This window comes from Malania oleifera, chromosome 3, assembly GCF_029873635.1.
Source record: "Malania oleifera isolate guangnan ecotype guangnan chromosome 3, ASM2987363v1, whole genome shotgun sequence".
Classification (NCBI taxonomy): Eukaryota; Viridiplantae; Streptophyta; class Magnoliopsida; order Santalales; family Ximeniaceae; genus Malania; species Malania oleifera.
In genome coordinates, this window is record NC_080419.1 from 115,927,858 (window position 1) to 115,996,153 (window position 68,296).

At 38.3% G+C, this 68,296-nt stretch overlaps 5 protein-coding genes across 8 annotated transcripts; 3 read left to right on the plus strand and 2 right to left on the minus strand.

The window, feature by feature from the left end:
• Positions 1–8,225: 8,225 nt before the first annotated feature.
• LOC131151515 (uncharacterized) lies at positions 8,226–9,164 on the minus strand. The gene has a single exon (XM_058102756.1). It carries the CDS (start codon positions 9,162–9,164, stop codon positions 8,226–8,228), a length of 939 nt encoding a protein of 312 aa, XP_057958739.1.
• Positions 9,165–10,479: 1,315 nt separating this feature from the next.
• LOC131152163 (ylmG homolog protein 2, chloroplastic) lies at positions 10,480–14,003 on the plus strand. Of its 2 annotated transcripts, none has more exons than XM_058103864.1 (4): positions 10,480–10,938; positions 12,106–12,311; positions 12,773–13,023; positions 13,667–14,003. In XM_058103864.1, exons 1-4 carry the CDS (start codon positions 10,582–10,584, stop codon positions 13,705–13,707), a joined length of 855 nt encoding a protein of 284 aa, XP_057959847.1. In that variant the 5' UTR covers positions 10,480–10,581; the 3' UTR covers positions 13,708–14,003. The 2 variants fall into 2 exon arrangements, with proteins under 2 accessions (XP_057959847.1, XP_057959848.1); XM_058103865.1 differs by having other exon boundaries at positions 12,112–12,311.
• Positions 14,004–14,516: 513 nt separating this feature from the next.
• Positions 14,517–15,778, plus strand: LOC131152167 (uncharacterized). Its single transcript, XM_058103871.1, has one exon. It carries the CDS (start codon positions 14,692–14,694, stop codon positions 15,049–15,051), a length of 360 nt encoding a protein of 119 aa, XP_057959854.1. The 5' UTR covers positions 14,517–14,691; the 3' UTR covers positions 15,052–15,778.
• Positions 15,779–16,523: 745 nt separating this feature from the next.
• LOC131152165 (uncharacterized) lies at positions 16,524–36,352 on the minus strand. Of its 3 annotated transcripts, none has more exons than XM_058103867.1 (7): positions 34,569–36,331; positions 32,047–32,480; positions 31,786–31,947; positions 23,340–23,415; positions 17,928–18,083; positions 17,288–17,366; positions 16,524–17,103 (listed from the first exon to the last, which is right to left on the minus strand). In XM_058103867.1, exons 1-7 carry the CDS (start codon positions 36,093–36,095, stop codon positions 16,868–16,870), a joined length of 2,670 nt encoding a protein of 889 aa, XP_057959850.1. In that variant the 5' UTR covers positions 36,096–36,331; the 3' UTR covers positions 16,524–16,867. The 3 variants fall into 3 exon arrangements, with proteins under 3 accessions (XP_057959850.1, XP_057959849.1, XP_057959851.1); XM_058103866.1 differs by having other exon boundaries at positions 17,237–17,366; XM_058103868.1 differs by lacking the exon at positions 17,288–17,366 and having other exon boundaries at positions 34,569–36,352.
• LOC131152166 (large ribosomal subunit protein eL34-like) lies at positions 20,518–21,107 on the plus strand. The gene has a single exon (XM_058103870.1). The coding sequence runs from the start codon at positions 20,565–20,567 to the stop codon at positions 20,928–20,930; it is 366 nt and encodes a 121-aa protein (XP_057959853.1). The 5' UTR covers positions 20,518–20,564; the 3' UTR covers positions 20,931–21,107.
• Positions 36,353–68,296: the final 31,944 nt, after the last annotated feature.

Genomic DNA, 68,296 nt, shown 5'->3' on the forward strand with positions numbered 1-68,296 from the left:
ATTCAAGTAAGTTTTGAGCATATTTTCATTAATAAATATTTGCTTGAAAAGCTTCTTGAGAAAGGTTAGAGCATATATTCAAAATCATATATTTTGCTTGGTAGCTTTTTGATTTTAAAAGGTCATTTTTAGAAAAGAAAATCATTTTCCATAACTCTCATATTTTTACTTGGAAAATATTTTTGAGAGAAAAATTATATACTCTATCGAGTTTCATTTCATAAATCATATGAGAGTGCATTTAGATTTCAATGTGTACAAATATGTTTATTTTGAGAAGCATCTTACTTGTATAAAAACCATTTTAAGAATCGGTATAGCTCAACCTGGTTAATTGAGCTAGGAGGGCACCATCCTGTAAGGTGCAATTGGTTTGGCTCAGCCCGATTGATTGAGCTAGGGAGACTCCACCCTGTAAGGAGAAACAGTTTGATTCAGCCCAATTAATTGAGTTAGGGAGACTCTACCCTGTAAGGAAAATCGGTTTGACTCAGTATGGTAAGTGAGCTACGGAGACTCCGCCCTGTAAGGAGAAAAAGTTTTGCTTCGCCCAGTAAGTGAGTTAGGGTGACTCCGCGCTATAAGAAGATATTGTAAACGGTGCCACTCCGCCCGGTTAAGTGAGCAAAGTAGTGGAATCCTCAAGTTGGTTGGTTTGAGGCGGGGACATAGGCAGGATTAGCCGAACTTCGATAACAAATATTGTGTTTGCTCTTTCTCTCTCTTATTTATTTAATTTTCGCACTTTAATTTCTATACATGTATATTTAATTATTTATTGTCTTGATTGTTTTACATGCATGCTTTAAATAATTGTGGGATTGATGTTTACATAAAAAGACCTAAGTTGTATTATATTGACTGAGGTTTAAAATTGAACACACTTAACTTAGGAAAAAAAATTTAAATACCCAATTCACCCCTCTCTTGGGATCACACCATCCACATCATCAATCTCACTCACTCTTTTACTATTGCGATCATATAATCCTTTCAGATTCCCTAACTTAGGCATCAGAGTGATTTTCCAAATTACGCCCCAAGTCTTTCAAGCCATTTTTCTCTCATTCTTAGCAAGTGATTTGAAATCATGATTGATCCAAATTCTCCCAAATAAATTTTGATAGCAACAAATAATATATATTCTCAAGTATAAGTAGTAATCCTAAAATAAGAGAAGTATAGTTTTGTTCAAAATTACCTCATTCATTAAATAAATTGTTCATGTAAATATGTTCAAATGAATTTTTTTTTGTCAAGTGGAACTTCAAGCTTTTACCAAATGACTTATTTTGCTCATAGCTTTATAAAAAGGATATGAAAAGAAAAAAAATATATGAAAGAAACAAACATAAAAATGTCATACTTCCTAATCCCTCAAGGAGAATTCAGTTAATAAACTCAAAACTTTTTTTTTTTTTTTATTAAAAAATATTAGGATTTGAATATTGGAAATTTTCCTTTCCATTTAATATTATACCTTGTGTTGCGGGGTAAAATTAGAAGTTGCTCCTTCGACTTCCGCTGACCTGAAAGGGGAAGAGAAGAAAGGCTTGGAGGACCTGGGGTGAACTTCGGGGGATCACTCTGATGCCTAAGTAAGAGGAATGCTTTTAGAGAGGCTGAATGCAACAGTAGAATAAGTTGAATGACTTACCTTCGCCTCTTCCTTGCCCCCCTTCTTATAGGAGTTAGAGTTGATCCTTTGGGTAATTTGCCTTTATTGCGCAAAGCTTGAATAGCTCCTGGGTCATAAAGTGTTCACGCACATCACTTGGCCATTTAAGCCACTGGCGTAGATCTCTCTTCCTCTTTATTGAATTGGAGTTGATTGCTCTCGTCGGATTGTTTGACCTCCGGGGGGGGGGGGGACCACGAGCCAAGTATTGTCTTGCTCTTATTGGCTAATTTATTTTCGGCATATCAGTTGTCCCCCCCTCAGTTTCAAATTTATGGATGGAATTTTGAATTTGCATTCTCCCCTTGGAGTATGTAATGCTCTGCCTCTTCTTCTTCTTCTTTTTTCTTTCCCTCTTCCTCCTCTCTCTTTCTTTTTTTTAGCTTTTCGAGCTGCCTTTGTGGAAGAATTTTACAGAGTTGTTCTGAGCTAGGGAGAATTTTTCGAGCTGGTGTACCAGGCTGGGGAGAATTTTCCGAGCTGAGTGGTGGAGAACATTTTCCGAGCTCATGTTTCGAGCTTATGTTCCAAGCTGTTGTTTCGAACTGTTATTCCGAGCTGTTTCGAGCTGGGGAGAATTTTTGAGCTATTGTTCTGAGCTGATTTTCCGAGCTGATATTTCGAGCTGTTATTTCGAGCTGTTTCACGGAGGACTTTCATCAAGCTGTTTCGAGCTGGGGAGAATTTCCGAGCTGTTGTTCCGAGCTGATATTCTAAGCTGTTATTCTGAGCTGTTTCGCAGAGGACTTTCAACGAGCTGGGGAGAATTTCCAAGTTGATTTTCCGAGTTGATATTTCAAGCTATTATTTTGAGTTGTTTCGCAGAGGGCTTTTACCGAGCTGTTACGAGCTAGGGAATTTTCGAGCTCCTGTTTCGAGCTGAGTGGTGAAAGATATTTTCTGAGCTCATGTTTCGAGCTGAGTGGTGGAGGATATTTTCCAAGCTCATGTTTCGAGCTGAGGGGAGGAAGATATTTTTCGAGCTCATGTTCTGAGCTGAGTTTTCTGAGCTCATGTTCCGAGCTGATGTTCCGAACTAATGTTCTGAACTGATGTTTCAATAGTTTCATAGAGCAATTTCTCGGAGCCGGACTTGCCGAGGAGCTCATGCCGAGCTAATTCATGAAGCGAATTTTTCCAAACGGATTTCACTGAGCAGGTTTATGGAGCAACTTTGGGGAGCGGTACTTGTCGAGCAAGCTTGCGGAGCATCTCGTGTTGAGCTTATTCATGAAGCGAATTTTACAGAATTGATTTCGCCAAGCAGCTTCATGGAGTAATTTCTCGGAGCTGGATTTTCCGAGCAAGCTTGCTGAGCAGCTCGTGCAGAGCCGACTTATGAAGTGAATTTTTGTCAAACTGATTTCAGCGAGCAGCTTCATGGAGCAATTTCTCAGAGCAGGACTTGCCGAGTAGTACTTGCCGAGCAGTTCTTGCCGGGCTGATTTCTTCGAGCTGGTTCATGGAGCGAATTTTGCCGAACTGATCTTACTGAGCAGCTTCGTGGCCATTTAAGCCTACTAAGTCGTGCTCATTTGCTGGGCTATTTTTGGCCTTCCGAGTCGTGCTCGTCAGTTTGGCCTCTTTGCCTGATGAGTTGTGCTCATTTGTTGGGCTGTTTTCGGCCTTACGAGTCGTGCTCATTTGATGGGCTTTTTTGGCCTCACGAGTCATGCTCGTCATTTAGGCCTTTGATGCTTAATGAATCGTGCTCATCTGCTGGGCTTTCTTGGCCTCACGAGCCGTGCTCGTCATTTGGGCCTTTGATACTTAATGAGTCGTGCTCCTCTACTGGGCCTTTTGGCCTCACGAGTCGTGCTCGTCAGTTTGGCCTCTTTGCCTGATGAGTTTTGCCTGATGAGTTGTGCTCATCTGTTGGGCTGTTTTCGGTCTTACGAGTCGTGCTCGTCATATTGGCCTCTTTGCCTAATGAGTCGTGCTCATTTGTTGGGATTTTTTGGCCTTACGAGTCATGCTCTTCATTTGGGCCTTTGATGCTTAGTGAGTTGTGCTCATCTACTGGGCTTTCTTGGCCTCACGAGTTGTGCTCGTCATTTGGCCTTTGATGCTAAATGAGTTATGCTCCTCTATTGGGCTTTTTGTCCCTCAAGAGGAGCTACTCCAGGAGCGTGTCCTCATGCAGTGGGGGATTAGCTCCGATTCCCCAAGTCTTACCTCTCATTTGATTTCTATATATGTGTTCGGATATTCTCTCTATTGTTGGTGTTTTTATCTCTTCTCTCTCTGTCTTTGTAGATATGGACTTCAACAGATATGAATCTCTCATGGGGGAAGCTAAGAAGCAGAGGACGAGTAGAAGTAGGAAGAAGAGAAGGGAGGTCAAGGGAGAATCCTCTAAAAGGGAAGCACTTGTTGTAGGTGATACTGGAGCCCATGCTGATGAGAACAGTGCTGCTCCTCCTCTGATCCCCCCGACTCATAATGAGGCAATCTTTCATGAGCCGACCCGTTCTACCTCCGCTCTACATCGGGCGGTACTCGTTGAAGACTATGTGCAGGCTCAGTGCACTCTTCTTGATGCTCTTTCAGCGAAGATCCGCCACACCTCTTACCAGGTATACTCTTCAGCTAGGTTATTTTTCTCCTTATACATTGTTTTTTTATCTATTCTGCCCTTTGTACTTCTCCTCAATTAGCGACGATGGCCTTAGCCCAAGAAGAGAAGGTTGTCGAAATGTACCGGCAGACCTTGGATGCTAGGAAAAAGTATGTCATTACTCAGAATGAACTTTGTGATGCCGAGATCTGTAAGCGGGCCCTACAGGCTGAGATTGAGCGTATTCGTAGGGAGGAGGTACTTTCCAAAGAAGCTGCTGCTGCTACTAATGCCTCTCAAACCGCAGTAAAAGAGTACAAGGACTCCACACAGTTCGTTATGGACACCTCCAAAGCTTACAGGGTGGGGTTCAGGAGGTGTCAGGATCAGGTCAAAACCAAGCACCCTAACCTTCCCCTAAATGGTGTGAGCTCACCCGGATATGGCAACGAGAGTCCCGAATCCATGGAAGATCTGGACGAGGAAGAGGAAAGGGAGGAAGAGGAAGTTGAGAGGGGAGCAAGGCAAGCTAGTTAGCTGGAACTTCACTTGTAATACATATATTCTTAAACTTTATTGATGTAGTACAATTACTGTAATCGGAACTTTTATTACTGCATTGTAAGAAACGCTTTCAAGAATAGTATTTTTTTAACATATCCGAGTTTCATGTATTATTAATCTTTTTCCCCTCTACATCCTCCAACTTGTATGTCCCTGGCTTTATCTCAGTTGTAACTCTGTATGGACCCTCCCAGTTTGGCTTCAGCTTGTGCAACCCCGACTCTGTTGGGCTGTTTCGCGTCTTCCTTAGAACCAAGTCCTCGAGCTGGAAATTCCGTACTCTGACGCGATTGTTGTAGTATTTTGTTACCCTCTGTTGGTATGCTGCAACTTTTAGACTCGCCTGATCCTGTCTCTCTTCCAACAGGTCTATTTTTGATATGAGCTCTTCATTGTTGGCCTGCTTGTTAAAGTGTTGCCTTCGCCAGGAGGGTATCCCTACTTCTGCTGGGATGACCGCTTCTATGCCAAAGACGAGCATAAACGGGGTTTCCCTTATTGCTGTTCTCTTGGTGGTGTGGTATGCCCATATGATGGATGAGAGTTCCTCTGTCCATCTACCTTGCATAGATTTGAGTCACGTCCTTAGCCCGTGCAGTATCGTCCGGTTCATGTTCTCTACCTGTCCATTGCTCTGGGGGTGCGCCACTGACGCGAAAACAAGCTTAATAGATAGGTCCGAACAAAACTTTTTGAAGCGCTCGTTGTCAAACTGCCTTCCGTGGTCAGTAGCTATTGCCCAAGGGATTCCGAAACGGCAAACCACCGATGTCCACATGAAGCGTGTAATGTTCCGCTCTGTTATGGTGGCTAGGGGTTCGATCTCTACCCACTTAGTGAAATAGTCGATTCCGACCACCAAAAACTTTCTTTGGCCAGTTGCCTGCGGTAGAGGTCCCAAGATATCTATTCCCCATTGGGCGAAGGGGCAGGGACTGGTTATAGGGGAGAGTAGATTAGAGGGTACGTGCGGTACTGCTGCGCATCTCTGACACTTGTCGCATCGTTTGATGAGTTCGAGCGCGTCTTTCTTCATCGTGGGCTAGTAAAATCCCTACCGCACGGTTTTGTGGGCTAAGGCCCTATTGGCAAGGTGGTTTCCGCACACTCCTTCGTGTATTTCCCTTCCTCATTGCTTATACAACGAAGGTAGGGCAGTGTTAGGGATCGTCTGTATAGCTCCCGGCCTATCAGTGTATATTTTGCTGCCTTTCTTCTCACTTTCAGAGATTCCTTGTTGTCCTCTGGTAAGGATTCGTCCTGAAGGTACAGGAATAGAGGCGCCCTCCAATCCTCTTTGGTGGTTTCAGATTCCAATGAATTAATTCTGTCCTCCTCATATGAGGGTTTCCCTATCCGCTCTAAATAAATAGTGTCCTTCCATTCTGAGCTGGTTGCTGAGACAAGTCTAACAAGTGTATCGGCCTTTTGTTCTCGGCCCTTGGTATGCGTTCTATGTCGAAATGAACGAACGCTTTTGTGTATTCTTGGGCCTTGGTGAGATACTTCTTCATTTTTGATCCCTAGCCTCAAATTCTCCTTTCAGCTGCTCTACTACTAGCTAGGAATCACTCGATACCTTGATCTGTGCCACCCCTAATGCTTCTGCCAAGCGTAGACCTGCTAACAAAGCTTCATACTCCGCATCGTTGTTTGTTGTCGAGAATTCTAATTTTAGTGCGAAAAGAGTTTCGTTGTTGTCTGGGGTTGAGAGGATGAATCTAGCTCCCCCTCCAGCCGCGTTAGATGAACCATCGATATGTAGCGCCCATACATCTGACTTAGCAGCTGACTCGGGAAGCCTTTCGGCTGTGAAATCCGTGAGCACCTGGGCCTTGACAGCGGGCCTTGGTTGGTATTGTATGTCGAACTCACTTAATTCGATTGACCACTTCGTCATCCTTCCCGAACTCTCCAGCGCTGTAGAATCTGTCTCATTTGAAGGTTTGTTAACACAATTACATTGTGGGCCTGAAAGTAGGGCCTCAATTTTCGCACAGCACAGACGATGGAGAAGGTCGCTTTTTTGCCATACAATAGTTTTTTTCGGCTCCACTCAACACCTTACTAGTACAGTATATGGGCTGATGCCTTCGGCCTTCTTCCCATACCAGGACTGCGCTGACGACATTTTCCGTAGAAGCTATATATAGGTAGAGGTCCTTTCCTGTCTTTGCCTTCGTTAAAAGGGGTGGGGAACCGAGGTATTGCTTGAGCTATTCGAAGGCTTTGGCCTGTTCCTCCCCCCATTCAAATCCTCCCTTCTTCCTTAGTTCTTTGAAGAAAGGTAAGCCTTTGTCTCCTGAGCAGGAGACAAATCCATTGAGGGAGGCTATCCTCCTTGTCAAGACTTGGATCTCCTTCTTCGTCTGCGGAGCCTCCAGTTCTAACAGTGCTCTTATTTTGTCCGGGTTGGCTTCTATGCCTTTGTGAGTCACTATAAAGCCAAGGAACTTTCTTGCGGAAACACTGAACACACACTTCGACGGGTTCAGTTTCATTTGGTATCGGCGAAGGAGTTCAAACGTTTCTCTCAGGTCTTTACAGTGCTTCCCTGCCTCCAAGCTTTTTAACAGCATATCGTCCACGTACGCCTCCATTGTTTTTCCGAGCTGATCTTTAAAGATCCTGTTCACCAATCTCTAGTATGTGGCTCCCGCGTTTTTTAGCCCGAATGGCATTACCCGGTAACAATACAGGCCCCTTTCGGTGATAAAAGATGTTTTTTCTTCATTGGCTCGATTTATAGGGATCTGATTGTATCCCGAGTAGGCATCCATGAAGCTGAGGAGTTCGTGCCCAGAGGTCAAATCTACCAGCTGGTCGATTCGGAGGAGAGGAAAGCTGTCCTTTGGGCACGCCTTATTCAGGTCCGTGAAGTCTATGCAAGTGCGCCATTTTCCGTTCGGTTTCCTTACTAGAACCACATTGCTCAGCCACTCCGGGTAGTCTACCTTCCTGAGGAAGTTGGCTTGCACCAGTTTCGTCACTTCCTCATCGATTATCTTGATCTGCTCCATTGCGAAACTCCTTTTTTTCTGTTTCACAGGTCGGTGATTGGGGTCGACCTGTAGCCTATACTCCATGACTACAGGATCAATACCTGGCATGTCTGTGGCTGACCAGGCGAACACATCACCGAATTCGTTCAACAGTTCGCTTAGCTTCGCTTTCACGGGTAGGTGATTTTCGATCTGCATACTTCTCTCCTGGTGGCCGTTTAGGGGTATGTGCATGATGTCTTCCTCCACTGTACTGATATAAGGATACTCGCCCCTTACTTCTAGGTCCTCCACCGTTAGGGTTTCTCTTGCCTCCATCTTTCCCTTTAGAGCCATTACGTAGTAGTTCCGAGTAGCTGCTTGATCTCCTCCCCGAATCCGACCAAGGGAGTTGAGACTGGTTTGAGTCATTCCTTACCGATTTTCATTTCGACCAGAACATGACATTCGCTGAGCTCCCATTGTCTATCAACACGCGTCTGACTTTGTAATTTGCCACCAGTAGGGAGAGCACCAGTGCGTCATCATGTGGCTGTTGTACCCCTTCTTTGTCTCCGCTGTCAAAGCTTATGTCGTCATCTTTTTTGTTTCGTTTGCTATTGGTTTCCCCTTTCTCCATCGAGAACACCTGTTTAGCATATCTTTTGCGAGCACCCCCACTATCTCCACCGCTAGCGGATCCTTTGAAGATCACCGCAATTTCCCCTATGACCTGCTCTTTTTTCTTTTTGGCGCTAGGCCTCCTCTGCTCGAGAGGTTCCCTTTGTGGATCTTCTTTCTTTATAAACTTTGACAGGTATCCCTTTCTTATTAGGGTTTCGATTTCTTTCTTCAACTGGATGCATTCCTCTGTGTCGTGGCCATGATCCCTATGGAATGCGCAGAACTTGGACATGTTTTGCTTGTGAAGAGGTGTTCGTATGGGTTCGGGCCACGAGACATAGTCTTTCTTTCTGATCTGCATCAGTAATTTAGAGCGCGATACCTTCAGGGATGTGTAGGTGGAGAACTTGCTGGGTTGTCCTCTTATATTTGGGCTTGCGTGTAGTGCACTAATCTTGTGTCTTTTCGCGGATCTATAGGATTCTCCTCTCTCCCTGCTACTATTTTTCCTTTTCTGTTCTATACGACTTCCTCTTGTGTCCATCATCTCCTCCAGGTTGATGTATTTCTGTGTTCGAGCCATCAGCTCCCCCATATTCACCGGCGATTTTTTCCCTAGAGAGTATAAGAAACTTCCTGGCTGGAGAGTGGTTGTCAAGGCTACTAAAGCCACCCCCATGTCTAGGTTGCGGATTTCTAGGGTTGCCGTGTTGAAGTAGTGCATGAATTTCTTTAGAGTTTCCTGCTCTCCTTGCGCCATACTCATGAGATGACCCGTTGTTTTATCAATTCTCTAGCTACTAAGGAAGTGGCCGGTGAACAATTGTTCCATCTCTAAAAAGGAACCGATAGATCCGGGTTGCAGAGTTCGTTACTAGTCTTTGGCAGTATCCTTAAGGGCTGTTGCAAAAGCACGACACATAATGGCGTTTGGAGCACCTTGCAACTGCATCACCATTTTAAAGGTGTCTAGATGATTAATTGGGTCAGACAGACCTTCGTACCTTTCAAAGGTGGGCATCTTGAATATACTTGGCAGTGGAGCCTCCATGATCTCTTTGTTGAATGGCGGCTCTGAGGACCTCAAGGACGCTTCCCCGTATCTATGTGATCTATTTTCTTGATCCTTTCTTCGAGCTCCGTGGATCTTTGTTGATTGACATCCACGTTGTTCGCATCCTCTACCTTCTTGTTGAGGTAGATTTTTTCCTCGTTCTCCACTGGTTTGTTAGCTTTCTTGTCTGCACTGGGGCCCTCTTGCGGTTGGTGAAGGATGTGCCCTTCCTGACTCTTTTGCTGTAAGAGTTGATTGAGCATATCCTTCATTTCCTTTTGAAAAGCGAGGAATTCCTCCCTATTGACACTCGATGGTTCTGCGGGTGTGGAGTGAATGGACTAGGACGATTCTTTTCTTGCAGCAGGGATGGAGGTAGAACTGTGTGAGGTCGGCATTGCCTGAATGTCGAAAGTCGAGAGTAAGATATGATCGTCTTTTAAAAGCAGGTTCCCACAGATGGCGCTAACTGTTGCGGGGTAAAATTAGCAGGGTTGATCCTTCGACTTCCGCTGACCTGAAAGGGGAAGAGAAGAAAGGCTTGGAGGACCCAAGGTGTACTCCGGGGGATCACTCCGATGCCTAAGTAAGATGAATGCTTTTAGAGAGGGTGCATGCAACAGTAGAATAAATTGAATGACTTACCTTCGCCTCTTCCTTGCCCTCCTTCTTATAGGAGTTAGAGTTGACCCTTTGGGTAATTTACCTTTATTGCGCGGGGCTTGAATAGCTCCTAGGTCATAAACTATTCGTGCACATCACTCAGTCATTTAAGTCACTGACGTAGATCTCTCATTCTTTTTATTGAATTGGAGTTGATTGTTCTCGTCGAATTGCTTGACCTTTGGGGGATCACGGACTAGATATTGTCTTGTTCTTATTGGTTAATTTATTTTGTGCATATCACCTTGAGATTTAAAAAGAATCACCGGCGATTCTACTCCTCCGCGAAACGGCGAGGCAGTCGGCGGGATACTCCCAAGTTAGGATAGCCTGCCACGTGGGAAGTAGAGGAGTAGACAGACAGCTGTTATCTTTCCCAACTCAAATTCACTCGTTATCTATTGCCTTCCTTTTTCCGGCTTCCCACTCTCTTGCTCTGTTGAGCGAGCAAATCCAAGGAATGGCCTATGGCGGTGCTTCTTCATCTTCTCCTTCATCTTCATCATCATCATCACCATCATCACCATCATCTTCTCCGGTGCATACGGTAAAAGGGTCCGCCGCCGAGAAGCCCATAGTCCCGAGCGGCGTACTGCTCTCGTCGACCGCATTTTTCAGGCCCTTTAGATTCAAGCCCAACCTTCAAGCAACGGTTGCAGCTCCCCTTGGCTCCCACATGGACCTGGTTCAGGAAATTTACTCCTCAGTGCTATCCACCGCCCATACGTGTTTCAGACTGCTGCACTCCGTCGCTTCTCAAAACCCCATTCTCAATACCGTCTTCTCTCTGCCCTCCCGGTCTCGCAATTTCTTCCTGGTACTCTCTCTCTCTCTCTCCCTCTCTCTATTTACAATTTCTTTATTGTCTGGTTTGAGTGTTGGGTGTGTGAAGAATGGTGCTGTAAATAATTTGCCAGTACATAAGATTAATTGTAATTTTTTCCTCCTAGTAGAGGCGATGTGCTCTGTGGAGTTTAGTTTGGAATTATTTGAAAATGGGCAGCGTTTCTACTTCAGTTAACTGCTGGATCTTTGGGATAACTGGATCTGAGTTGCTGGGATGAGCAGTTGAGCGTTGTCTAAATAAGTTTCAATGGCAAATTGGATTCGTGTAGGATTTTGTTGAGAACCTCTCTTGATGATACGAATGTGCTTGGTTCTGTTGGAAGATCGTAACTTTTAGAATGTGTACTGTCACAATTCGGTTTTATCTTTCCTTGAAATTTCAGGAGGAATCACATTTTTGTCAGTTTTCTGCTCCCCTCTCTTGATTCCTTGATCTCAGGTTATTCACTTAGGCTCTGCTTGGATCAAGGATTTTGTGGGAGAAATGGAGAGAAAAATGAGAAATAAATCTCAATTTTCTATTGTGTTTTCTCTCTATCCCAAATATTATTAAGAATTGAATTCATTCTATTATGATTGGAAATTAATAAAAACCAAGGGTTAGTGAAATGTTAAATAAAAAGTTGTTATTTTTGTTGTTGTCTTATACTAGAAAAAAGCAGATTTCTTCATATTTTGACTTCATTTCCTTGTTCCAAAATGCAGCCCTAATGTTTCATGAACAGTTGGCTGCCTAGTGCCTATAGCATCATATTGCCTGAACCTAGACTTTGAATCTTTGATACATTAGAGTTCTGGTGAATGTATGCGGATTATTGACAGTGTGGAGCAGCCATGGAATCTGGGATAATGGGATTCAATGATTGGTTTTCTTTAGGAAATATATCAAATCAAAATGGAGGAAATAAGAAGTTGAATTTTTGTCAAGTGTCTTCAATCTTCATGTCAACGAGAATTGTGTCTGATCATTAACTGAGATTTGGCAACACAATGCATATTGTTCTTCAGTTTATCCATGCATTGTTTACATTCAATTTATGAGTTGATCTGTGTGCTTTTCTCGCATTTCCTATTTTGGCACGAGTGCTTCATTGAACAGTCATTTAAATAAATAAACCAGTACTTCATTGAGCTTCAGTTTCAGATTCCTCGCAGAAACTTCGGGAACTTGAACTCCCTCTCGAATCACAATTTTGCTGCTGTTCTACCAGGTGATTCTGTGGCGGGGGTTGTGGTGACTAATGGTATCCTAAATTTCTTGAGCCTTTACAACACACTATTGGTTGTTAGGCTTGTTTTGACTTGGTTTCCTAACTCTCCTCCTGCCATTGTTAGCCCTCTCAGGTACGCCTTCAGTTTTTTTTAGAAGTTATTTGACATATTAGAAGACGCTGCAGCTCCATAGGTGCAACAATACATTATCTTCTGTTTAAATATTTTGAAAATTTCTGAAAGAATGATTAAACCCTAAAGGGTCCAGACAATTAACATGACCTTTGCCCAAAACTGGCACTGATCTAATTATATTGAGCTCCATGGATGGCTACCATTGAAATTTTGCAAAGCTACCAAGCAGGAGCTCTTGATTAGATGGGTACAATTAATGTGAATTTTAAGTCAATGGAACATTCAATGCTCACGTTCTCGCAATTAGATAGATGCGTTGTCTTGGTTGTGTATGTCATGTTTATTGCATATGTCATGAACCATCTTTTGCCCTGCAGACAAAAACTTTTGGATGCTTCTCATTTTCCTTTCATTTCAATATTTTACATCTTTAACACAAACATTGTTTGCTGGTTCAGCACTTTATGTGACCCTTACTTAAACATATTCCGAGGACTTATTCCACCACTCGGAGGGACTTTGGATCTCTCTCCCATACTGGCATTCCTTGTTCTAAATGCTTTTACAAGCACGGCTGCTGCCCTTCCCGCTGAACTTCCTGCAACAAGATTGTCTCAAGAAAGCTTATCTCATGCAAGACCGTCTCATGTTTCCACATCACAGGAAAAATGGATGAGAAGACTATGCAGAAACAGGTCAAACAGCTCTGGTAGTACCTATTAGGCCCTTCAATTTGTTTCATTCTCTTGATGTTCAAATCTTGTACCATATTCAGAGTATTCTCTTATTTTTTCCTAGAATATTGTTGTTGTGTGACTTCATCCCCAGAAATCTAATTTAAAATGTTTGTGACAATGAAAAAATTATATTTCTATTTTACCATGAGCTGCTCCAATGCCAATAAATATTTTTGATCCTGTAGTTCTCTCGCATACTCATGCGGTCACACCTAATCCTGCCATTGAATTTAGGCCCTCCATTTTTCTAAGAGGATATTTTCTTTTCAAAAAATTTAGACCAGTAAGTTTCCAGATGAATGCTAGGTTTGAATGTGCTATAAGAGGAGATTTTTCTGAAGAACAGCACTATTTACTGGCTAAATGGGAGACTTCCATCCATATATCAATAAAACTAGAGCATGGCTTTTAAGTGTCCAAGCAACAACTTTGGTACATATCTTGATTTCCTCCATGAGAAAGGTTGAGCATGAGAGATCATTAGGAGAGTGTTTACACCGATCCAAGTGTTTTTTATCCCAAGTAAGATGCACTGCTTCTATACCTTTGGAATGGTGGATTGAAGAACTCACTTTACTCTTTCATCAAAATTCTATTCCTGCAATTTCTGTGCAGGGACGCCAGGAGGGGAAGATAAGGTGGAGCAAGAGCACTAACTTGACTGGGAGGCTGATGTTCATTTCAAGTTGCTCAGGCAGTACTTCAGTTGGGCATGTACTAGCTCTATCCTACATCCAAAACCTTCTAGCGGTTTTCTCATATCAGATGCTCGAAGAATTTACTTATTCTTCACATCTTCAAATCAGCATTAATTTTTTCCTGTTTTGGACCCTACTGTCCTGGAATATATGCCTTTTCAGTTACGTAACCAGTGCTATTACCTTCCTCTGCTCATATAATTTGCATTGAGATTGTGTAGAATAACTATTTTAAATGCCTTTGCCTTGGCTCATAGTGGTTCAAATGTATCAATGCACTTCCTGTTACTGAAAGCAATCACCATCTTAGGTATATTTTTAACCATTTAAATTAGAAGCTTGATGGACACAATTCAAAAATTTAAATCTGCTTTTTAAGCATATTAAAACAGCATATTTTCTGCAACCAGCATCCGATTCCAAATAATAAGATCACCAGCTTGTTAAAAATATATATACTTAATCGAGAATAGTTTCCTTTCCCCAACCTCATTCACATCCATCCATTACAATATCCAAAACTTCATGAATAAGCTGCCATGTGTTTTGAACTTCTGGAAAGATTCTCCTGCAAGAAGCAGAGTGCAAAGGAAGTGTCATTTTTTCCGAGCCATCCACTTTTTCATTTGTTGGATTAGAAAGTTCTTGAGGACTTTACTTAAAAAGGCCAATGCAAAATCAGATGCTAATCTCAAAAAAATATTCCAATATGCTGTTTAATAGGGATAGTTCACATCTCTAGGCAAAAGAACTCTCTAGCTCTGCCCTCTGGGGGTGAAAATGAAAATAATTTAGCGAGAAATGGAAATCCAAAGAGGACCCCTAGGGCCCTAGCATATCGTTCCTCTAAATGGGAGCATACGGCTACTGTATGAGCCATGAACTCGCTCAATAGGAAGGGAAAGGGTGCATCCTCTTCCTCCTCCTTCGAGGTGTTAGTGAATGGAGCAAGGGGTTTTATGCAGGAGTCGCAAAAACAGGGTTCCTTCATGCCAGAGGCTGGGGGCCATAGCCTTGGCCCTTCTTGCCATAGTTTCACCTCTTTTTATTGACAGGAGGGCTGTGAGTGAAGAGGAGGTGGATGAGGTGCAGCCGGTTAACGTGGCCTCTTGGCTGCCTTTACTGCTGCTGCTCTTGATTCTGGCCATTGCCTTGTCTGGGTACTTGGACCAAAGCCTTGCCAGCTTTGACCCTAACTGGATTCACCGGTTTGGGGGTTCTTCTGTCGGGATTCTTACAATTCTTATTGTTCTGGCATTGGTTTTGAAGTTTAAAGCTTATCTGATGAGTTGGGACTGTTAAAGAGTGCGCATGCACACTCACACACCCGTGCGCACAATGTATGATTTCTCAGCTAGAAATTAATGCGCTTGTTGAATTGAACTTTCTGATGTATCTGCTTTATTTGAAGATGGGAAATAGCCCTGTTCTCAGTTATGGACTTTCAGCCTCTGCCGTTTTGTTTTTTGGATGGAGGGAGTTGATTTATCACTACAGCCACTCTTCTCAAGTTTATGTTTCTCACTATATTTCCTTCCTCCGAAGTGATGGTTTAGCCTTCAAGGGTACGCTTTTCCATAGCTAATAATCATGAATATGTCCTGTCAGGGGGGAGAAAAAATTAGACTCTTCTAGAGATATGGTCTTCCAGTCAATTCTCATTGTTCAATGATCATTTCAAATTGTGGGTCTCATTGGACCTTGATCAAGCTTTCTTGTTCACTGAAATCACTCGAGTAGGTTTGACATAGTCTCACCTAGTAAGGTTCACGAGTAATTAATGAGACTCATTTTGGAGTGATTTAATTAGATAGGAAAGCTTGACTGGAGGACCATGCTAGCTTTATGAGAGGACCTATTTTTTTCTCATTCCTAAGAATTAGATACATTGTTCCTCAAGTTTGTATTTTTGAGAAACACTCCAAAAACCTCAGGTTGTAAACAAATCAAGCCACTTGTAAGCATCTTGTATTATAAGAGCTAATTCAAGCTTATTTATATTATATAAATGAACAATTTTCAAGTCAAATTTTAAGGGTCATTTCATTCATGCCTATTCATTATATATATAGTGTGTCCCAAACACAATTTCAAAGCTCGTTTATTAAGCAAATTGAGCCAGAACATGAATGGCTTTGGCTCACTTTGGTTTGTGAGCAGGTTTGTTACGAGCTTTATTGGGCTTGTTTGAATTCGAACTAGCCTTGGGCTGGTTTAATAGAACTTAATTAGGTTGGATAGAGTAATGGACTTATTTAAACCTAAAGGTATCTAGGTGTTGGCTTGTACCAAAATTTAATGAAGGTGGCTTGCTTGGTGGGGGCAAAAGAATTCTAAGAAAGTGTTAGAAGAGCTCCTTTTTACTTTTGCCTATTGACACTTTAAGGGCATCTCATCTCTTAAGTGAGAGGTTTCAGAATAATCAAATCATTTGTTAGCAATTCAGTAATTAAGCTTGGTAATGGTTCATTTACATAAATAAACAAGCTTGATCAAGCCCAAACCTGGTTTGAGCTTGACCTGAGCTCAAGGTTAGTTTAAAATTTAAGAAAAAAAGGCCTGACCATAGTAAAATTCAGCTTGGTTCAGCTTGTTTGCCGCCCTACCAAGATGTCACCGTTCAGGAATTTGGATACAAAAATGCACCAAGAAATGTTTTTTAACTCCACAAAATTCTAAATCTAACACACCAATTCTCCGCTCTCAATCAGCAACTCAATGTTACTTATAATAATTTAGCATAATTCTAAAATCTCAAGCCCATTGACGCAGTGTGTATAATTTTTCATTTCTTTGATCTATTATTCAAAGATCCAACCTTCCATGCATTCTATACAATTTTCAGAAGCGTCAAGCAAATTTTACATCAGTACTCTGCAAATATATGTACAAAAGCCAAAGAAGAAGAAGAAGAAGAAAGTTGAGCTGGATCTTGTACCAAAAGGAAACCTTGTTCACTTCTCCCAACAAGAAAAATGTATCAGGGACAGATGTGAAAGTATCATCTCTTTTTATTCTGCCTCAGATACACATGAACTGGATTCTCTATTCCCCCCCCCCCCCCCCTTTTTTTTTTTTCTCAGAAGAGAGGGTGGATGATGTTTCAGTTTCTATGCGTTTAAGTGTTAAGAGAAAAAAAAAATGGCAAACATGCGCTTCCATGAATTGTTGAATGTCTGGGCAATCCAAACATGAGAAAACTGGTGGCAAACATCAGTGTGAAATTACTGGAGAATAACGCAGTGGTGTTTCCTGAGGTTCTAATACGTCGAGGGTTTCTAAAACAGGCATCATTTTTAACCCGATGATCCGCACAAGGGGGTTTGAGTGACCAGTCAAAAATGTATCTGTAATCTGCAAAAATATGGAGAAAAATATATTAAATCATACAACCTAATGTGTTTCCCACTTGTCCAATCTCTTGTATGCATGTTGACCCAATGAGGCATAATAAAGAATGAGAATCACCAAATGATGGAAAACATACAAGAACACATTGCTGGACAAGCATTGGAATAAATACTATGCAAAGCTTCACCTCTCACGGAAGTACAAGAGACTGATGGATGTGTGTCTACATCTGACACAAACAACTGACAGGAAAAAGAGTAAAAATGCTACAAAAAAATAAAACAATGGTTACTCATAATTTTCCATCATCAGGAGTCTGGTAAGAAGTATCATGTCAACTATAAGTCTTCAACCATTTTTTAACTAGAGACGGGACACACACGGGAGATGCATAATTTTCGCCCCATATATAAAAATTGTTCATGAGTAGCAATAAGGGAAATTTTCAAGATTTGCAAAATATGCCTCAAGAACAATTATATGAAAGGATGAAATAAGAGCAACTGCATCTGATAGGACAAGCTGTATGCGTACATTCAGCTAACTTCATTAAACCAGTCAAAAGGGACCTGGCAACACTTTCTTTGGGCAGTACCAACATAATTATTAACTATCACGGCAATTAAAGTCCAAACAATTTCTCTTTTTTCTTTTTTAGGGGCTAATAATTGCAAAGAGATTTAAAAAAAAAAAGGATGCATAGTTTGCCATCCCTATAAAAATTGTCATAATTTTCAATATTGTGACAACAGCCATTGCCCTTGCGGTGCCAAGAGCAAATTATTACTGGCTTGCAAATCCTTATAAGTGGAACTAGGGATGCATACCTGCGTACACCCAAAGAGTTTGAGCAGCTTCAGCGACAAGCAGCTGTCAACAATAAGTCCAACTGCATCATCTGTTAAATTGCGACACCAAGATAGATCCAAACTTAACAAATTCCTTGAATTTCTGGCAAGGGACATGGCAGTGTTGGCACCAACCTGCAGTGAGTCGGTTGTCAGACAATCATAATGGCCAGGCCTCTCTCTCTCTCTCTCTCTCTCGTGCACACGCATGCATAATGATATTGCAATCCAAGTTTTTGTATGAAAGAACTTTCAGTCACATATAAATCATTTTACACCCACACAAAAAAATTCTAAATCAAACCACAACTCCAAAAAAAAAAAATTGTTTCTTGGACCAAATGACTAAGATCCTGATGCTGTTTTCATGGATACACTTAAAAATTAAAATCAAGTAAGCTCCCATTATCTTACCACTTGAATATTTATATAACTGCTTCCTACACCCTTTATGGATCTCTATCTATTCTTTCTCTTCTTCTCCAATGTTGTCATCATCTATCTTTTGTAATCTTCTTCAGGTCCTCCATCCTTGCAACTACACATTTATTTCCAATATTCCCACTGTAATGCATTCATAACACTGTTTGACCCTTGGCAATCTTACCAATATTTCCAATCTCACGATTCTAAAATTTCATAATTTCATTCGGTCCCTAATATAGTCAATTACACAACAAACTAATAATTCCCTAATATAGTCAATTACAAAACAAACTAATGATTGACTTTATTCAACTGCCAGTGATGATCCCACTTTTATTTTTAAATTTTACCATTATAAATTTTCACAATTCCATTTGGATTCCTAATTGTGCCCTCATTTATTTTTAATTTTTGGATTTTTAATTTTTCAACATACCAATGAATTTATTCAGCTTTTCAGAGAGTCGCATTACAGCTCCTCTCCATTCGAAAACCCAGATGCTGTCCATCCTTTCTTAGAAAGTAAAAATAATAATAAAAGTAGCTAAAGATTTAGTGATTGCAAAATAATAATAATAATTCATAAAACCTTACAAGTCCTAAAAAACTTTCAACTTTACAAAATGGAGTTAATAGCAGCAATTTTTCTGAAAGGTGTTTTACAAGAAGGTAGGTTGTGATTTGCCAGGATCTTGGGTTTGTTTTATTTCCAACGTATATATTGTTGCCTTGGTCAGGTTCTTCTGTATAACTGAATTTAGGAATTGTAACAAAATAGTCATAATTTATGTTAAAGCTTGATATACACCGTTGGCCCACAACTTAATCACTTAAGCTTTTAGGTAAAGTGGTAATCTAACATTGTATCAAAGCTGGTTATCAAGAGGTCTTGGGTTCTAGTCTTGTTGTCTGCGTTTATTGTGTGTTTAAAAAATAGTTATATTCCCTGTAATAGGTATTTATAGTTTGTTTATCCTCCACTTGCTGGTGAGCTGCACATACAAGGGAGTATTAAAGGGTTTTTTTTTTTTTTGAACTAAAGGAGGGCGGCACCTCCAATTATTTATTGATATACCTCACTTTTGACGGAGGAATACCGTGGTTACATGACAATCATTGGGAGATTATAGATAAAAAAGACATTAAAGGCCTCCCAAAAACAACACCAACAACCAACCAAAACAAGACTACAAATCCAACCAAAGCTAAATAAGAAACAAGTCTAAACAGGCATAGCAAAAACAAAAATAATAAAATAAACTAAAATAAAAAATCTAAACCAACCAAACAAAAGTCGATAGGATGAACTAATGACGAAGGGAAGTCAGACCCAACCTATCCATCCAAGGGAGTATTAAAGTTTGATGTACATTGTTGGCCACGACCTAATAGCTTAAGATTTTAGGTAAAGTGTTAATTTAACAATTAATAAAAACCTTCATATCCTGTAAAATCTTGTTTCATCCAAAACAAATATTGTTTCAATAGTGATTTGAGGGTTTAGCTAAATGTCACAAGCCAAGCTTATTTAGGGAATTGTGCTTGTCTGTGACAACTTGTCCTGTGTACATGTAATGGGTAACCATCATGCAAATACTAGTGTAGGTTTTATTCTTAGAGCAAGATAATGCCTTAATGAAAATAGAGAATGACTCCTCATTCACTGTGATGTTTCTTAGTGGTAAGTGAAAATAGTATATGTTAGAGCTCGTTACACATTGTTGACTCACAACCTAATAACTTAAGCTTTTAGGTAAAGTGGTAATCTGACATGGTAGCAAAGTTGGTCACTAGGATATGTTTACTATGTTTGTGTTTAAAAAAATTATTGTATTCCCTGTAATGGGTGTTATCTATTGTGTGTTTATCTCCTGACATGCTGTTGGGCTGCACGACCCTTCACAAGGTGTGAAGTGTTCACCCTGTGACAATTGGTATAGAGCTTAGTTAATTGCTTCACAATTTTGCCTTTACATTGTGGAATTGTGTGAAGCATTGATAAGAGAACCATACATATTGAGGCAATTGATGCACTAGAGGTGCAGGTTGAGACAGCCAACATGTAGCCATATAAATGGCCCGACTTGCAGAACGTGTTAATATATTTGAAGTATCCCAAAAATAACAGTAGAGTTCTAAGTGACTTCCTCCGTTTCAGCCTCTACCTAGAGAGAGAGAGAGAGGTTGAAGATGGTTCAGCGTCTAACGTATCGCAAGCGTCATAGCTATGCGACCAAATCGAACCAGCATAGGGTCGTCAAAACCCCTGGTGGAAAGCTTGTATACCAGAGCACTAAGAAAAGAGCAAGTGGCCCTAAGTGCCCTTTTACTGGAAAGAGAATCCAAGGAATTCCTCACATGAGGCCTGCTGAATACAAGAGGTCTAGATTATCCAGGAACAGGAGGACAGTTAACCGAGCCTACGGGGGTGTACTGTCTGGAGGTGCTGTTAGAGAGAGGATCATCCGGGCTTTCTTGGTAGAAGAGCAGAAGATAGTGAAAAAGGTTTTGAAGATTCACAAGGCCAAGGAAAAACAAGCCTCAAAGAGCATCTAAAATGAAAATGGAGAAGCTACATGCTTTCTTTTACTTGAATTTTATGAAAAAAAATTTGGCTGACAATGATTAATTTGCTTAATATAATTGTGAGGTGTTTGTCTTTAGATTTCAATGAGCTTTAATTTGGTTTCAACTTTCTATCAGGAGCATTGTTGTTGGATTCTAAACGTTTGCATACATGGGATGGATATATTGTCTCATTGTTTTGATTGTTTAGCAAAAAAAAAAAACAGTAGGGCTCCATTGATGGTTAAACCATTTATGTAGTCAAAACAATTTGTGCACCGGGCTGCCCTTTTTTTTTCCTTTTTTTTTTTTTTATAGTTCTGATATTTGATTGTTTATCCTCAACAATTTGAGTTTCTCTTGAACTTCTGGGAGAATCTAGAAATACCTCATGACCATAGAGAAATTGATCTAGACTAATAAAATTCTTTACGATAGGAAGTGGTGTTAATGATGATCTCCATCCCTCCATTTTCAGTCCCTTATTTCCCTTTCATTCATTCTTCTACTTCTTCCTTCTTATTTCTTCTCTTCCTCTCCAATTCTCTGTTTGCCTTCAAATTCTGCCTTGGTTCTTCAATTCTGTCCTGCTCTCCTCTATCACTCCCAAACTGTGTTGGCTGTAGCTCCATGATGCTATCCTATTACTATGTATTTTATAATCATAATCCGGATTCTGCTTATTCTGTGTGTGGATGATATTGTGATTATTGGTGATGATGATCTATGTATACAGAACCTAAAGCATTTCCTACCGAGTTTCAAACCAAAGATTTGGGACCATTGAAGTAATTCTTGGTATCCAGATCTCGTATAGGAATCGTCTTGTTACAGAGTATGTTCTTGAGTAGATGAGGTGTGCTATTGGGTCCAAACAATGAACCATGGATCCTAAGAGTCATGAATCTTATCAAAATAAGGCCTTAGGCTTGTCTTCAGTGACCCTAAACACTGTTGGAGCCTCTGGGACAGAAATGGACCTTGACTTGTCACCAACCCAGCTTGTTAAGACTTACAAAGAACTTCAAGATGAGTTGCCAACCACTAGGATAGATATGTCTGTCAATGACCTCGCTCCAACTTTAATTTTCCATTTCCAACCCAAAGATTAAGGAACATTTGGTTGCTCCAGAGTTTGTTGAAAATTCTTTAATCATGGATCCCAGTGTTGAAAATCCACTAGAGATTACTTCTCCTCCATCCAGTAAATTTGTGCCTCCATCACTCGCATCTTCTCCCTCCACATCTTCTTTAACCAAATCTAGAGAAACATTATCCGTCATTTTAGAATATGGACTGAACGCATATTTGATCGAGCTGCCTAGAAAATTAGATATTAAATTGATTTTTTGTTTGGAGGAAAAGTTATTTTATCAAAGGACACTGCAGCCTTCTCTTCTACTTGCATTTGGGGGATCTTTTGGATTCTCTCCAATGGTGATTCACGATGCAATGCAGTTCTTGCCACCTCTTGGTTTGCGTACATGTTCAACTTCTTTCCAACTTATGGAGCTAAAGCTTATAAACCATTTTAGAACTTGAGGACAAGTTTTCTTTAACACCACCCATGGAGAGCTTTAGATGTCTATATATTAGCTATGATTTCAATTTTAGTGTGGGAAAATTTCTAGTTATTTAGAAATTTAGGTAGTTTAGATCTATTTTGTGTATTTTCAGTACTTTGGAGTTACTTGCAGTTTCTTGTTTTTGTGGGGTTGTATTGCAGATATTTGTTTTAGTTGTATCTTAGATGCATGAGTACTTTCTTTGTATTGTATTAGACAGTTATCAAATCGAAATCAGATTTTCCAGACTGTTCTTCCCTCTCTCTCATAGTCTCATACAGGTTCTTCCTCTCTTCTCCTTCTCCTGCTTCCTCTTACTCCTCCCTTCTCTTTTCTTTTATTTTCTGCCTAATCTCTCTTATCCTACTCTGTTCCTATTCTCTCTCAACTCTCTTCCCCTGTTCTACTCCCTTATCTGAACTCTCTCTTTCCACTGTTCTGTCCCTGTCTTGCTTTTCTTTTTCTTTTTCTTCTCTTCTTCTCTCCGTTTCTCCCCCTCAATTCTCTTATTCTGTTCAGCTGTTGCTGTCCTACATCACATAAAAAATCTAACAAATTATAGACCCCACCTTAAGCTCCACTACCATATAAAATAAACAGGCTGATTACAGAAGAGATTGGTGTCCCATAACTCCAACTTGACTATTGCATCTATGCTATAAACATATGGACCTAAATATCATAAGACACCAAAACCAATGAGGTTGAGAAGCATACCTCTTTCAGGCAAAAGAGCAAAAGACAGAAATAAATGGAATATATCAGACAAAAGAACAAAGCAAGTCATATTGCATCAGTCATGACTGGTTTATCTGCCAGCACGTTAATGTCTCACCTCAATAATGCAGTTCAGTGAAAGTACTCTCAAAGATCCTCCTGAGGCTTCCAAGAATGCAGAAATAGCTTCATCACTGTTATAAAGAGAAATTTCTGTCAGTAGTCATCAGCAAAATAGAAACGAACAACATCTTTAGGCAATTTTCAGAGTATACCCTTTGTATTAAAATAGAAAGTAAAGAATGAGAAACAACTGAACGTTTTATGAGACATTCAAGCATAATCTTGCACTCTAATAACACAAGAAACAGTAACTAATATAAACAGATAAATTTTGGTATCCGTAATGTTTTTATTCCAACCATTTATTGCTTTAATTATATCATAAAATATATAACCCTCACATTTGTCCCGCTCCAAATTTTTCATTCATCTTAGTATCCTTATCTTGCCCCCGAATGACAGAAATGTCCTCTGGTTGGTCTACGTCCTAAACAGCTGCACCATAAGCATTGACTGTTTCTATAGTTTAATTGGAATCTATATGATGTGACAGATAGAAAACAACCCTATAAGCACATCTTCTCCTCAGTCATCCCTCAATCACCTAGCCCTTATGCTAAGAGCAGCATTTAGCATCTACCTACCAATGAATGAGTCGCTTCAGAGTTTCAAAAATGGCTGCTCAGACAGGTTTCCAAGTCATTAACCTAGAACTTGTAAAAAATTAAGTAGACTCCTATCTACACAACCATTCAGATATCTACAAGCTGACACTCTTAGAACCACATGATGCTCCAATAAGAGCACGACTGACGTCAAAGACTTTCAGCTTTTCTCTAGCTGCCTACCACATCATAAGGCCAAGTGAGAATCTCTTTCCACTTTGATCCATGTGTTTTAGAAATAGATTTCCTTCTATTACTTGATCTTTGCTTTATTTTGCTTGTTTGCTTATTGCTCCAAGATGTTCTCCATGATAAAAGACAGATTATTTCCTTTTCCATCATAGTTGTTGATCAGGCTTCAGAAATGGCAGGTGTAAATGTGACGTGCATGAACCATGGAATAGAATAAAAACATAGTTACTTTCGCAAGGGATAGCTACATTTTTTTGAAAAAAAAACACCAACTGCTTTCATATTGACATTAGAAAAAAGAGAAAAAAAAATCCCTTGACTTACATGAATTTGACAAAAAAATGGCTACACAAATACCTGAACTGAAATGAATCAACAAGAATACCCAGTGACAAATGAGAAGACGACCACTGTGATGTTGATACACATCAAGTTTATCCAAAAGGTCTCAAAAGCCATTTAGGTTGAGCAAAAAAATTCTTTCTGCAGAGCATGTTTACACAATTTAAAGTTTTGAACAAGCTTGAAATGTTTTGCTCATCACATTTCAGTATCCAGGGCCTCCAACGTCCCATTCAGGCTTCTCAAGAAACTAGCACATGTTAGATGATATCTCATCCAGCCAGCCAGTTTATCTCATGCAAGATTGGAGGGCTGTCCCAAGACATCACCTACCAATACATAAATACCTTCATGCCCCACAACCCCCACACCCATCCCCCAGGGTATCTAGAGGGTCCAGCAATGCAAACAAAAATTCCTTTTCAAGCACTCGCCAAAGGTGCTTAGAACTGAGATCTAAGGCATATTTTGCTTGATTTGATTCAAATATCTTTGGTTTGAAAAACATAACTGAGGTTTAGAACAGTTGGGACATATTTTTCCTAGATCTTTGGAAGAAATGGTGTGTATTTCCTTTTTAGGATAAATTGCTCTATTCTGACAGATAAAACATAGATATCAGTGGATCAAAGTTAATGAAAACAGATCTAGCAAAACATATGTTTGGGAGGATTTGTCAATTTTTTTGCAATGTTTTCTGGCACAGTAGAGGAGTTTGGCACTTATATCTAGCAACTTTTCTTTTGGGGGTGGGGGGGGCTCCAATTAGATCTAATAACCTTTGAATTGTAGAGGATTGGAAAATAGGGATCATTGTCTCTTAGAGCTTTGAAATAAACAATATGTATTTCTTTGCCTTTTTAATGTAGTTGTTCACATTTGAAAGATGAAGCATGAATCTCAATAGAAATAGATCAATGTAGTTCTTAGTAAATCTAGTCATAAATCTAATTTAAGTGGGATTTTCAACTTCCATTTTTCAGAATTACCATTTGTTTTTAAAATTTTAAAGATGCTGATAACAGATCCATAGCAAGTGTAAAAGATATAAAAAATTAAGAAAACCAGTCATTGGACTAGGATTTTCCTCCTAGAAAATCAAAAATTTTTTTCCTTTGAAATTAATACCTTTTTAAAGAAAAAAAAGAAGATAATCATAGAACAAGTTGAGTTATGTTTGATCCATAATATGGGCCAATAAACTCCACAACAGATCTCATGATCATATATGTCTACTTTAAACAATTTCACAGAATTAAGGAAATCCAATTATTGGACTAGGATTTTCCTCCTAGAAAATTGCAATTTTTTTTTCATTTGAAATTAACCTTCTTTTTTTTTTTTTTTAAGGGAAGATTGTTGCATAACAAATTCAGCTATGTTTGATCCATTATGGGTCCATGAACTCCACAGCAGATCTCATGATCATATATGCATAAAAAATGAAGATAGTTGCAGAACAAGTTCTGTTATGTTTGATCCATTGTGACTGGTTGGTTACGGGTTTCAAGTCCACGGAAACAGCCTCTCTGCATAAAAGCAGGGGTAAGGCAGCGTACACAGTGACGACCTCCCCTAACCTCGCAAAGTGGGGAGCCTTATGGCCCAGGGACACCCTTTAGGAAATATTTTTTAGAAGTATTGATCAATATGGGATGTATCTGTGATATGTTGCCAAGAGGTATTACGGAAGCAATCTGCATTTGGATTTGCATTTTCTTTAGAAAAAAAAAATAGCAATGTTTTGAAACCCTCTTTTTGAAAGATACAAGTAAGCAGCTTTTAGTAAGACTAGAACCCAGGACCTCCTGGTAATCAGCTCTGATACCATGTAAGACTATTACTTTATCTAAAAGCTCAAGCTATTAGGTTGTGGGCTAACAATGTATATCAAGCTTTAACAGTTTGTAACTTGAATGATAAGACTAATGATTTTATTCTCTTTTATGAATGCACTTGATTCTTTTCATGTATCAGTTTGGGAACAGCGTTAGATCCTGAGTTTTGGGTACTTCTAGGCACTTCTCTGGCAAATCATTTTTTATTCATCTCACAAATGTTCCTATTACTATTCTGTAGTCCAGTTTCCTGTAGAAGTACAAAAATGCCATCTTGGTTTTTAGTTTTCCAACAGTTAGAGAAATGTTGAAAAACAACAAAGAGATGTTTTCCAACTTTCCCATCCAAATACTGGAAAATTTTAAAAATAAGGTGGAATTTTCATAATTCTCTGGAAAAAATGCAGTGGAACACAAATATTGTTCTTCTCAACTGAACAAGTCGTCAAGCCCTTTCTTTATTTGATCAGTTATGGAGGACAGGGGTGTCTTTGGCTTCACTCAAGGATATAGTGAATGGTTTGTTTAGAGGCATTCCTTTGACTGACTTGCAAGCAAAACCATTCCTTAGTCTTCTAGATTTGTTTTGATCTTTTTGCTTTTTTGTTCTTCATTTTGTTTGTTGTTATTTTCTTTATGCTAGAGGATTCTCTATTCTCCCTATTGCATATTATTTTCTCTTTTCTAATATATATATTTTTTTATCAAAAATAAAAACCAAAATCTGGCAACCAAAATGAAAACTAAAAACTTGATTAAAATGCATCTTCATTTTTTTTTTCTTGGATCAAATAGTAATTCATTATCTTCCTACCATTAAATTAGCATTAAAATCTTTATCCTCAAGTTTCTAAAATTATAATAATAATAATAACAACAACAATGTTCCAAATTTTGAAGTATTCCCCCCTTGAATGTGATTCCTTTTGTATCCAACTCCCTTACTGTTAATTAAATGATAATAAATTGTTTTTCAAGTGTTTTATTGCCTAAAAGAGCATTTTCACCCTTATATAATTTTTTTCTTGATTTAAACTTTAAAATTTCCAAAAAAAAAATAAAATTTAAATAATCAATTTTAGTTTATATAATGAATTATCACGACTTAAACATAAAAATTATTACTTTAAAATTTCAAAACTGCTGAATGATAAATTTGCCCAAGTGGTGGGGAATCAATCTCAAATAAAAGTTGAGATAGATTGATGGTGGAAGGCCTTGACTAGTGTCCCATCCAAGAGGGATGTACTCAGTGGCTTGAAAGGCCTTCTAAAGCTGAAGACAATTGGAGGTTTTAAAAGTTGATATATTTAAGTCTTTTGAAGAATTCCATTGTAAGGGTGTGGTGGATACTAGTGCAAACTGTACATTCATCACCCTTATCCCCAAAAAAAAGAGAGCCCAGAAAGTTAGGGACTTTAGACCAATCATCCTAGTAAAAAGTCTTTACAAAATCCTGTCCAAAGTCCTAGCCAACAATCTACTTGGGGGATACTGTTACCATGACACAGCCCGCATTTATTCATGATTGAAAATTTTCAGATGTTATGCTAGTGGGCCAGTGGCTAACAAGGTGGTAGAGGAAAAGAGGGAGGAAGAGGCTTCTTTTAAATTGGATTTCAGGAAAGCGTAAGACATGGTCAATCGAGGGTTTTTAGGCAAGGTGATGTGTAAGAAAAGCTTTAGGGACCTGTGGGAAGTGGATTTGGGGGTGCCCGAGTTCTACACACTTGTCAGACATTGTCAAATGTCAATAGTCAACCAATAAGGTGGTTTAATGCCTCTCCAGGACTTAGACAAAGGGTATCTACCATCTCCTTTCTTGTTCACTCTTGTTGTACACACCTTGAGTAGGCTGCATGCTCAGAGGTTGGGGTTGATCAGAGGTCTCCATATGGGGAGGAGGAGGAGATCTCATATCTCTAGGTCTCACATCTCTAATCTGCTGATGACACTCTGCTCTTCTTGGGCAACAATGCGAAATTTTGAAAAGTCATTATTTTGTTCAAAAGTTTTGAGAAGATTTCGAGCTTAAAAACCAAGTTTTCCAAGAAAGGGATTGGCGGAATCAACATAAGGAATAGGGTCCTAGAGAATTTCAAATCACTAGCAGGTTGTGTTTCCTTTGAGTGGCCCCTCTCCTATCTCAGCCTCCCTTTAGGAGGCAACTCGGATTCCGAATCCTTTGGGGACCCTGTGTTAGAAAAAGTGGAAGGAGACTCAAGGGTGAGAAAAGAGTGTACCTCTCCCTGGGGGGTCACACCACACTCATTAGTGCCTCTCTCTCCAACACTCCAACCTATTCCCTTTCCTTGTTTCAAAATTGCTAAAATGATAAATTTGCCAAGGCAGGAGGGGTCAATCTCAAATTGGAGTTGAGATATAGATTGGTGGAGGAAGGCCTTGACTGGTGTCCCATCCAGGTGGGTTAGTGGCTTGAAAGGCTTTTTGAGACTGATGAAATTAGAAAAATGGTTTTCGACTTGAGGAGTGAGAAGGCTCCCAACCTTGGTGGCTTTGTGATGTCATTCTTTCAAGACAGCTAGGAGGTTTTGGAAGTTGGTATTTTAAGTTTTTTGAAGAATTCCATTGTAAGGGTGTGGTAAAGACTAGTGCAACCTCTAGCTTCATCACCCTTATCCCCCCAAAAGGGTGAGCCTGGAAAGTTAGGGACTTTACACCAACCAGCCTCCTTACAATTCTTTACAAAATCTTGTCTAAAGTCCTAGTTAATAGACTTAGACTAGTCTTTGGGTAAACTGTCATCATGACGTAATCCATGTTTATTCATGATAGACAAATTTTAGATGTTGTGCTAGTGGCTAATGAGGTGGCAGAGGAGGAGGTGGAGGAAGAGGCTTCTCATTGCGAGAAAGCCTAAAGCCTATGACATGGTCCATTGGGGGTTCTTAGACAAGGTGATGCGTAAGAAAGGCTTCAGGTATATATGGAGGAAGTGGATTTCAAGGTGTCTAGGTTTGACTCACTAGTCAGCCAGAGTGGTTTAGGGTCTCTTGGGACATAGACAAGAGGATTCACTATCTCCTTTCCACCTTGAGTAGGATGCTTTTGCATGCTCAAGGGCTAGGGGTGATTAGAGGTCTCCTTGAGTGGAGGGAGTAGAGGTTTCACATCTCTAGTTTACATGACATTCTGCTCTTATGACAACATAGCAAAATTTTGGAAAGTCATTATTTTTGCTTAAACTTTTTGAGAGGATTTCACGGTTAAAAATCAATTTGGTTTCCAGCATCAATATAGGGGATATGGTCCTAGAGAGCTTCAATGCACTAGCAGTTGTGTTTCCTTTGAGTGGCCTCTCTCCCATCTCAGCCTCCCTCTAGAAGGCAACCCAAATCCTAAGGCCTTTTGCAAACCTCTGTTAGAAAGGTGGTCGGAGAAAGGGTTAAAGGAGGCATGCCATTTCCTTGGGGTTCATGCAACACTCATTTGCCTCTCTCTCTAACATTCCAACCTATTACCTTTCCTTGTTTAAAATTCCAATGAAAGTAGCCAGATCTTTAGAAAGGTTGATGCAGACTTTCATTTGGTCGGGTTCAAGGAGAGTAAGAGAGAGCATCTAGTTAGCTGGGAGGTTGTTAGTAGACCTAAGTCCAAGGGGGGCTTGGGCATTTATAATGTAGTATCCAAAAACATCTCCCTAATTGATAAGTGGGTTTGGAGGTCCCCTCTAGGAGTAAACTCCCCAAGGCATAAGGTGATCAAAAGCAAATATGGGACCCAATGTAACTAGTAAGAAATGAGAGGAAGTATTATCATCTATGTTGCTTGGTGCTTGTGGGTGAGCAATATATATCCAGCCTTAACAGTACAAAGTGAAACATGCTGTGGCAATTTTCTTGGTGCTTGGTATGCTATTCTTTGGATATTGTGGACAGGAAAGAATGCTAGAATATTTAAAGATTCCTACCTATTATAGGATTGAGTGGCTTTTCTTTCTTCCCTTTGAACTTTGGTCCTTAGGATATTTTGGGGTGTTTGATCATGTTTCTTTCTTTTCAAAGAGAATGGAGCAGCCCTTTTCTATTTGTTTATTGTTGAAAGACATCATGTTCTCTAGCTTGTGTACCTTTCTCCTTCTTTCTTATTGATAGATTACCACTTTACCTAAAATCATAAGTTGTTAGGCTGTGGCCTGCAATGTATATCAAGCTACACTCCCCCGCACTTGAAGCCCAATTGCATGCGAACAGATTAAAACACAATAAATAACACTTTTTTGAAACACCACACAATAAATGTGGGCAACGAGACTAGAACCCAGGTAACCGGCTCTGATACCACTTTACCTAAAAGTTTAAGCTATTAGGTTGTGGGAAAACAGTGTATATCAAGCTTAATACTCATCAAATTTCTTTTTCCATCCAAAAAATATCTTTCATAATGTATATTCCTTTACAATTTCTTCCATAAAAAAGGGCTTGCCCTTGCTGTATACTTCTTGTCAAGCCCGAGTCAAAACACCTCCCAAATTTTCTTTAAATTTAAATTCTAGGGATAGAGAGAGTATATTTCGTGCGTGTAGGCATATTGGATCAATGTACATTAGGCTAGAATGCCTGATGACACATATGCAACATTATAACAACCTAACAAAATACTGCATTTAGGTTACATTTGGTTGGTGGGATACCTATTCCTAGGAATAAGATGAAATTATATATAGTAGCAGAACAAGGGCCTCTCTATGGCCTCCAAAACCTCAATTCTAATTTTTAGTGATTTTGAATTAGAAAATAAACAAAATTATAAGAACCAATCATGAAATTTTTGCACAATTAAATAATAAACAATAGATTTATTATGATGACACACATACTTTAAGATATGCATATGTTGTACTCATTTCCTGTGCATCACACGAGTCCCTACTAGTACAATGATAATGTAAAAAAAATGTACAAAGATGTTATAATTTAAATGAAGTCACTAGTGCAAAATTTTATTTATTCCATCAAACATGTAATCTCTACTGCATTCATACTCTTTGGGCAAATCAATTCAGCTTTTCAAAGGGATTTAAATCTACACATCTTGCAAGCGATCTTTGGTGATTGAGGTTTGATAAACTAATGATTGTTTGTGGCATCAATATATATATATATATATATATATATATATATTTCAAAGATTTTCAATCTCTCTTACTCATATATCTACTATTTTTATTGACAAGCAAAATCCGTGTGGAATAGGTCTAGGCATTCCTGTGGTGAAATTTTAGAATAGCAATTCCCTATCTATTTCTTATTATGGATTCAAAATACATTTTGCATTGTTCTTTGCTTTATGATGATAACATATTATATAAAAGCAATCAAATCCTTCTGTTATAACCATTTTATTCCTAAGAATAGACATTCCGCGAACCAAATGTAATCTTAGTTCATGCATACATGAATCTTGGAATGGAGATATAGATATCAAATTATTTCCAAGAAACCTGAAATCACTGCCTTGGAGTTTGAGATTTTCAATGGATCGGCAACCATTGGCAAGATATTTTATTGCTAAATTTGTCAAGCTGTTCAAGTGAGAAAGGTCAAGGACACATAATCTGGAACAAAATTTTCCAATGCATTTCAGAGAAATATCAGTCAAATTCCTGCATCAAATAAAATAATCTGAATCACTAAAGGAATATAACAGTTGTTCTAGTTTTAATCTTATGAAGTAAAAAATAAAACAAAAGAAAGTGATATACCTGCACCTAGCCAAAACAAGCTCCTTCATATTTGGACCATGTACGGTTAATAAATCGCGGATAAAATCATCAGAAACAGTTTGAATGCCTGCCACTGATAACACTTCCAATTGTTTAACTTTCTTTAGTGCAGGTAAAATTAGCATGGCATCTATGTTGTGGCAGTCATCAATATATATCTCCCTCAATATAGGTCCGAAAGAATTGGAGAGCGTGATGATGCCATTGTGGGTGAGAAGGGAGCACATGCCCAAATTTATAGACTGAAGTGCGGGTGCTGACACAAGAAGCGCATTTAGCCCCACATCTGATAGATGAAATGCACCCCTTAGAGATATGGCAGCTAATACAGGCAAGCTATTAGAACATTGAGTTAACATCTTGCATAATGTATGATCAGTCATACTTCGCCCACACAAGTCAAGTTGTAGCACCTATTTCCACAACACAAGATGCATTCAGTATAACCATAATATTCAAGCTAAAACACAAAAACAAATAAACAGCCGAAAAAAGGAGAAAAAAAAAAAAAAAACAGATAGGGTATTCAGTATCACATGAAAAACCGAAAAGCTTGTACTTGCACAGCTTATCAAAAGTTATAATCGAGTACTCGATGAAACTTGAAATTTTGGCAGGAAATTAAATGAGGTGAACTCATTTCAAAGAATTAATTTCAAATTGATCTGCCAAAAGTACAGAAATAATGATTAGTTGCTGTTGCTTGTTAGGAAGCAGACTGCTTCACAGCTAAGTCTAAGAGTTCAACATAGAATGAATTCCATTGTTTAGACTTTTGGGTCATACGCAAAAAATACATCAGCTACATTGGACAAATCCCTTGTCATTTTACAGCTAAGTTTAAGATGGTTTGATAGTTCTCTCAAGTGCAAAAATTATGCACACATATAAGTGAGTCCCTCAACGAAAGAAACTCTATTTTCATAGATGAGCATAACATAACAGGCAAAAAAACCCTTGAAGCAACAAGTTCCGAGGTTAGACTTGCTTTATTTATTTATTTATTATTTTTATTTTTGTATCTTGGTGGTATTTGGAGCACTTTGGTGCTTTTATAGAAGAAAACCTCATTCTCCTATATTTTGTTTATTTTCTAATTAAAATTCTAAGTCTCTAGACAGAAATTAGAATTATAGTCCTCCATAAGTTTTTTTAATCTCCCTTCCAAGTCTGGTATCTGATGACTTTATTGATTGAATTAGCATACATCATGCTCCCTCCAGGCCTCCAATATGCCATGGGATAATTGTGCTTACTGCTCTGGGTGTTATATTTATTGAAATAAAGTCAGCTAAAACCATAAATAAGCCCACAGATTTTAATTTTTTCAAAAATAAATTGTAAGACCGCTTCCAATTTTCTTTCAGGAATATTACATTAAATTTATAATTATGATTTTTGATGTATCATGTATTTATACGTGGCCTTCGGCAAGACAGTTTTACCACAAGGGTTTTCTTGCTTGTTGCTTACAATCTTAAGTCAATCTTGTCTTAGCATTATGAGCTATAGATGTGTTAGATTACCACTTTAACTTAAAAGCTTAAGCTTTTAGACAAAGTGATAATTTGACATGGTATCAAAGCTGGTTCTAGTCTTGTTGCCAATGTGTATAATGTGGTGCTTAAAAAATTATTCTATTCCCTGTAACCGGTGTTATTTATTGTGTATTTATCTCTCCACATGCTATCGGACTGCACTTGTGGGGGAGTGTTAAAGCTTGATATACATTGTTGGCCCACAACCTAAAAGCTAAGTGGTAATCTAACAGTGTTCACATTCCTTGTGTTGATATTTACTCAAAAGAAGGTAAAAAGTATGTTATAGTTTGAAAATTCTCCATTTTAAATAAAAAAATTAAAGTTAGTCGGTGTAAAACTAAAATTTATTGTGAAGTTAGGCTCCCAAAAATTATCAAATGAAAGCAAAAACTGAGAAGATAGAACACCTAATGTTTTAGAGTCAGTCATATATATATATGTCACGCCCCACCATCCAAAGAGTGACCGGCCGTACCTTGACCAAGAATACCCGACCAGGATACAAGGCCCTTTGAAATCAGAGCATATGTGTGTGTGTGTGCATGAAACATTTTTGTCAGTTCATCTATGTACGAATATCATATCTTATGACTGCTAACCATGAACAGTTAGACTTGGCAACAGAAAAAAACATTCTACAGAAACTGTCCAATGTATAATTGAACAGCTTGCAGCTAACATCTTTATAGTGTTCAAAACATAAATCCTTACTGTAAGATTGTGTAATGAGTTTAATGCTTCCATTCTAGTTTTATAAATGCCGCTGCTATTACACTGTGGTCTACAGAATCAGAGCTGGAATGAACTCAAATAATTCGAGCCCTAATTCCTATTCCTATGTTTGGTTCTAAAAAGAATTCTGAATGCAATTCCAATGGAATGGCTGCTACAGTGCTACCTAATGTTAAAGGTTGAGTAAAACACACACACAAAATATTTCTCAAAAAATGAATGGCTTACCATTAGGTTCTTTGTATCGAAATGCTCAAAGGTTTGAATGAGCTGTTCTTCTGTTATGCATGAGCAGTTTTTTACACATATCTGAGTTGGAGACCCCTTCACAAGGAGTTCCATAAATTGGGCATCCAGTCTACGGGAATCACAGAGCAAATTACTCAATTTGTGCTTAATTGAATCTGGGACGCTATCAAGTGATACAATTGCCTCAGCATTCTTAGCAAGAAGATTAATGCATAGATCTCTCAAAGAAGGAACAATTGGCATTGAAATGTTAGAATCCCATTTATAGGAGGGTGTCCATTGGATCAGTGGTGTTGTACCGGCAGCACCAGGCACTGAATTACGTTGTGCACCCTGTCTCACATTTCGCTCTTTGATCATCCTCATTGCAGAAAAAAAGGGACATTCATCTTCAGACGACTCCTCCGATTCTTTTTCTAATTTCATTTTATCTTCTAGCTCAGAAGACTCCTGAGACTCTCTTTCCTCAACGTAAGATAGAAACATAGGAACTTCTGATTTGATCCATTCAGAATGTCTTGCCTTATTCTCCCTTCTTTGCTGTGCCCGAAACTTTGCTAAGCTCATTGCCTCATTCCTTTTGTATTCTTCTGCAAAAATTTCTACCATATGTTCAGAAGCCTTTGCCAATTTTTGTAACCCAGAAAACAAATCTTCCTCATCTCCATCTTCAACCTCGATGCTTATACTCACTGGCTCTGAACTGATCCCTTCCCAATGTAAAGAATCATCTGCAATTCCTTTGCCCTCTTCTACACTCGTTGACCTAAGTTTAGTTTGACCCCTTGAAAAGCCTAACCCTTTTCTCCCCAAATTGAGATTGTCTCCTCTAACATCATTTTCCATAACTAATTGCTTGGCCCAGTCCTCTCCTTCATCAGTATCAGAAGAAGAAACACTTATTACTTCCACCCTTGTATAATCCATACTACCTTGTTTGATATCATCATCCAACTCTCTTTCACGATGACCCTCGCTGGCTACTTCCAGTACTGGAAAATAAAAATCAAGGCTCATTCTTTTCTCCCTTTCCTCTCCTTCATCAGTACTAGAATCAGGAGCACACATTTCTACCATCCTCATATAATCCCTACTACCTGTCTTGAAAGAATCGTCCAACTCTCTTTCACAATCACCCTGGCCCGCTACTTCTAGCATCGGAAAATCAAAATCAAAACTCCTTTTCTCCCCTTCTGCATCATCTTCAGCCGCGACTCGTTCACTCTCCTGCGCATAACTACACCCACCCAAAACCCTATTTTCTTCCAAGATCGTGCCCATAACCTGATTCTGAATTCCTCCACCTTCTTCACCCTCAATTTCCATGTCCCCAACTGAATCACAAACCCTATTTCTCCTCACGCCCTGCTTCTTGGAGGAATCTCCACCCCCAGCCCCACTTTGCTCCAGATTCAAATTCGAACTTTTTTCCCGAACAGAAACTCTTTTCTTGCCCATCCGAGAGTAGAAGAGCAATTTCTTCGAATCGCCGTCCTTGCCGGCCATGTTCGACCGGACCCAGAAAATAAATCCTAATCACAATCCGAAAGGGGTCAGAACACCACAGAATCAGATGTTTGATTGCCGAGAGAAGGTCATGATGAGATGAAGAAGAAGAAGAAGAAGAAGAAGGGTTCAAAAGTCTCACTAAGCGGTGGCGTTTAGTGACGACGAGCATGAAACTTGTGCCACAGCCTTCGTTGACAAATGTATGATGTCTTGTGCAGATAACAAGCTGCGGAAGGCCGCTTAGAGGACCAGGCAGATGTTTCGGCTATGGCATCTGTCCAAGAAGTCGGTTACGTTTCCCGCGTAAATTCGAAGCAGTACTAGATAAAATTTGAGTAATTTTCATAGTGGGAACTCAAATAAAACTTTAAGATATTTATAATTTTAAAAATTAGAAATTTTCATAATGAGAACTCCCTATTTTTTTTTTATCAATTTTTTATATCACTTCTTTAAAACTATAAAAAATGATAATAAATTAAATAATATAAGGATATTTTAGAATAACGATCAATAATTATAGGAGTATTATAGGATAATTATGAATAGTTATAAAGATAAATTTGATATTTTTGAAAAATGATACTTGGACAAACTCCTTTATGGTTTTGGAGATCAAAGAATAGAGATATAATGTGAAAGAAAGTTTAGACTCAGTTTGGGTTGAAAATTTTGTTTAAAAAAATTTATCTTTTCATAAAACTTTCTCTTTGCACCTATTATTAAAATGAAAATTTTCTGCTAATATAATTAAAAAATTTTAAATATTAATAAATAAATAGCTTTATTAATTTATTTTATATATTTTCTTTCTTTCTTTCTTGTCTTGATAACCAAACATGAAACTGTGAATTTCTTCAATTTTTTTCTTTTTTTTTTCTCTAATGTTTTTCAGAGTTTGGAATATGAGATTAATAATTCATAGAATAAGAGTTAAATAAAAATTTAGACATTAAAATAAATTTTATTATTATTATAATATTTGTTTGCTAGTGCATGATTCACATAAAATTTCTATGATTTGTCTATAAAAGTAAAAAATTTATCTTGCCATGGAAAAGAGATAAAAGTTTAGTAGATTATGGCATACTACACATGTGCTTTTATGTACAAAACATGTTTATATGCTATGAGCATCTTGGAGCAACAATTCAACGAACATCTTTTGCAAGCGTTGATGTTAAAGCCCTAGCCTCGGCAAGTTAAGTTAGCCACATGTTGACCACATTGTTATACACATGTTCCTAAGAAGGAGCATGTCAAGTCAATCATGTGCTAATCATGTGACAATAAGGTGCTTCTACAAAAAAGGATGAGGTAGGTCAAGTCAATCAATTAACTACATGATATTAGAAGAGTCTCTTCAAAAAATGAAACTACATTGACCAAATAACTAGGAAAGTGTAATGACCCAGAAATTAAAATAATTAGGAAATATAATATATAAATGGATTAATGGGTGATAAGGTGAGAAAGGAAGGATTTTTAGAAGAATAGCAGGTCTCATCGACGAATGTCCTTCTAGAGATCGTCGACGAACTCCAGTTCCTCGTCGACGAAGGAATCCCGAGAGAGTAATTTTGAAACTCTGAATTTCGTTGACGAAGGTATCTTCTTGTCAACGAAGTCTCTTCAGTGTTTCGTCGACGAACCCACGTGTCTCGTTGATGAAATTCTGCCTATAAATAAAGTGTTTTTCATTTCAACGAGAGAATTCGAGATCCTTCTTCTCTATCTCTCTCTCTCTAAAATGGTTTTTCAACATTCTCTCTTCGATTTCGGGCCAGATTTGACCCGGTTTGACGATCCAGAACCACCACGAGGTTCGTGGGATCGTTCTTTGTAAGGCTGTAGGAGCTAATTGTTGGTTTGGAAGGTTTAGGAAACATCCCAAAATCAGGGTAAGTGTATTATTTTGGGAATTCATTAACGAATATTGTTATTTGGAGCCTAGGAAGTAATAAATAAGTGTTTTCTTAGGATTTGAGTCACTTGGGAGTTATTTTAATTAAATTAGGATTTTTAGTTCAGGGTCCAAGTGAACGATGTGGGTATCGGTTCGGGGATCCTACCAGCGTAGTTCGGAAGTCAGGTAATGGGAAATTATAAATTAAATCAGATTTTATAAAATTGAAGGTAATAATTTATATTATATTGATGTATATGTTTTGGTGTGAGTTTAAAATGTCAACCATGTAAACTATGTTTTCTGAGCCTATGATTGCTTATATAGTTATGTATATGTAAAAATAAACCGATGAAAGTGAAAAGTAATTTCTAAGGAATTATATAAGAAATGAAAGGTATTTTCAGTATATAAATGTTAAATATGGGTTGGCTTATTTTGTAAGGAATGTGCATGAATTTTATTGTTAAATTGTGTGACATGAGATTCTGTGCAAGTATACGTTAAATGTAAGAGATGTAGGCTAAGTAAGTAAAGCATTAAGAATAAAATATGATATGGACTATGTTGCTTGTGTGTGTTAATACAAACATGTAAATGTAAGATAGCTGAAAAGAGTCATGTTAGCAGATTCTAGCACATTTTTATGTAGACTAACTGATGACAGCTAAAAAGAGTTGTAGACTAACTGATGATGGGTAAGACCAAATATAGTATGAATGAAAGAAAGGAAAATGCAATGAAATGACAATGAAATCATAATGGAATGAAATGTGAAATGTGAACGTTATAAATGGGAAGAGTCACGTAAAGTGAAATGCAATGTTATGTTAATCTATGAACATGAATAGATGTGAATGGTTGAGTACTGACAAAAAGAATAATGTATTATGTTATTAGAAGTATTTATGCTATTAGAACATGTTACAATTGGGTGAAGCGTACACTTCGCCTGAGGGCTTGCTGAGTAAGGCATGTGCACTAGTAACTTCAGATGTGGCAGTAGTTGCATAACGTACTAGGGCAGAGGGAACCTAGTCGTATGGGCGGGTAGATTTTCCTATCCTTAGGGTCTTTGTCGGTAAACTTTTGTTGAACTGTGTGAGTACGAGATCAATCTAATACTTGAGGTCTTACTGAGTAAGATAAGTGCCCTGATATGTTTTAGTTGTGACCTTAGGGTTAATTAAGTATCAGAGCAGAAAGGTGCTACTTGTATGGGCAGGTAATCACCCATATCCTTGGGTATTCTCGTTGGTTAAATCTTTACATGTGATTGATTAGGTTTAGAGAATGATTTCAATGTTTATGACAACATTTTGCAAATGTTACTAAAATGATATTTATATACCTCATGTTAGTCACGCGCTATTTTTATATATATATATTTCTTCCCTTACTAAGATGTGTCTTACCCGAATATGATTATTTCTTTTCAGGACAACCTCGAGGTTGGGTTTAAAGGGCTCGAGGGTTTTTAGCCTTTCTGAGGATTGTAAAGAGAAAGGATATATTTTTTATATACTGTGGGGTTGTATAAAGTTTAAGTTTATGTTTTATGTTTTAAGTTTGTTGAGAAAGGAATGATTGTGAAAATACTAAAATATTTTGGGAGTTATGTAGATTTGTAAATATAGGCGATGGATGAATTATATGAATTTTTAGAAAGGGGTAGTAAACTCTGGTATTACAATATTATGTTTTATGGAGATTATATTTATGTTTTCTACTGCGTATATTATGAATTATGGATTATCAGGATATTATCAAGTATAACGCACCGGACGTGGGTTTAAGGGTTCAGGGTGTTACATTTTGGTATCAGAGCAATGATTTTGAGATTTTGAGAATTTGGGAAATGATTTATACCAGAGTATAGGAATGAGTTAGGATGGAAATAGGAGATGAATAAGTTAGGTATTGAGAAATAAGTTTGGTGTAGGGAAGTATAGGATTTTATTTTGTAATTTAGAGGCAAAAATACGTCGACGATTTCCTATGATTTTTCTGAAGTAATCGACAATCTCAAAAAAGCCACAGTAAACCTTAGATGATTTTGTTTCTGAATTGTGAAACTCGCCTTATATGGAGATTCTAGATTTTTATTGGATTTAATTTAATGATTAAGTTATTTGGAGTTATGATATGGAAATCTATCTCTTCTCTGTCCTATTTTGATGATGGATTTTGGAGATGAGAATGTAGAGGTTGAAGGAATGGAGGATTCAGTGACCTCTAGTGAAGAAGAAATACATACCTCTAAGGTGTTGTGAGGTATCGTCCGTCAAGTTAAGGCAGAAATGAAGAAGGAACCTAAGGAACAGAACTATCCACCTGTAGGATAAGACTACAACATTAAAAAAGTTTATGAGGATGAACCCTCCGACCTTTACAACAGGACCTGATCTAGTGGCTGCAGAGAATTAGGTACAGGAAATAGAGAATATTATGGTTGTACTTGACTGCACAGACGAACAGAAGGTTCGTTATGCTGCTTTCAAGATAACTAGAGAGGCGAAGCGCTGGTGGCTTTCTGCGAAACTGCTGGATGATCAGAGGGTAGTAAAGATAGCTCTTACATGGGAGAGATTCAAGGAGCTATTCTTTGACAGGTATTTTCCTTCATCTGTTAGAGAGGAAAAGATTGAGGAGTTCACTAATCTAACTTAGGGGGATATGACGGTTGTAGAGTATGCGGCTAAATTTGTGGAACTGTCGCGTTTTGCTCCATTTCTGGTTCCAAATGAAGTAAGGAAAGCCAGGAAATTTGAGAAAGGCCTAAGGCACAAAATCTACGAGTTGGTGGTCTGGTTTTAGGTCTAGAGTTTTTCAAAAATAGTTGATAAGGCCACGGTGTTGGAGAAGAGTATCTAGAGCAGCACTGAGTCTTTAGAGCAGAAGAAGAGACCTGCACCATCTAGTTTTTAGTTTGAGGCCAGTTAGGGATCAGCGAAGAAAGGAAAAAAAGCAGTGGGTTCTGTATGCCCGAAGTGTAATAAGAGGCATAAGGGTGAATGTTGGTTTGGCACTCCGAATTGCTACAAGTGCCTTAAGCTAGGGCATATCAAGAAAGATTGTCAGGAACCATTGCCTATGACATCTGTTCAGAATCAGGACCGGGAAAAATAGCAGGTACCGTTTGGAAGAGGTGCTCCACCCCGACTGTACACACTTCGAGCTGAGGAGGATGCCATTAGAGAAGTAGGTATGAGATTATATTTAAGATAGTGATGATTTAACTTAATGAAAAATGATTGAATGATTTATATGATGATATGTATGTTGAGTTCTTATGATGGTAGTTAGCAAATGAATTCAAGTAATGTAAAAATGATGATTAGTTAGTAAAATTTCGAGGACGAAATTTATTAAGGAGGGGAGAATGTAATGACCCAAAAATTAAAATAATTAGGATATATAATAAATAAATGGATTAATGGGTGATAAAGGGAGAAAGGAGGGATTTTTAGAAGAATAGCAGGTCTCATCGACGAATGTCCTGTCTTCGTCGACGAGTGTCATTTTAGAGATCATTGACGAACTCCATTTCCTTGTCAACGAAGGAATCCCGAGAGAGTAATATTGAAACTCTAAATTTCATCGACGAAGTCTCTTCAGTGTCTCATCAACAAACCCACGTGTCTCATCGACGAAGCCCTGCCTATAAATAGAGTGTTCTTCATTTCAACGAGAGAATTCGAGATCCTTCTTCTCTCTCTCTCTCTCTCTCTAGAACGGTTTTCTAGCCTTCTATCTTCGATTTCGAGTCGGATTTCACTTGGTTTGATGATCCGAAACCACCATGAGGTTCGTGGGATCGTTCCCTGAAAGGCTATAATAGCTGATCGTTGGTTTGGGAGGTTCGGGAAATATCCCAAAATCAGTGTAAGTGTATTATTTTAGGAATTCATTAACGAATATTGTTATTTGGAGCCTAGGAAGTAATAAATAAGTGTTTTCTTAGGATTTGAGTCAATTGGGAGTTATTTTAATTAAATTAGGATTTTTAGTTCAGGGTCCAAGTGAACATTGTGGGTATCGGTTTGGGGATCCTACCAGCGTAGTTCGGAAGTTAGGTAAGGGGAAATTATATATTAAATCAAATTTTATGAAATTGAAGGTAATAATTTATATTATATTGATGTATATGTTTTGGTGTGAGTTTAAAATGTCAACCATGTAAACTATGTTTTCTGAGTCTATGATTGCTTATATAGCTATGTATATGTGAAAGTAAACCGATGAAAGTGAAAAGTAATTTCTGAGGAATTATATAAGAAATGAAAGGTATTTTCAGCATATAAATGTTAAATATGGGTTGGCTTATTTTGTAAAGAATGTGCATGAATTTTATTGTTAAATTGTGTGGCATGAGATTCTGTGCAACTATACATTAAATGTAAGAGATGCAAGTTAAGTAAGTAAAGTATTAATAATAAAATATGATATGGACTATGTTACTTGTGTGTGTGTTTATACAACCATGTAAATGTAAGATAGCTGAACTATGTAAACTAACTGATGACAGCTAAAAGGAGCTGTTGACTAACTGATGATGGGTAAAAACCAGCTATAGTATGAATGAAAGAAAGGAAAATGCAATGAAATGACAATGAAATAATAATGGAATGAAATGTGAAATGTGAACGTTATAAATGGGAAGAGTCACGTAAAGTGAAATGCAATGTTATGTTAATCTATGAACATGAATAGATGTAAATGGTTGAGTAATGACAAAAAGAATAATATATTATGTTATTAGAAGTATTTATGCTATTAGAACATGTTACAATTGGGTGAGGCGTACACTTCGCCTGAGGGCTTGCTGAGTAAGGATGTGCACTAGTAACTTCAGATGTGACAATAGCTGCATAACGTACTAGGACAGAGGGAACCTAGTTGTATGGGCAGGTAGATTTCCCTATCCTTAGGGTCTTTGTCGGTAAAATTTTGTTGAACTGTGTGAGTACGAGATCAATCTAATACTTGAGGTCTTACTGAATAAGGTGAATGCCCTAATATGTTTTAATACCTTAGAGTTAATTAAGTATCAGAGTAGAGGGGTGCTACTTGTATGGGCGCGTAATCACCCCTATTCTTGGGTAACTCGTGGGTTAAATCTTTACATGTGATTGATTAGGTTCAAAGAATGATTTCAATGTTTATGATGACATTTTGAAAACGTTACTAAAATGATATTTATATACCTCATGTTAGCCACACGCTATTTTAATATATATATATATATATATATATATATTTCTTCCCTTACTGGGATGTGTCTCACCCAAATATGATTATTTCTTTTCAAGACAACCTCGAGGTTGGGCTTAGAGAGCTTGAGAGTTTTTAGCCTTTTTGAGGATTGTAAAGAGAAAAGGTATATTTTTGATATACTGTGGGGTTGTATAAAGTTTAAGTTTAAGTTTAAGTTTAAGTTTAAGTTTATGTTTTATGTTTTAAGTCTGTGCTAAGAGGAATGATTGTGAAAATACTGAAATGTTTTGGGAGTTATGTAGATTTGTAAATACAGGTGATGACTGAATTTTATGGATTTTTAGATAGGAGTAGTAAACTCTGGTATTACAGTATTATGTTTTATGGAGATTATGTTTATGTTTTCCGCTGCGTATATTATGAACTATAAATTATCAGGATATTATCAAGTATAACGCACCAGACCTGGGTTTAAGGGTTTGGGGTGTTACAGGTCAAGTCAACACATACCATATGTATAAGATAACCTTTTGAGTAGAGGGTAGGTCATCCATATACATATTTTTAAGTAAATATGAGAGTTTTCTTTGACCTTCTTAAGAAGGTTCTTATAGTCACATGATCAACATGTGAGCAACTTGACGCTTTCTCGCTCTTGAGTAATCCTTATGGTGTTATTGTGTTAGAGAATATTATTCCCTTTAACAAAATGTGTAGTGACATCGTTGACAGTTAACCAAGGACAAATTCTTTTGGCGTGGAGGAGTGAACGAATAACTTGCAGTTACAAGCCCACCAATCATGGCTAGCCATTTGGTTTTTCACTAAAATTAGTTATCAAAAAGGGAGGTTCCCTCCCTTGAGAGAGTATATCACTATTCATTCTCTCAAACCTTCTATATTTTCCTTGGAGCATTCCCTTGAGAGACTTTGTATTTGATTTGAACATTTGAGATGTAAACACCCCATTTTGTTTGGGGTTTTATCAAGTAAAATTTTAGATTTTCTTTTTATTTAATAATGCTTACTTTAATTTTAATGCTCTCTATGGTCTTCTTCTAGACGCGGTCTCTCATTTTGCTTGACCTTATCACCCGATTCAAACATGTAATAGATTGTTTTGTAATGTTTTTTTTTTTTTTTTTCTTTCTCATTAGTACAATCAAAAAATAAAAAAAGTAATAATAAATACATGGAAAAAAAAGAAGAAGAGAAAAAACAGCTTCAAGGGGCCCTAGATTTCGGTGGGCTAGCCTCCTAATGTTTATACTTTTTTTTTTATCGGTAGAGGAAAATTTTATTGATCAAAATGGAATATATACAAAAAACTCCGAACATACACTGCATAGGGAGGACAAAGCTCCTAATCAAAACAAGTTGCATCAGAATTAGGAAAACCTAGAAGCAAATACAATCAAACCTAGGCATACCCACAGCATCAAGGCTTAAAACAAGCATTATCAAAACTAGGAAAAACCTAGAGACAAGTACAATCAAAACTGGGCATACCCAAAAATTCAAGGGAACGCGAGAAGAGCATACCTCAAGGAGGCATATACCCCTTATTCCTATTCTTACATTTCACATGATGAACAATCATCCAACCATTCTCCATAGTCACAAAGGGAGCTTTTCCAAAATCCTTATTCTTTTCAACAACATCAACTCCTTGATTTTATGAATTAGGAAGGGGGACATTACCTTTATCCATTTTCTTTCCACTTTCATTCACCCCTTGCATGGAAGGGGTGGGATAGTCTTTTTTATTTCTTTGGACCCTGCCATGATAGAGCCATCACTAGAACTATTACTCTTTCCACCATCATCCACCAATTTCAATTGATTGTCAATGGACTTACAAGGGTCCAAGCAAGCATTCAGTGGCCCCTCTTTGGAGGCAAGATCTTTCTTCTTTGTAACTTTCTTCTGTTCCTGATCTTTCTTATTCTTGCAATTCACCTCTGCAAGGCCAAGCATATTACATAACTTGCAGAATTTAGGCATGTTCTCATAAAACACCCTTTGAATAAAAGACCGACCATCAGGCAATTGGACTTTCACACTACTCTTAAGTTCTTTAGCAACATCAATCTCAACCAACACCCTGGCAAAGGATATACTTTCCTTATTGGTAGTCAATTTATTTGCATGCACTAGACATCCCAAAACAGAATAAATCTTCCCAAGAGCATTCAATGCCCAGAATTCAAGAGGAAGATTTTCCAATTGAACCCAAATAGGCAAAATGCTCAAATCCTCATTGTTGAACTGAAATATGTTTTAACAAAGGCCGACCAAATGCAAGATAAGGACCACTTAACAACACCTATATCATGTCATCCTCTATGTAAAATCTGAAAATAATCCAGCCACTCTTATGATAAAAAATCTCAGCCTTAACGTGCCAGGATTCAACAATCGCATTAAGAACATCTTTTCTTGGAAATTTTCCTACAAACTAGGCTGCCAAGCAAAACTTCCACTTCTCTTTAGGATCAACTAAGTCTTTATCTTCAATAAAAGCTTATCACTTCCCAAATTAAAGACCGAGAGAGCACCACAATTTTCTTGGCGTTTGTTCTTAGCAAACAATTGAGCCCACAACACCTTCTTATCCCCTTTCATGAAAAATTCTCTCTCCATCTTTAGAATTTCAAGAGCAATCGGAAACAATTGGGTGAGCACCAGAAGCACGTGGTTGAGCACCTCTAGTGCAATTACCAATCTCAGTACCAACTCCAAAAAATTTAGCATTCTCACAGTCTACATTTGCAGCCTCTCCATCTAATTTACGACCATGAAATCTTAGAATTGTCATTATAGCTAGTCTATTGAACTCAACCATAATCTCAGAAAAATCCTTTTCTACCCACTCATTTTGGTTTCCTCCTTTAATTTTAATGAAATTCGGAGCATCTTTAATCTCATCCAATTCAGGGTCCAATTCAGGATCTGTTCCAATTTCATCTGAGGAGGAGACCTTCTCCCTCAGCGGAGAGAGTTGGTTTCCAACTTTCAGATTCTGTAAACCAATAGCCTTAGAAGTACCACGAAGACCCATTACCCCACAGAATTTCCAATTTTTAGATTCCAAAAATCTCAGAAGGACGGCCACCTTATATGCATACACGTGAAGCTTTGAGACTCACCCAAGAAGAATTCAATTTTATTACAAGATTAAGGCTGGAACTGAAGACAAAATGAGACTTGACACCTGCAGAGCGCGAGACACTATGCTTGGAGTTTTTTCCTGTTTTATTATTAAAATAAAATAAAATATTAAATAATACTCTAATTAGGAAAAAATTTTCCGAACTCATGCTCACGTAATATCATAGCTTGGTGTTGCGAGATTTAAAGGCCTAACATTTCGTGTGGCAACGCGTGGCACAGTGGTAGAGCAAATCTCGCAGCATGAAGCTATGAGATTTAAAAACTCAACGTTTTGGCTGGTGATGCGTGGCATGGTGCAGAGAAAATCTTGCAGGAGCTTACGCGTGGCTAATCTCGCAAGTTGGTCCTGCGAGATTTGTTTCGCCCGTTCTTCTGCCCTTTCTCCTTCAATGTTCTTCGCGTTGCAAGAGGGCTGCAGACCAGTGTAGCAGAGAGCTTTGCAGCAAGCCGGACATTTTGCAGGTTATCGTTGGTGTGGCGAATCGAACCGTCGCTGCTCGTGAATGTTGGTGGAAGCGAGCTGCCTGAGGAGAAGCTTATAAAAGGGGAGATGGGGTAAGTTCTTTGAAAACCCTATACTTATTATTTTCTGAATTGAAAATACTCCCGATTGATTGGTAGATTTGTGAGTGTGATTCATAAGATCGTGGGTGTACATAAAATAGTTCGTATCACCTTCAATTGGCTGATTGAAGGCTTCTAGTTGGAAACGCCCAAATTTGTGGAGGTATGGATTTTAATTTCGTTTAGTTTTTCATTTAATTTTTCATTGTAATATTTATTATAAGTGATGATGAGCATTGAAATATATATATATATATATATATATATATAGCTTTTTATATGCAATTTAGTTATTTAATCCTATGGTAGATTAAATTCAGTCTGAGTTGCTATTTTGATTAATTGAAAAATTATTACATTTATGATACATAAAAGAGATCTTTTGAATCACTTCCTATGGCATAAATATTTTGGTAGGTTTTGATAATTTGAATCACTTCCTAATGCTCAAGTTAAATTTTGCATAAAGTCTATATATTTCAGTGAAATTTGAATATAAATTTATTATATATATATATATATATATATTATGCTGGAGGATATCTTTTTAAGAAGCCTTAAACACTCCTTTCATATATTTGGTTTTGGAAAATTATATAAGGAATTTTCCCCTTCAGGTGTGCATGTGCATGTCTCTTAAATTTTATACATATTATGATACTAATGAATGAGTAATTAACTATTTAATTGATGCAACTTTCTAAATTGTACAAGTAAAAATTACCTTCAAAGTAAAAATGAATACATGTTATATTCTATTGTATCACTAGCAATAAATTCAAATATAGTAGTAGGGTGAGAAAACAATTTTAAAAATAACCAAAAAAAATTGCTTGGATATTCTATCTTATGACACAATATTAAGTTAGGTATGAAGATTGTTGGTACTTAGGTGATAAAGTGATGGGGTGAAAATTAGTTATTTTAGTTTAGAGCTTCCATTTAAAAATTAAAAATCAAGTAACTTATTTTTAATAGAACTTATTTAATTCTTAATCCAACCAAAAATTAATAATAAATTTGAGAAAGAAAAACATTAATTTTTTTTTAAAAAATTTAATAATTGTATGTTATGTGTCTAAATAATTGTAAACCGGGTGACATTTTGATCTGAATGACTCCTGCATAGTTGATGTAGTGATGTGAATTGCATGTTAGTAGATATTATAGGTTCTCGCATGCTGGTAGATATTACAAACGGCATGCTGCCGAAATTTCGGTAGAACTTTTCCCAGAAAAGTAATAAATGCATGCAAAAATATTTTTGAATTGACGAGTGAAACATTTAGGGAAGATTGCATACTCATGAACGTAGTGAAATTAATTCTTAATTACTATTGACTTAGCATATCACTTATATATACAATTGTTATTTTGCGTAGGTCTTTTATCTTTCACGAGCATCGATCTAAATGACAGGAAGTTCAAGCAGTACTCTGGTGATGGTATTATTGTACATAGGGGGTGACATTATAACCGGACTAACTGGTGTTAGTTATAGTATTCCGCCAGTTCGACCTATTCGAATTGGTCATAGGTGTAAATCAACTAAATTGCATACGAAGATATACAAGTATTTGCATATTAATCTAAATCAATATGCATTGCGGGTAACCGCAAGATACCTTATATAAGGGCATCATGATATAGTCCTCCATGAGGCTATTCCCGTAACTGACGATTACGGTCTACGCATTGTGTTGGATGCACACTGCGTAGGGACGACATATTTAACTGTGCAATTATATGTCGAAACCATTCCTTACATGGGTATTGTCGTGGATGGGCATGTGGTTGAAGCGGAGGAAGAAGATATTGAACCATACACGAGTACAAATGTTGGTGGGATGCCTGTTGTGGATATGAACGAATGTCCAGGATTGTCGTTCGAGAGCTGCACATGTACGAAAGACCTATTCTTGGCACGAATGATCATGGTGTTTGTGAAGAAGTTCCAGCAAAATGTCCAGGATTGTTGTTCGCCATTGCGAACAACACGTTAGACGAGAGGATGAACATCACGAATGATGTTCATTTACAAGATGACACATACGAGCAGGAAATTGGTGAAGGGACGAGCGAGTTCCCCGATGATGTTGAACCACCCCCCTATGAAACGAATAATGCCACGTACAACGCCGAGTTCATGGATGAACCTCCTATGTATGGTGTAATTGACGTAGATGCTACAGATTTGTCACATGATAAGGAGCTTCCTATACGGGTAATTCGTTGGGATGAATCGTTAGAGCTGAGTAAGGGGATGCTATTTGGGTCGAAAGATCAGTTGATAGCGGTTGTGCGAATATACCATGCTCGAACGCACCATGACTTCCACGTCGTATAGTCGACCCCACTGTTATAGGTTGTTAGGTGTAAGAACTCTGAATGCGGTTGGAGAGTGCGTGTAATGTATCGTCAGAAACACTGAATTTTCAAAATCACTCAATATGGTGGTCTGCACATGTGTTTGAACGAACTTCTCTCGCAGGACCATAAGCAAATCATGTCGTCCCTCATTGCTAGGGAGAACGTGAATATGATTAGGGGCGATGTGTCGACATCAATCGCTAATATGATTAGGGACGACTCGCCCTGCGTACTATATGCGAGCATTTGTTAGGGGTTGTTCCACTTGATAGCGAGTTGGTTGGTGCACGCATCCGTATACGGTTCCTCGAGGGGGATGTGTTTCATTAGCTCCCGGAAGATGCAGATGCACAGACTATAGCATGCCACACACAAGCCCATTTGTTGGTGTGATATTTTCTGACGTTTCAAGCAGTTATGCGCATCTGATGTTCCTTCCACTCCTTGCGGACTTCGGAGTGTGTCACTCATACAGTTGGGGGTCCGCTACTTTGGCGTGGTTATACAGGGAGATGTGTCGCGCCGCTCACCACTCGAAGACACAGATTGCTGGCCCCTTTCGCCTACTACAGGTTTAGGCTTGGGAGAGATTTCCTTCCTTGGCTCCTACGTGGCAAGGTTTCCTGTAGATTCAGAGGGGTCAGGACGGTTGTTCGGTTGACCCACTCCCACTCGCATACCGGTTAGTGCCAACATCATCTATCCCTTCTCATTCACTCTATAAGTACTACGAATACTAATTCGTAGTACTTACTAGTCATTACATTCGAAAACTTACTTTTCATCTTATACAGATGGAGGAATGACTTGAGGGCACCGACGGTTGTGCTACACACATTGCCCTGATACAGGTTCGAGTTGGACATGCACCGGGAGCATGAGGTATAAACCAATTAAAGTATAACACATGGTATTCTCTTTCTTTCTTTCAGTTATGTATAGTTCGCTTAACTTTTGTTTATGTTTAAGTGCAGTTCCTATGGAGGCTCTACACTGCTGAGATTCTAGCCGACTTACCTCCTGACTATGCAGTCGGGAGTGACCTGTGGGTAGCCCGAGTGCCACTCATATATTTTTACATTATCGAGTGGTATCTCCCCGACCGAGTCATGCGACAATTCGAGTATCGACAGGGCATTCTTGACTGATTTCTGATGTCGGGGGTAGATATAGTTGGGGATGACCTCCACGGCATGGATGGGCGCAGTCGAAGGGTCACAGACTGGTCGACTACACACGATATTCGTCACTGCGTGGGAGCATCAACGAGACTACATCGTACCAAGAGTGGCGGAGGACGGTCTGATGCGTCCAGATGACCTACACGCCGCTTTGTCGACAGGATTGCTGTTGTATATTTGAGCCTTATAAGAAAACTTTAACCCACAATCCCTTTTGTTATGTATACGTTACGATTTGCATGCATTAACCAAATATTTTCATATCCTGCAGGTTGACATAGTAATTGAGGCAGACCATATCTCGTCAGATCCTGCTCTCCACCGATTGATGAGTGTTGCATTGGACCTTGTCCACGAGGATGGTCAACGGATCCCAACATGAGGAGGTCGACCAGCTCCAGTACGAGGAGGATGACATGCCTCCTCGTCCAGTGAGTCCCATCTCCTCGCCACCGATTGTACAGGCGGAGTACGTGTTTGGTCCGTCAGCACCGTATGCGCCTTCCACTGCAGCTGATATTGCAGGACCGTCGAGTAGACCGGCTGACGCCCCATCTGACTCTGCTGCCACCTCATTGATGTCATTTTTATTGGACGAATTTTTCGATGGGGAGGAGTTCGATGCACTCACTATGCCGCCTCGTTCTCATCTCGAAATATCATATCAGTTCTCATCACATGCGCTTCACATGGATGATGATTATGTAGTACCTCTTGGCGGAGATGATCCACATCCAGGATGACGGGACAAGACACCTGATGCAAATGACCAGTAGGGAGAGGGCAAACGTAGACGGCAGCCACCACGACCAGGGAGACGATCTCGCTGCGACACAGAGTAGTTTAGCATTATTTTCATTGCATTTCATTTGTATGTATATCATTGATTATTTTTATTTCATTTGTATAGTATTGATTAATTTTATTTTATTTGTATATCATTGATTATTTTCATTTCACTTGTATAACATTTAATTATTTTCATTTCATTTGTATTGTCATGTGTCTTGTGCACATTTCGTACTCTTGAACTTGGTATTTGAGTGTATTTATTTATTTAATCTATCTGCTTAGTTGTTTGTTTCTTTTTGTATGACTACTTTTTATTTTGGTCCAATAAAAAAATTTCTTTCGCACAATATTTAACTTACCAACTACCGTACAAATTAATGGATTTCAAAATTAACTCAAGTGAATATAAAAATCAAACTAAATTGAGATGAATAAAATAACTTTTATTTAACTAAATAGTGAAAGATTAGACCTTTACTCCAAAGAATTAAATACTGCCAAGTGTAAAAATGACACATAACAGTTTTATGTTTCAACATGCAAAGTGCAGAAGCCTTAACCCAAAATGACAATGGATAGAAAATTTTTGTTATTTTAAGTTTGAATAATATCGCAACATCTAGAAGTGTTTGAAATTGTTGGAGGTTATAATAATAACTTTCTTTGATTTCATAGAATCGGTACCAATCTATTATTTTCCTAACTGTATTTAGTTCACTTAATTACTACTTGTTGATTGGTTTGTAGACTAATTATAAATTCGGTTTTAATTTATCTTGACAATATAAAACAATTAATAGTGTGAGCTTTTAATGTCACTTTTGTATATATATTAGATCGAGTGAAATATGGATTTTAAGGATTTTACCCACTCAGATAAGTCGAAATAAATTTTTTTCATTTTTATTTAACTAGGGGTCAATTTTTAAGTAAGTAAAATTAGATTTGTAAGTATCTATCAATATCTTCTAATTTTTTTTAAAATGTTTGTAAATATCAAGTTCTTTTTATTAATACTCTAATTTTACGATAATAGTTTGTAATTATGAATAAATAATTCTAAAAATTCAAATTTTATAAATTAAATAAGAATATTTTAAAAAATTAACTCCTTGAGATTTAAATAATTTATGTTCCAACAAAAAGAACGTTTTACATAAAATACTTATCTACAAAAATATTTGTAAAGAATACTTATTTTTTTGAATTTTTTTTCCAAATAATCACTAATTCAATTGTTGAAAAAATTGAGTACATTCAAAAGCCTTCCTTGGAAAATATTTTATAATTTCTTTATAATTATAAATTAAAAGTCATTTTGCATTATTAACGTCGAATTAAAATATTTTGTTCTTTTTGTGACGACCCAAAAAATAATGGTATTTAAATAATATAAAGAAAGGGAAATGAAAGCCAAAAACAGAAGGAGGTAGTCGTTCGCGTTCGTCGACGATGTTGCATTTTGGAAAGGAAAATCCCGAGGAATTTTTCAGCTACTCGTCGACGAATGCAGGGGACTCGTCGACGAGGGTATAACAGGAGCTCGTCGACAAGGACAGGATTCGTAGACGAGAAAATACCGAGAGAAGAATTTGGGCTACTTTGAATTTCGTCGACGAAGGGTAAGGTTCGTCGATGAAATTACTTAAGGATTCATCGACGAGATGACATGGCTCGTCGACGAATCCTGCAGTATAAATAGGGTTAAACGTATTTTAATCGCATAAAATCGGCCACGAACCCTTCTCTCTCTCTCTCTCTCTCTCTCTCCTACGACCCTTCCTCCTTCTCTCTTCGATTTCAAGTCGAATCTCCGCCGGTTTGATGATCTGAAGCCACCATGATGCTCTTAGGAAAGTTCTCTGCAAGTCTGCCGGAGCGGATTGTCGGTGGGGCTGAGTTAGAAACCATCCCAAATCCAGGGTAAGGTATTTTGTTAAGATTATGCCTTCCTTGTAGTTATGAGAAACGATGTAGATAAGAAAATACTGATATTTTGTTCTGGGGAATATTGTTTTCAGGAAGTTGAGTTAGGAACCCTGCGGGTATAGAGCCAGAATTTTATAGGGGCTTTTCAGAGTTGAGGTAAGAGAAATATGCTATGTTAGGAATTGTTATAATGTTAACAGAGATTTTACACATATGTATATACCAGCTTATTACCTAGTTTTACAGAATATGAGTTTTAAATGCTTGTGTGGCTTGAGTGGATATTTATGTGATGAAGAACTTATATAGTTTTTCTAGTATATGGAGTTATACAAAATATATAGATATAGTTAGATATTCACAGAGATTATACAAAAAGATATGCATGCATATACAACTTTTATACGAATAGTTTCATAAAACAGATATATATATATATATATACACGCATATACATGTATACAATTTTACTCATAATAGTATATATATATATATATATATATATATATATATATATATATATATATTACGACTTTATATAGAATAGTATATATAGTGTTTATAGTATGCCATGTTTCCTATTACCATAACATACAGAGTATACAGATAGAGTATATAGACAGAGAATACAGACAGATATACAGAGATAGCATCAAGATGCTACAGATACAGTATACAGAGATTACAGTATTTACAGTACAGAAAGATAACGTTATGGTAATTTTGAAAATATGATGAAAACAGTAAAAGAGTATATATGTGTATATATATAGAGTATCAGATCCCTGTGGAAAGATTATAGACATATACAGATAAAGAATATAGGGCACGGTACCGTTGCTAGATATAGATAGAGTGCAACCACATATCTCAGATAGTGTGTGGGTACCGTCAGCCGTGCTCGGAGAGTATGCAACTCCCTAGTTCGTTGGGTTGAGGGGGCTGATTTGATGAGGTAGCAGCCAGTCCCGAGCTTAGGAGTGTATGTAGTTTGGTCAAGTTGGAGTAGTGTAGAGTATAGTGACTTACTTGGAGGGCTGACCAAGTTAAGTCCCACCTACTGGCCGCACAACCCTGTCATGAAGGGTCAAATCATAACATACAAAGTCTCAAGGAAAGAACACAATTATGTATATGTATACAGTTTTACAGCTTTTATTGTATATAGTATGATGTAGCACTATAAATGATAGAAAGTTCAGATGTTACAAATGTTTTAAGTTATTATGCATGTGTTGTACAGAATTGCCAGATTATGCAGTTTTCAAATACTATTATTATAATTTTATGACTCGGTCGCCACATACTAGTAATAGCATATTTCCACTTACTGAGTATCGACTTACCCAATGACTTTAACATTTTTCAGGTGAGCCAACTGAGTGAGTAGATCAGGCTCGCGGATAGAGAGTGTATTGATTACCCTGGTTTAGAGGGTAAGTTTGTGTAGGGTTTTGTATTTTGGGATAGGTATTTTGGAGAGAAATGTATTATATAGTTATGATATAGAAATACTGATTTCTGGTATTGTATGATATGTATGGATGTATGGATTGTGTTTCCGCTGCTTAGGTATGGAAGTAGATACATATAAAAAAAAATGGTAAGAATTTTGAGGATGTTACATTTTGGTATTAGAGCCTAGGTTGTTAGGTTTTGTAGACTCTAAAGTGCAGCGGAAAACAATACCAGAATATAGGGAAAAGATTTAAGGTTTTATTCTGTGATCTGAATACAGGATTTCGTGGTAGTTTCTGTGTTTTTCCTGGGGTGACGATTTCAGGAAAATCATAGTAAATTGTCAACGAGTCATGTGTTCGGGTTGCAGGAGTGGATTTTAGGGTTAGAATCAGGAAGGATGGTTAATAGAGAAGTTGGGGTTTTAGTTGAATAAGTTGGGTCTGTAAGGAAATATAATTCTGAAACGGTGTTTTATGTGTTTGTAGGATGGACCCAGGAGGCAACAACGTTTACGCTAGTGGGAATGATGGTGTTGGTCCTTTTGGCGCGGCAGGTGGGGATTCAAATGCTGTGCTACGTAGTGTGGCTCAACAAGTTATTGTCAAGATAGCGCGGAGTTCTAGAGAGCAGGGAGGTCCATCTCCAGTTCAGGGATGTACCATAGAGAAATTTATGAAAATGAATCCGCTAGCTTTTTCTGAAGCGACTGATCGTGCAGTTGCTAAGAACTGGGTGCAAGAAATAGAGAAAATTCTAACAGTACTTCATTGCACCGACGAGCAGAGAGTTTTATATGCTACATATAGGCTGGCGGGGGAGGCCGAGAGATGGTGGGCAACCACCAGGTTGTTGGAAGAGCAGAGGACTATACCAGTGCCAATGACCTAGACTCGATTCAGGGACATATTCTTTGATAGATATTATCCTGCTTCAGTCAGAGATGCTCGAGTACGAAGTTTCTGGGTCCGTCCCAGGGATCATTGACAGTCCGGCAGTATGCGGAGAGATTTTTGAGCTCTCGCGTTTCTGCCCATATATTGTCCCCAATGAAGTGAAGAAAACCAGAATGTTCAAGAGGAACCTGAGGCGAGACATTTACAGGCAGGTGGCGGTACTGAGGGTCTAGGATTTTTCAGAATTGGTTGACAAGGCCACTATAGCGGAGGAGAGTCTATCTAGAGAGATGGAGACACAGAGTCAGAGGAAGAGGACTGCGCCCTCAAGTTTTCAGGCGGGTCCCAACCAAGGCCCTTGGAGAGGAGGTAGATCTGGCGGAGGCCAGAGCAAGATGGTAGAGCATAGGGGATTTTAGGGCGGACAGCTTCTTACCATTTGTCCTAGATGCAAACGGAGACATCCTGGTGAGTGCTAACTGGGAGAGAATGTTTATTATCACTGTGGGAGGCCGGGTCATATGGCTCGATCATGTTAGATGCCGTTGAATTATGCACAGGCTCCCAGACCATTTCGAGGTGGATATCAGGCGCCCTGTGGTGGTCAGCAAGGGAACACTGTGCCGGTGAGGGTCTACGTGTTGACACTGGAAGACGTTGAGACGACTGGAGACGTGGTCATAGGTACCCTTACTGCTTTACCATATAAAATTGTTGTTTTGTTTGATATAGGTGTCACCCACTCTTTTATATCGGTGGGGTATGTCAGAATAACTAGGATAGAGACTCAGCTACTAGATGTAGAATTATTTGTGGGTACGCCAATGGGATCAGTGGTAAAATGCAGAAAGGTGTTGCGAAATTTTCCAGTAAGTATTTAGGGGAGGTTGCTATTAGCTGATCTTGTGATCCTTGATATGGAGGGGTTTGATGTGATATTGGGCATAGACTGGCTAGCTACTCATTACGCTAGCATAGAGTGTCATTAGAAAGAAGTGATTTTCAGACCTCCAGGTGAGTGAGAGTACAGATTTGTAGGATCACACGTACGTGCTTCACCACAGCTAGTGTCAGCTATTCAGGTGAGGAGATTGTTACAGGGTGGTTGCCAGGGGTATGTCGCATACATAAATGAATTTCCAAAAGAAGAATTGAGACAAGCTGACATACCAGTAGTGAGGGAATTCTCATATGTATTTCCAAAAGAATTGCCTGATTTGCCACCAGATCATGAGATTGAGTATACTATAGATTTGTTGCCAAGATCTGCACCAATATCGAAAGCACCATACCGTATGGCACCGGTAGAGTTAAAAGAATTAAAAGAACAGTTACAGGGATTACTGGATAAAGGTTTCATCAGGCCCAGTGTGTCGCCTTGGGGTGCTCCAGTTTTGTTCATGAAAAGAAAGATTGAACCATAAGATTATGCATCGATTATAGGGAAATAAACAAACTAACAGTCAAGAATAAATATCCTCTCCCTAGGATCGATGATTTATTTGATTAGCTTCAGGGGACCCAGGTTTACTCTAAAATTGATCTGCGGTCAGGCTACCATCAGGTGAAAGTTAAATCAGAAGATATTTCGAAGACCGCATTTCGTACCACGTATAGGCATTACGAGTTCTTAGTGATGCCATTCGGGTTTACTAATGCACCAGCAGTATTTATGGATCTAATGAATTGGGTGTTTCATCAGTATTTGGACCAGTTTATGGTTGTATTCATTGATGATATACTGGTCTACTCGAGGAGTTTTAAGGAGCACGAGCATCATTTGAGGCCGATGTTGTAGATATTGAGAGAAAGGAAATTATATGCAAAATTTAAGAAGTGTGAGTTTTGATTAAAACAGGTCACTTTTCTCGGTTATGTGATCTCAGAAGCAGGTGTATCAGTTGATCCAAGCAAAATAGAAGCAATGGTGAGTTGGAAAAAGCCAGGAAATGTTCAGGAAGTCAGGGGTTTTCTGGGATTAGCAGGTTATTACCGGCGTTTTGTGGATGGTTTCTACAGGCTATTAGGTCCATTAACACGACTTCTGAGGAAAAATATAAAATTTGAATGGACTGATGACTGTGAGCAGAGTTTTCAAGAATTAAAGCAGCGGTTAGTTTCAGCTCCAGTACTGGCTATTCCTTTAGGGGAGGATGGGTTCGTAATATATAGTGATGCCTCTTTGAAGGGTCTTGGATGCGTGTTGATGCAGTACAGCAGAGTCATTACATATGCGTCTAGGCAGCTTAAAGAATATGAGAAGAATTATCCTGTCCATGACTTAAAGCTTACTGCAGTGGTGTATGATCTTAAGATTTGGAGACATTACCTATATGGTGGAAAGTGCAAGATTTTCACGGATCACAAGAGCTTAAAATATTTCTTCACCTAGAAAGAGTTGAATATGAGGCAAAGAAGGTGGCTAAAGCTTATTAAAGACTATAATTGCATAATTAGTTATCATCCAAGAAAAGCGAATGTGGTGGTAGATGCTCTGAGTAGGAAGTTAGGGGGATCAGCACTGGAAGCCATGGAGATTCCACATTCAATTTTAATGGATTTGGAAAGGCTCAGTATAGATTTGATAGAGAAGAGTCCCCACATAGTTATTTCCAGTCTAGTGGTTCAACCTACACTATACGAGAGGATTAAAGCAGCTTAGGGCAATGATGCAGAGTTGACAGAGGTGATGGCTAGAGTACGAGATGGTCAGGGAAAGGAGTTTAGCATATCAGATGACGGAGCTCTGCGATTCCATACTAGGTTATGTGTTCCTGCAGATACTGAGATTAGGAGAACTATACTGGAGGAGGCTCACAGATCCCTATACACGGTCGACCCTAGTAGTACTAAAATATACAGGGACCTGCGAGAGTATTTCTGGTGGAGTGGAATAAAGAGGGAGATAGCTGAGTTTGCTCAGCAATGCTTGACGTGTCAGCAGGTTAAAGCTGAGCACCAGAAATCGGCAGGACAGTTGCAGCCACTGTTCATTTCAGAATGGAAATGGGACCACGTTTCGATGAACTTCGTTATAGGGTTACTGACTTACTCAAAAAATGAGCAGCTCGAGAGCTATTCCAAGTATAGGAGTTCTGTCGTGTAATATTAAGCCCAAGGGTTAGATCGTCTCCTCAGGGAATGCGTTTTAATCTCAAAATTTCACGTTCTCCCAATCGAAAAATAAAAAGGTACTGAACTCGGTTCAGATTCAGGATTTTCAAAATTATTTGATTTTACTTTTAACAAATTAAATAGCACGCAAATTAAAGTCCTAAAACTAACATGTATTGAACTAAAGAATAAAAACGGGAAACCCTAACCTACTCAAGGAAACATCAAAGCACGCATTAATTAAGGATGGTAACTTAGAACATAGAATTAAAAACACACAATAGAAACTAAACCAAACACATACGCGTGCAATAAAAACCAGACCTTTAACACGAATTAAAAACTTGAACTAAAATAAACTATTAATGATTTAACCGATAACAGAATACGATAAATAAAAACATAAACTCTAATAAAAACCGAACCTAAATTAAACCGAACTTCAATCAAAAATCAAATTTTACGAAAGAAAGGCAACTAAATTACTTTCTAAAATAAAGACAATTTTTTTCCCTTTTGTATTTTATTCAAGAAATCAAACTTAACATACTCAAACATAAAAAACAAAACCAACAAAAAAAAAATAACTTTAATGGAAACATAATACTCAATAAAACAAAGAATTTAAATTCCCTAAACAATAACAATTTGACTTAAACTTTACTTGGAATAAAAAAAACAACTAAACATTGAAGGAGAATGGAAGAAATAGGAACAACAAAACAAATAACAAACTAAAATAAAATAGAGAGAGAGAGAGAGAGAGAGAGAGAGAGAGAGAGAGAGAGAGAGAGAGAGAGAGAGAGAAAAGCCATGGCAGAGAGCTTGGAGGGCTGGAACAAGTAGCTGGTGTTGTGGGAGCTGCGGCTTGGAGAAAGCTGCCGGAGATTGCTCTAGTTCGGGTGATCTGCTGCAATGGAAGGCTGGCCTCGGGTTGCAGGGACTGAGGTGGAGCTGCAATTGGAACCGCTGCAGGCTGCTTCACGGGCTGTTGGTATGGCAGTAGCAGAGGAGCTGTGAGGCTGCTGTTCCTGCTCGGGTGGCTGTGGAGTGCTTGCTTCGGACAACAAGGGGAAGGGTGGCTGGCAGCAGGCTGGGCGGCTGAAGAGGCTATAATACCAGGGCTGGAGTTGCAGAGGTAGACAGGGGATGAAGGCAGATTGCTGTGTTGCTGCTATGGAAGGAGACTGGGGAGACAGGGAAAGGCAAAGCTAAGGAAGAGCAGGGGAAAAGAGAAGAGAGTTTGAGGGAGAGAAAGCAAAGGGAAGAGAAGAGAGCAAGATGGAATGAAGCAAAGCAAACTAAAGAAGAAGAAGAAGAAGAAGAAGAAGAAGAAGAAGAAGAGAGGAGAGCCCTCACGGGGCTGCCTGCGCAGGGAGAGGAAGAGAAGGGGATTTAGGGGGAGCTGGGTTGCCCTAGACCCGGATAGGTGAAATCCGACCCAATTAAATCTGACCCGGCAACTTGACCCAATTGGAATTGATCCGAATTGTTATATTTTTTCTTCATTTTTTTTATTCTCTGTTCATCGCAAATCTGACTCTTCTGGAGCTTGTTTCTCACAAAACTCAAAATATGAAAGTTGTAGATAATCCTTTCCTCTTTCTCCAGAAATTTGAATCGTCTCGATCGGAGCTCAGACGGAAAAGTTATGCATGAAATACGAAAAGGTATCGGTTTTGGTTTTCAAAATTTTTCCTGCAACAAAAAAATTACCAAAACTTCATAAATAATGCAATAAAGTTCAAGAATGATGATTTTGACACTTTATTAAAATATCGGACAATTTTGGACATTTAATTAAAAATATAAACCATAAAGACCGGGTTAAACGTCCAATTACGCAATTTCGGCACGTAATCAGTTACCACCAGTGCGACAGGGACTGAATGTGATTTGGGTGGTTGTTGATCGTTTGACAAAAACAGCTCATTTCATCCCTATTAAAATTGGTTATTCCATGGACAAATTGACAGAGATATATGTTCAGGAGATAGTTCTTATTCATGGAGTACCAGTATCCATAGTATTGGACCGAGATCCTCGGTTTACTTCACGATTCTGAAAAAGTTTTCAAAAGGCTATGGGTACGCAGTTAGCTTTTAGCACTGCTTTTCATCCCCAGACAGATGGTCAAACTGAGAGGACGATTCAGACACTAGAGCATATGCTTCGTGCTAGTGTGCTTGATTTTGGAGGCAATTGAATTCAGTTTATGCCGTTAGTCGAATTTGCTTATAATAACAGCTACCAGGCTAGTATCGACATGGTTCCATACGAGGCATTGTATGGTAGGACATGTCGTTCTCCTCTCTTCTGGGATGAGGTAGGCGAAAGGTGAGTTTTGGGTCTAGAGATAGTATAGCAGGCTTGTGACAGGGTCCGACTAATTAAAGAAAGAATTAGTACAACACAGAGTCGGCAGAAGAACTACATAGATACTCGCCGTCGAGAGTTAGAATTTGAAGTGGGAGATCGAGTATTTTTTAAGATAGCTCCTCTGAAAAGAGTTATGAGGTTTGGAAATAAGGGCAAATTGAGCCCTAGGTATATTGACCCTTTTGAGATACTTAAGAGAATAGGGTCAGTTGCCTATAAGCTAGCGTAGCCACCATCTTTGGCTAGAATTCATTGCGTGTTTCATGTTGTTATGTTAAGGAAATACGTCCTAGACCCGTCCCACATAATCGATTATGCAGAGATAGAGCTGAAGGATTCATTAGTTTATGAAGAAACACCAGTACAAATTTTTTACAGAAAGACACAAGTACTGCGCACCAAAGAAATTCAATTAGTAAAAATTTTTTGGAAGAATCACGCTATAGAGAAAGCTTCTTGGGAACTCGAGGAACAGATCAGACAGAGATACCCGCAGTTTTTCCAAAAGGTATAGAGGTACCCAGGTAAAGTATAATAGTTAGATAAGTTTCTTTTGAAGGTACATGTATTGATTTTAGTTAGTGGATAGTTTTTAGTTTTATATATGTAATCTCCCAGAACATAGTATGTAACCACGGTATTCCTTCGCCACAAGTGAGGGTAGGTAATAAAATAAGTAGACCTTTTTCCTTTACAGAATGATGAAGTGTATAGATGGAGATATAGATAGTAAATTTCGAGGATGAAATTTTATAAGGAGGGGAGAATGTAGCTACCCGAAAAATAGTGGTATTTAAATAATATAAAGAAAGGGAAATGAAAGCCGAAAACAGAAGGAGGCAGTCATTCACGTTCGTTGACGATGTTGCATTTTAGAAAGGAAAATCCTGAGGAATTTTTCAGCTCCTCGTAGATGAATACAGGGGATTCGTCGACAAGGGTATAACAGGAGCTCATCGACGAGGATATGATTTGTTGACGAGAAAATATCGAGAGAAGAATTTGGGCTACTTTGAATTTCGTCAATGAAGGGTAAGGTTCATCAACGAAATTACTTAAGGACTCGCCGACGAGATAATGTGGCTCGTCGACGAATCCCGCAGTATAAATAGGGTTAAACGTATTTTAATCGCATAAAATCGGCAGCGAACCCTTCTCTCTCTCTCTCTCCCCTACGACCTTTCCTCCTTCTCTCTTCGATTTCAAGCCAGATTTCTGTCGGTTCGACGATCTGAAGTCACTACGACGCTCCTAGGAAAGTTCTCTGCAAGTCTGTTGGAGCGGATGGTCGGTGGGGCTAAGTTGGAAACCATCACAAATCCAAGGTAAAGTATTTTGTTAAGATTATGTCTTCCTAGTAGTTATGAGAAATGATGCAGGTAAGAAAATACTAATATTTTGTTATGAGGGATATTGTTTTCAGGAAGTTGAGATAGGAGCCCTGCAAGTATAGAACCAGAATTTTATAGGGGCTTTTCAGAGTTAAGGTAATGGAAATATGCTATGCTAGGAATTGTTATAATGTTAACAAAGATTTTACACATATGTATATATGTAAAAACCCAAAATATGAAAAATGAGTTTAAATATTAAGAGGGGCAAAATTGAAAATTTTCGGGTCAAGGGCTATAAAAGGAAATTTCTATTACTTTTTCATTAAGTAAACTCAATCCTATCTCTCTCTCTCTCTCTAAACTCTCTCTACTCTCTCCTTCTCTCTAGAATTCTTCGCCGATCGTTGATGAAATCGAAAAACTGAAGCTACCACAAGGATCGTGAAAGGATTCTCTACAACTTCTATGGATTGGAATCTCGTTTTGAAGATTTTTGGGTTTCGGCATAAAATCGAGGTAAGACTCGGTTTTTAATTCTGATCCGGTAGTTTTATAGGTATCATTCTTGTGAGTATATTATGTATTGTGATTTGTAGGTTTTGAAACTCGGTTCGCTGTTTAGGGACCTTGGAGTTTGGGATTTACTTACGGGGTTAAGGTAAGGGGAAACTGTTTTATATTGGTTATTCTTGAAATTGGACTCGGTGGAATTGTGATCCACGATCCTATGTGTGTTTTGGCTACTCATTTGGGGGGGATCTAACGGGGAAAACTATGAGTTTTTCATTATTGCAGTTTTGGGAAAAAAAGGGGCGACGGGATAAATCCCGGGTTTTGTTGAAAATCGAGTATATGTGTGATTTATACTGTGATATTGGGATAGCCGTGCCTTGACTTTGTTTAAACTGTATTTGCTTGAAAAACCATGTTTTGGATTACCAAATGGGTGTGATTTGTTTGGTTATATGAGCATGCATGTGTGTTTGATATGCGGAACTGCTGATAGGAACGCGGTTCCGGAATTGCTGATAGGATCGCAATTCCAAAATGATTCCAGGTACTGAGAGTGTCCGGGTCTATATCCGAGGGCGTGTGTTTATCGCCTGCCACGTAGGCAAGAGTGACCGATTCTATATCCGAGGGCGTGAGCCTTTTTCGGCAGATCAGGCCGAAGGGTGTGGATCCACTAGTTAGCGCCAGTACGATGCCATGGGAGTCGAGGACTGGCCATGTGTCGGTGGCGCCGTGCTTCGCGGATGGCTTCGGGCCAACGCTGGATTGTCGCGAACCGGCTTCGAGCCGATGAGTGTGACGACACTGTGTACTGATCATGTGTGTGTATTGTGATGGGGCTGCGTATAAATGGCCGCTGTATGCGTGCGTATATGCATTGTGTGTATGAGTACAGGATTGCATTCAACTGCTTGTATGTTGTGTCATGATAACACTCAAATGCCACACACCGATATAACATGTGTTCTTCCTTACTGAGAGGTGTCTCACCCTTACTATACGTACATTTTTACAGGTCCTTCGAGTAACCGAAACTAGCGTCCTGGTGTAGGGAGCGTAGTGGCCGGTGTACTACATTAGTGCTTAGGTAAGTGCTAGGACTGTAGTTTTGTTGGGTTGCCATTTTGAGTTGTATTTGGGCACCCAGTTTGTACGTTTTGTTAGAGCCATATTCTGCTCTTGTATAAACTCTAGTATGGTACTATATATATTGATATAGAATGACTTTTTTCGCTGCGTATATGATTATGATTGGATGTGTTTAGGGTGCCTGGGAACCCCACGGGGTTGGACCCTCATCTAGTGTACTATATCTGTGATGATTTGTATGATACAGGGATGGGTTAGGTTACAATTTTCACCCCCGGGTCCCATTTTCGGGTTTGGGACGTGACAATATACCAGCTTATTACCTAGTTTTTCAAAATATGAGTTTTAAATGCTTGTGTGGCCTGAGTGGATATTTATGTGATGAAGAACTTATATAGTTTTTCCAATATATGGAGTTATACAGAATATATAGATATAGTTAGATATTCACAGAGATTATACAGAAAGATATGCATGCATATACAACTTTTATATAAATAATTTCATAAAACAGATATATATATATACACACACACACACACACATACATATACATATATATATATATATATATATATACACACACACACATATACATGTATACAGTTTTACTCAGAACAGTATATATATTACAGCTTTATACAGAACAGTATATATATTGTTTATAGTATGCCATGTTTCCTATTACCATTACATACAGAGTATACAAACAGAGTATATAGACAGAGAATACAGACAGATATACAGAGATAGCATCAAGATGCTACAGATACAGTATACAAAGATTACAGTATTTACAGTACAGAAAGATAGCATTATGGTAATTTTGGAAATATGATGAAAACAGTAAAAGAGTATATATGTATATATATATATATAGTATCAGATCCCTGTGGAAAGATTACAGACAGATACAGATAAAGAATACAGAACACGGTATTGTTGCTAGATATAGATAGAGTGTAACTACATATCTCAGATAGTGTGTCTGTAACGACCTGCTCAATTTCCATGTTTTTTTTTTTTTTTTTTTATATGTATACTATGACATTCTACATGCTTTGATACCATACTGAGGGTAAACCCAATCATTAACCTAAGCAGCGAGAAGCATAAATCACATAGACATAACCATATGTAAATATATATACAATACAATACCAGAGTGCTAACCTGTTTCCCATAATATACACACATCATTGTTCCCAAAATATCCTCAATTGGTAAGGGCTCTACAAAACACTCCCAAAAATATACTCACTATCTACTGACAGGGCTGTAATGAAGCCCCTCTATATGCGAGCCTGATCTGCTCGCCTAACTAGATCACCTGAAAAAAAAATGATTCAACACTAGGATGAACCAACACCCGGTAAGACGAAATATGCTATTACTAGTGTGTGGCAAATGAGCTATAATATTATGAAAATCTGTTTTCATGTAATCATATATAACTGAATATGTAAATACAGTACAAGTGATAAAATCCACCACCCTTTCCATGTTGTTTAACATAATAGTATTGTATGTTACTATTCAAAATACTTCTAGTGTACATAAGTATATTCCATGTTTCTGTAAATCTGTATATAAGTAATAGTAACTGAAAACTTTCCCTGTGGATAACTGTGTGTCATAATTTAACCCCTCCTGACAGAGTTGTGTGGCCCATAAGCGGGATCTACACTGGCTGGCCAACTAGGGTAAATCACTATACTCCATCGATTTGATATGCCCACCTCAACCCATATCTGATGGGGAGTCTGTCCATGTCAAGGGCCTAGGTGATCGACATACTACCACGTATTATCTAAATAGGTGGTTGCACTCATAATATAAATATCTATAACAACGGTACCGTACTCTGTAACTGTATAGTCCAATAGGGTCTGATACTATATAATATATCTCAATATACTATTATATGATTTACCATGATTTTGAAATAACCATATAATAACCATGATACTGCATAAACTGTAACTGTAATCCATACATCATGATACTGAGAACTTTATAATCATAACACTGAAAATTGCATAATCATAGTACTGAAATTCGTATAATCATGGTACTGAGATTCGTATAATCATGGTACTAGAATTCGTATAATCATGATACTGAAATTCGTAAAATCATGATACTAAAATTCGTAAAACATATCTTCGTACTATATTCATATTCTTAAGCCACACCATACCTTAATACATAATATTCATAATTTAATAAACTGTATAACATTTTAAAATTTCCTAACATAGCATATTTTCCTTACTTGACTACTGAAAAGCCCCTATAATATACTGGCCTAACACATGCAGGGCCTCCTACATAACACCCTGAAAACAACATTTATCAGAACAGAATATTAATACTTTTATGCCTATATCATTTCCTATAACTATCATAAGACCAAAAATGGACTAAAAGACCTTACCCTGAATTTGGGATAAAATCCAACTTCGTTTCACCAACGATCCGCTTTGGCAGACTTGGAGTGAACTTCGCCAGGAGCGTCGTGGTGGCTTTGAATCATCGATCCGGCGATTGGCAGGGCCGAAATCAAAGAGAGAAGGGAGAGAGACCGCAGGAAAGAGAAAGGTGAGAGAGAGAGAGAGCACTAAAAATGTGATAAAAATCTGAGTTTTCACTATTTATAGGGCCAGATTCGTCGACGAGATACGTCACCTCGTTGACGAATCCTTCAGTAAATTCGTCGACGGGCTTTACCCTTTGTCGACGAAATTCAAAGCAGCCCAAAACCTTATGTCGGAATTTTCTCGTCAACGAAATAGGACCTCGTCGACGAGATCCTGAAGACCTTTGTTGACGAATCCCTGTATTCGTCGACGAAGCTTGGCAATTCTTGAAATTTTCTCCTTTTTTTTCTATTTCTATTTCTCTCTCTCTCTCTCTCTCTCTCTCTCTCTCTCTCTCTCTTATTATTAAAATGCTAATATTCTTCGGGTCACTACATTCTCCCATCCTTATAAAATTTCGTCCTCGAAATTTACTATATGTATCTTCATCTATACATTTCAACATCCAGTAAGGAAAAATGGTCTACTTATTTTATTACCTGCCCTCACTTATAGCAGAGGAATACCGTGGTTACATGGGTAGTTCTGGGAGATTACAACCATAAAAGAAAATTTCTTCCAAAACTAAAATACTACCTAACCTACACACTGGACTCAACAAAATAAATACATCAATACTATAATTCATCAAATAAACGAGGATATTTCCATCTGATTTCATCTTCAAGCTCCCATGAGGCTTCTTCAATCGCGTGGTTTCTTTATAGAACTTTTACTAGTGGTATCTTCTTGTTGCACAATTCTTGTTCTTTCCTATCTAGGATCTGTACTAGAGCTTCTTCATATACTAAAGCCTCACTGACTTCCATTTTCACATGACTGATGATATAGGAAGGATTTGGGACGTATTTCCGTAGCATAGAAACATGAAATACGTCATGAATTCGAAATAAAGATGGCGGTAAAGTAAGCCGATAGGCTATTGACCCAATCTTCTCAAGTATCTCAAATGGGCCAATAAACCTAGGGCTCAATTTACCCTTCTTCCCAAATCTCAAGATCCCCTTTAGTGAACTTATTCTTAGAAATACATGATCACCCACTTCAAATTCTAATTCTCGGCGGTGAGTATCTGCGTAGCTTTTCCACTGACTCTACGTTGCACTAATCCTATCTCGAAAAGTCAAACTTTATCACACGCTTGCTGAATTATCTCTGGACCCAAAACTTGCCTTTCGCCTACTTCATCCCAGAAAAGAGGAGATCAAAATCTCCTACCATATAATGCCTCGTAAGGTGTCATGCCGATGCTAGTCTGATAACTATTATTATAAGCAAATTCAACTAGTGGCAAAAACTGAATCCAGCTACCTCCAAAGTCTAGCACACAGGCATGAAGCATATCTTCTAATACCTGGATTGTTCTCTCAGTCTAACCATCGGTCTGAGGGTGGAAAGTTGTGTTGAATGCTAGCTGAGTCCCTAGTGCCTCCTGTAAACTCCTCCAGAACCGTGATGTAAAATGTGGATCACGGTTTGAGACTATGGATACCAGGCACTCCATGGGATTGAACAATCTCATGTATGTAAATTTCTACTAACCGGTTCATAGGGTAGCTGACTTTGATGGGCAGAAAATGCACTGTTTTCATCAATTTATCAACTATTATCCAGATGGAATTCTGACCATGCGGCACTGGCAGAAGCCCAGTAACAAAATCCATGGATACATGGTCCCACTT

Coding starts and splice junctions, on each gene's coding strand:
- LOC131152165 (XM_058103866.1), bottom strand. CDS start 36,095: ATGGCCGGCAAGGACGGCGATTCGAAGAAATTGCTCTTCTACTCTCGG. Junction 31,948..32,046: donor CTTGTTTTGGCTAGGTGCAG/GTATATCACTTT, acceptor TATTTGATGCAG/GAATTTGACTGATATTTCTC. Junction 17,104..17,236: donor TTGTCCAGCAATGTGTTCTT/GTATGTTTTCCA, acceptor ATATTTTTGCAG/ATTACAGATACATTTTTGAC.
- LOC131152167 (XM_058103871.1), top strand. CDS start 14,692: ATGGAGCAAGGGGTTTTATGCAGGAGTCGCAAAAACAGGGTTCCTTCA.
- LOC131151515 (XM_058102756.1), bottom strand. CDS start 9,164: ATGGCGCAAGGAGAGCAGGAAACTCTAAAGAAATTCATGCACTACTTC.
- LOC131152166 (XM_058103870.1), top strand. CDS start 20,565: ATGGTTCAGCGTCTAACGTATCGCAAGCGTCATAGCTATGCGACCAAA.
- LOC131152163 (XM_058103864.1), top strand. CDS start 10,582: ATGGCCTATGGCGGTGCTTCTTCATCTTCTCCTTCATCTTCATCATCA. Junction 10,939..12,105: donor GGTCTCGCAATTTCTTCCTG/GTACTCTCTCTC, acceptor ATTGAGCTTCAG/TTTCAGATTCCTCGCAGAAA. Junction 13,024..13,666: donor AAACAGGTCAAACAGCTCTG/GTAGTACCTATT, acceptor ATTTCTGTGCAG/GGACGCCAGGAGGGGAAGAT.